At 34.6% G+C, this 72,089-nt stretch overlaps 2 protein-coding genes across 3 annotated transcripts; both read left to right on the top strand.

Moving 5' to 3' along the window:
• The first annotated feature begins 21,562 nt into the window (after nucleotides 1–21,562).
• On the top strand, nucleotides 21,563–40,216 carry LOC136217429 (probable pre-mRNA-splicing factor ATP-dependent RNA helicase DEAH9). Of its 2 annotated transcripts, XM_066004021.1 has the most exons (23): nucleotides 21,563–21,808; nucleotides 21,899–22,043; nucleotides 24,575–24,649; nucleotides 25,163–25,252; nucleotides 25,468–25,547; nucleotides 25,947–26,016; nucleotides 26,138–26,223; nucleotides 27,325–27,394; nucleotides 27,550–27,645; nucleotides 28,206–28,311; nucleotides 28,763–28,809; nucleotides 28,914–28,997; nucleotides 29,097–29,150; nucleotides 29,479–29,579; nucleotides 31,311–31,401; nucleotides 31,620–31,784; nucleotides 31,891–31,980; nucleotides 33,055–33,123; nucleotides 33,629–33,727; nucleotides 33,898–33,984; nucleotides 34,241–34,294; nucleotides 34,432–34,511; nucleotides 39,421–40,215. In XM_066004021.1, exons 1-23 carry the CDS (start codon nucleotides 21,705–21,707, stop codon nucleotides 39,566–39,568), a joined length of 2,091 nt encoding a protein of 696 aa, XP_065860093.1. In that variant the 5' UTR covers nucleotides 21,563–21,704; the 3' UTR covers nucleotides 39,569–40,215. The 2 variants fall into 2 exon arrangements, with proteins under 2 accessions (XP_065860093.1, XP_065860094.1); XM_066004022.1 differs by lacking the exons at nucleotides 21,563–21,808; nucleotides 21,899–22,043 and having other exon boundaries at nucleotides 24,615–24,649; nucleotides 25,463–25,547; nucleotides 39,421–40,216.
• A 9,622-nt stretch (nucleotides 40,217–49,838) lies between these two features.
• LOC136217428 (protein TILLER ANGLE CONTROL 1) lies at nucleotides 49,839–53,779 on the top strand. Its single transcript, XM_066004020.1, has 5 exons — nucleotides 49,839–49,995; nucleotides 50,074–50,110; nucleotides 50,201–50,757; nucleotides 50,847–50,988; nucleotides 53,576–53,779. Exons 1-5 carry the CDS (start codon nucleotides 49,990–49,992, stop codon nucleotides 53,587–53,589), a joined length of 756 nt encoding a protein of 251 aa, XP_065860092.1. The 5' UTR covers nucleotides 49,839–49,989; the 3' UTR covers nucleotides 53,590–53,779.
• The last annotated feature ends 18,310 nt before the right edge of the window (nucleotides 53,780–72,089 follow it).

Genomic DNA, 72,089 nt, shown 5'->3' with positions numbered 1-72,089 from the left:
AATAAAGATTTTATAATTTTGTATTCTTTTTTATTAGTATATGTTGGTAGGTGTTATCATTTCGATTACTAACTCTTAACTAAAATTTAGATTTTCGGCTTTATATGAACTCAATTTTTGGCTTTCTCAATTGTGCTGTTGTTTTATTTTTATTAAACAATTATTGTTATAGTTTCATCTTTCAGAGATGAAATTCCATTTCTGTCGTTATCCAGATTCCATACCTCTCGCTACCTTATCCATGTTTTCTTTTTTATTTATTTATTTTTCAAAATGACTAAAATAAAGATTTTGTATATTTGCATTCTTTTTTAGTATATGTTCCTAGGTGTTATCGTTTTGATTGTTAACTCTAACTAAAATTTAGATTTTCGGCTTTTTATGAACTCAATTTTTAGTTTTAGTTGAAGTTAGATTAATTTTTCTAATTCGGAACATGTTGAAATCCACTCATTTTTTTTAGTTTGAGTTTAGCTAATTGATATGGATTGTATTTTTTATTTTTATGCATTTTGGTACAAATAGATATAAAGTTTCACACGATAGTTGTTCATTGAAGTTTGAGACATATTAAATAAAATATTAAAGAGATATTGAAATATTATACTTTTTTTATAAAAATTGGGACGAGACAGAACATATTGGAATATTATACTTACAATGAAGTTTATTTCAATATAAATTATGTTATATTATTATTATTATTATTATTATCAATAAGTTATTTTTTTCCCAATTTTCTAGACAAGGAGATTGTAAGCGTCTAATACGCTTGATAAGATGTTTATTCTTGAAGAATGTGGATTATGCTAGATACGAATTCAAAATCAAGGTAAATAAAAATAAATTTTGATGCTCAAAATCCTAAAAATGTACATTAATTATGAATATTGAGATAATTGCTTTTGCAACATTGGCTTATATAATTTTTAACTATTATATTATGGTTCATACAAAATTGTTAGTATTTCAAGAGTTTTTAACAGATGAAAATGAAATATAATCATAGGACAAATTATTGAAAAATATTAATTAAGAAAATATTATTATTTGAATCTCTTCAAATTCTCAAATGTTGAGCATAATGATTCTAATTAATATAATTAATTTCACATATTAATTATAAAATGTTTTTTTGGAACTGAGTGGTTACAATTGCGATTTAATTCTATTTAACTAAAATTAATTTATGGACTTAATACTTCATTAAGAAAAAATAAAATGTTTAATTAATGGGCAAAAAATATTTTCACTCTCCTCTTTATACGCTTATGTCTTGACATTCTCTCTTATTTTCAAAAAAAAAAAAAAACCCGAGAGGAAGATGGTTCTCTCCTAATTATCTTTTTCGTCCCTTCATTTTTTTTCAATTCTTTTGTTTGTTTTTCTTACTTACAAAATTCAAGAATATATAATTATTAGAAAATATTAAGGGTAATTAATTTATTAGTCCCAATATTTTGACAAAACACACTGTTTAGTCCATGTATTTTCAAAAACACATGGTAAGGTCTCTAACCTTTTTCTCAGTGAACTGTTTAGTCCTTCCGTCTATTTGTTAGATTTTTTACCGTTTATGACTTCGGAAATGACTAAATTATCCTTTACTATTTACCTTCAAACTTCAGAAAAGAAAATCCAATTTAGAAGAAGAAACTATTTGTATGGAGAACAAGAAAAAGAACAGACCCAATGCTTACGAATTTGAACGATTAAGAAGAAAATCAAGAAGAAGAACACTCAAAGTTGATTTCAGATGCATTAGAGTTTAAAGGAAAGGGAAATAAAGGAAAAGAAGAACGCAAATTCAAATTGACTTACAGAATCTTCATGAGAGTCTAACGACAAGGACTAAACAGTTCACCGAGAAAAACGTTAGGGACTTTACCGTGTGTTTTTAAAAATACAAGGACTAAACAGTATGTTTTGTCAAAATATAGGGACTAGTAAATTAATTGCCCAAATATTAATGAAGTCAAATAAGTGATATCTACGAGTATGACTGATATTCTATATAGTGAAAAAATGAAGAACAAATTGATCGAATGTCTTGATGAGATATTACGAGATGAAAATAGGAGAAATCATCATCTTAAACTGATTCAATTAGATATATTGGGTTATTGTAGCAGAATGAATAATTGAATTCGAATACTTGGTGATCATGAAATTCCATCAACCAAAATAATTATCATCGAGATGCATTTTGTGACTAATTCTTACGAATTTTATTTTTTTTATGTGTAACATATTGAATTGATAAAGTTTCTTCATATGCAACATTAGAAAAGTATTGATTGTAATAGTTTATAGAATAATATATTGATGTTGCTTCCATTTTAACATAGGTTGTAATTCTTTTGTATCGTAGATATAATATTTAATTTTAATTGTAGTTTAATTCAATTTTTGTTTAACCTATACCGTAAACCTAACTCCATGGCAAAACCTTCTTCTCCGGCAACCGGCGGCTCGCCGTTTGCAATTGCACACCTGTTTGATAGGAAAGCTTTCAAAAACTTCTCCAATTCGACATCCAAGAAGAAACCTTCGTTTGCAGAGGCAGTAAAGGGTGAGGTGAAGCACACAGCGATCCCGTCTCCATCGCAACCACTTATCTCTGAGGAGGGAGGATTCAAGGCAGTTTGTATTCCTCAGGAAATTTATGAGGAGAGAATTAAGAAGGTCAAGTACTCGGTGATTGGTCGAGTTACATTGAGCAAAGGGGATCGATCGTGGAAACATGCGGATCTCAAACACAAACTGAATCAAGTTTGGAAGCGGAAATTCGACTGGCAATTGATTTCCCTGGGGAAAGGATTCTATCAGATCATCATGCCTTCTGAAGATGCCCTCCATGCTATCTTGGGACAAGGATCCATTGCGCTTAAACCTGGCATCATTAGATTCTCTCCATGGACTCCGGGTTTCTGCCCTGAGCTGCATAGAAACACCTCGGCTCAGGTATGGATTCGTATTTTCAACTTACCTTGGGAATTTTGGGACACCAGAATTATTGCAAATATTGCTAGAGCGATTGGAGTTCCCATTCGCTTTGATCACAATACTGTAAGCGGAGAATTTGGGCACTATGCAAGGGTCTTAGTTGACATTGACTTGTCCAAGGAGATTCAATCAGAGATTAGATTAGACACGGCTAATCACAAACATTGGGTTTATGTGGACTATGAGAATCTGCCTGAGCTTTGTGGTACATGCTCTTCCATTGGACACACATCTGCCCAGTGTCGGCGTAATTCTAGCTCTGATACTCGACGGAACACACAAAAGAAAAAGCAGGGGAAAGCTGCTGAAAGGAACTCGCCCTCCGCGGAAGGCACGGTAAAAGAGCAAGAAAGGAATGATGAAAGTGGTTCGAAGGGGGATGCGGAAAATCTGCAGATGGACAATCCTTTGCAAATTATCATACATAACTCAGCGTCTAAAGGGAAAGAAGTTTTGACAAATAAATCGGGTTCTAAGGATGTGACTTATGAAGAGGAGCAATGCTCGGAAGCTGACACTGAAGGCACAGACGCAAAATCACCAGACTTGGAGGTAAATTTTCTTTCCGAATCTATTGAATGGAATGAGCATTTACTGAGAACCAAAAGCAGGAATAAGCTTGACTATGCTGCTGAGGGAAGTCAATGGATTACCTCTAGGAAAAAATCCAAAGCCAAATCTATCGATGCCCAATTGAAGGGCTGTGCTCGGCCCAATAGCACTTTTACATGATCTGTCTGTACTGGAACTGTAGAGGGATCCATAACTCGGGTACCCAAAGGGCTCTAAAGCTCTTATATAACACCAATAGACCAGACTTTGTTTGTTTATCAGAGCCAATGGTGGAGTTTGACAGAATAACTGATACATTATGGAGATCTCTGGGGCTTCATTTTATTTGCAGGAATGACTGCAATTCCATATGGCTTTTCTGTAAGACGGGAATCAAAAATTGTTGTCAAGATATTATAAACCATGAGCAGCACATCACCTTGAGATACTCTTTAAATGCTCAGAACTTTCATCTTTCCTTTGTTTATGGGAAGAACAGCGCAGATAGGAGGCGTCTCCTTTGGGATTCAATCTCTGGGATGGATGGTAATGGAAACCGAATGGTGGTTGGGGACTTCAATGCAATCAAAGGTGCTCATGAGAAAACTGGCAGACCTCCTTCCTCCAGAAGCTGCAGGGAATTCAGGGATTTCATTAGTGCTGCATAATTGACTGAAGTGGAAAGCAGCGGGCTGCCTTACACCTGGACTAATGGAAGAATAGGTGCTGATCATGTGGAGAGCAAGCTTGATAGAGCTCTGGTGAATGAATCTTTCATTGATAGCTGGGACAGGATCTTATGCTCGGTTCTGCCTCAAGCTAATTCGGATCATTCCCCGATCCTTCTATCTTGTATCAATGGATCTATCCGTAAGGGAAGATTTCATTTCTACTCCATGTGGACCACTCATGACTCTTTACATCAACTAGTTGCTGATCACTGGGCTTCAAGCTCTATATCTCTACCTCCAGCACAACTGCTATGTCATAAGCTTAAAACTGTTCGGCCTAAGCTCAGAATCTGGAACAATGAGGTTTTTGGGAGAGTGGAAAATAACATAGCTAATGCTTTGAAGAAGCTAGAAGAGATACAGGGTCTAATTGCCAGAGAAGGGCTGAACGACATCCGATCTGCTCAAGAAAAGGATGCACAACGTGATCTTGAGATTCAGTTGCTCAACCAATAAATGCTTCTCAGGGATAAAAGCAGAGAAAAATGGCTTAATGTTGGGGATCAGAACTCTTCCTTTTTCCACCGCTCGGCAAAAATTAGAAAGGTTCAATCCTCGCTGGATTGCCTTCTAATTGATAGCGTAATAGTGAATGATGAAAGGACGATTGGACAACATGTGATCAATTACTATGAGACCCTATTCACCGGCCAAGTAAGACAAATAAACTATGATGCAATTAATGTTGTTATCCCAGGCAGTGTGACTGACAGTGATAATGAAGAGCTGATAAGGAAACCGAGTATTTCTGAGATTCGAGATGCAGTTTTCCACATGAGCAGAGACAGCTCTCCTGGGCCTGATGGTTTTGGTGGCGCATTCTACCAACATTACTGGGATATTATAGGTCCTGATGTGTGCAGGATGGTGATCAGTTTCTTTGACACTGGTTACATGCTCCCTGGATTGAACTCGAGTATCATCTCTCTTATTCCCAAGACTGAAGGAGCCAATGAGGTTCATCAATTCAGACCGGTAGCAATGGGAAATTTCAACTACAAGATCATCTCTAGAATCCTTTCAAACAGAATTGCGCCTATTGCTGCTAGAATTACATCGAATAATCAGTTTGGCTTCATTTCTGGTAGAAGCATCCACCAATGCATTGCTGCTGCATCTGAGGGTGTTAACTTTCTAAAAAAAAAGTGCTTTGGGGGTAATCTGGCGCTGAAAATTGACATCAGGAAGGCCTTTGATACCTTAGACTGGAATTTTCTGCTTGCTGTCCTTGACTCCTTTGGCTTCTCTCTCAAGTTCAGAAACTGGATTCTGGAGATTCTAAGGTCTGCAAGGATGTCAATCTCTATTGGGGATGGTATTAAAGGCTTCTTCAGCTGCTCATGTGGTGTCAGACAGGATGACCCTCTCTCATCCACTCTCTTTGGCCTGGCGGAGGATTTTTTGGGTAGATGGATCACCAAAAAGGTGGAAGATGGAAGTCTTCTTCCTATGGGATATACCAAGGATACTGAATTTCCTTCTCATCTCCTGTATGCCGACGACATGTTGATTTTCTGCAGGGCATCGCTTAGAAACATGAGGTGCATTAAAGAAAATTTTTGACCTGTACGAATCAATGTCTGGTCAGGCGGTTAACTGGGACAAATCTCAGGCCATATTTGGAAATCATATTCCAGCAACTCGGAAAGGTAGGATGGCGGAGATTCTGGGAATTAAGATTGTTTCGCTTCCCATCAATTATTTAGGAGTCCCGTTGTTCCAGGGAGCACCCAGAACTCGGCACTTGCAGCCGCTTGCTGACAAATTCCTTAGCCGCTTCAATCTCTAGAGAGGTAAGTCACTCTCAATGACTGGAAGACTTACTCTAATCAAATCATCTATGACCGGTGCACTTGTTCACTCGTTCATGATTTACAAATGGCCATGTGGGTTGATTAAGAGAATCAGCAAAGCTATTCGCAATTTCCTCTGGACCGGAGATAAGGATCAGCGAAAATTCATCACTGTACCATGGAGCATTTGCTGTGAGCATCGGGCAGGGTGGCCTGGGTATTAAGGAGCTTAAAATGTTTAATCTGGCTCTTATGGCTAAGCTATGTTGGGACATCTTACAGGGGAATGGGTTCATAGTCTCACTGCTAAAATGCAGATTCTTGGGCACCTCAGGCTTAGAGAGGCGATACATATATAATTCAACCGTGTGGTGTTCTTTGAAGCTGATTTACGGAATTGTCATGAGAGACACTGTATGGTGGTTTGGCGAGGGATCCTACCTGAACTTCTGGACTGCAAACTGGATTGAACCGACTGTAGAAGATCAGATGACCATCCCAAAGAGACTTCAAGTTAACCTCTTTAAGCCGCTGTCTGAACTCCGCGAAAACGGCAATTGGGCCAATCTTGATTTCCTTCCTGCACATATACAGGATAACATAATGCAAATTGATAGCTTCGGCACCGAGGATTGCTGTATTTGGAAACCCGCTGAGTCAGGCAGACTTACGGTCAAAGATGTATACGGTAACTTGCAGCAGCGGGATACAGTTAATTGGAGTAAAATGATCTGGACTGCCTTCATTCCGCCTAGAAGGTCTCTCACCTGCTGGTTACTTCTTCATGGAGGATTATCGGTCCAACATAAGCTGCAATACAGTGGTTACTGCATGGCGCAGCGCTGTGAACTGTGTAAAGAAAATGGAGAGACCTTGGAGCATCTGTTCTTTACTTGTAAAGTTTTTGCTAGACTATGGAGGATAGTTTGCTGTGAAAATTCGGTAAGGTGTCCGACATTCTCCTTGACGGAGTTCTGCAATCAAATCAGAAACGTTCAGCTTAGTAGATGAAGCAGAAAACGTTGGCTCTTCTCTGTAATTACATGTATATGGTACATCTGGTATATCAGAAATCGGGCTATCTTTCATCAAGACCTCCCTTCAATCCAAATGATCATTTACAAACTGCTGAATCTTATCAATGAATTTGTTGTGTCTACTGCTGCTCCACGATGCCCTCCGCCTGAACCGGACATCAGGATTGTCCGCTGGATCCCGCCTCCGATTAGCTGGGTAAAAATCAACTCGGATGGTGCTTCAGGCCCTAACGGAAGAGCTGGTATACGAGGTATATTCCGTAATCACAGGGGATTCGTTCTGGGATGTTTTGCGGCCCCTTTGCAACAATCTACTGCTTTGCTTGCAGAACTGAAGGCTGTGATTATGGCGGTTGGGGAGGCCTGGGACAGAAATTGGAAATCTCTGTGGATTGAGTCGGATTCCAGCTATGTCATCTATCTTCTAAACAAGCTCTCCAGGGATGTGCCTTGGCAAGTTAAAAAGGATTGGATTTCCTGTCTTCAGAAATTATCAGAAATGAACTGGAGAGCTTCACACATATTCAGGGAGGGTAATCGACCTGCGGACTGTCTTGCAAGCATTGGTCAAACAGCAGCAACAAAAACGTGGTGGGCAGCAGCACCGTCCTCTTGTCAGGCCTTCGTTTTCGATGATTTATGTAATGTAGCGCATGTTCGTGTTAGATAGTTTTTTGGTTCTTGTTTTCCCCTTTATTTTTGGCTTCTCCCCCTTTGTATTCTTTTTTCATTCTTTTTAATAAAATTCGGGTTGCAGGCTTTGCCGGAGGTCCCAACCTAGTTGGGATGTCCGGCTGTCTGCGCGTCCCAACCTTCATTCAAAAAATATAATATTTAATTTTAATTATAGTTTAATTCAATTTTTGTTTTTTTATTATATTCTAATATATTTCTTAATTAATATGCTATTTTATTATTATTGTTTCACAGAATATTTGGAACATGAAAATGTATTAAAATTTCTAAAAAGTACAAATCATTGAATTTTGTAAAAATAAATAAATCATTCATCTTTAGTTAAAATTCTATAAAAAAAGTAGCCAATTATTTTTAAAATTAATTTAATTTGAATTATCATTAAAAATATATATTAATTTCAAATATACATAGTATAATTTTTTTCATAGCATGATATAAAATTATTTAAAAGTAAACATGTCAATTTATTTATTTATCTAAATTATATAAAAGTTTCATACCCCGTGCATCGCACAGGTTTTCGACTAGTTATATATATATATAATAATGGAACCAGAGAGAAATTAATTAAAAGAGTTTTAGAGACCTTTATGATTAATTGTCAAAATAATAATAAAGAAAAATTATAAATATTATATCTAACCTAATATATATTTAATAGATATAATAAAATAACTTACAAAATATCCCAACGAAAAAAATTATATGACGATAAAAAAATATGTAAGGAAGAATTTATTCAAATTTCATTCATTTAACTTTAATAAATAACATTAAAACCAACACTACTGAAAAAAAAATATATTTACTTTTAATATATATGATAAAATAACTTACAAAATATCACAACAAAAATTATATAATGACAAAAAAATATGTGAGAATCCATTCAAATTCCTTTTAACTTTAATAAATAATATTAAAACTAATGTAACTGAATTTTTTTTTATAATCCATTGACAAAAAAAAATATGCAAGATCCATTCAAATTTCATTCATTTAACTTTAATAAATAGCATTAAAACCAACATAATTGAAAAAAAAATATATATATATATATATATATATTTAATAGATATAAGTGGATTGCTATATGTCGCCCCTATTTTACTTACCGTCGCCTCTTGTTTGACATTTTTGCCCTTTTCATTTTTCATTCAAAAAAGTGAAATTCTCTCAACCCCGAAGAACAAAACGAAGAAAAATCATGCCTCCAAAACAAGGAAAAATACTTGAACATCTAAGTTTCGTATTTACCAATAATCTGAAATTTAACTTGAAATGAATTTTTTTTCGTTGAATTTGCTCTAAACGGGTAGCCCATACGGTCCGGTCCATGGACCGATAGTATGAACTACCCGTTTTACCTAGGTAAAAACGGGTAGCCTACCCGTTTTTACCTAGGTATAAACGGGTAGGCTACCCGTTTTCATTTAGGGAAAACGGGTTTATTTATTTATTTATTTTTTACTTATAATAAATATTAAAAATTGATTGGACGCCTCAATATGTATTTTTTATTTCCAATTTATCTATACGTTTTTTCTATCCAATCAATACATAATTTATCAATAATTAAATTTACGTTCTAAAAGATAAATAAATATAAATTAACAAATAAAAATTAATTGCACGCGTTAATACGTATTTTTTTATTTCCAATCAATAATTTATATATACGTTTTTTCTATCCAGTCAATACATAATTTACGTATAATTAAATTTACGTTCTAAAAGGTAAATAAATATAATTTACCAAATAAAAATTAATTGGACACTTCAATACGTATTTTTTATTTCCAATCAATAATTTATCTATACATTTTTTCTATCCAATCAATACATAATTTATCTATAATTAATATTTATTATAATTAAAAAAATAAATAAATAAACCCGTTTTTACCTATGTAAAACGGGTAGTTCATACTACCGGTCCATGGATCGGACCGTATGGGCTACCCGTTTAGAGCAAATTCAACGGAAAAAAAATTCGTTTCAAGTTAAATTTGTGAAATTTCAGATCATTGGTAAATACGAAACTTAGATGTTCAAGTATTTTTCCTTGTTTTGGAGGCATGATTTTTCTTCGTTTTGTTCTTCGGGGTTGAGAGAATTTCACTTTTTTGAATGAAAAATGAAAAGGGCAAAAGTGTCAAACAGGAGGCGACGGTAAGTAAAATAGGGGCGACGTATAGCAAAACCCTTTTTTTATTACACATTTAATTTTTCGTTGTAATAATTAACATAATATTTAAATCTTGAAACTACTATATAAACGAAATAAAATTTAAAAAGAAAGACATGCTTATTTTAAATTTATGGATTTACCAAAGATTTTTGAAAGCTGGAGAAAAAGAATTTTGAGGAGAGCTAGAATTTGATTGAAATTTCATCACAAAGTGTTTTAAATATTTTAAAATTGCAAGGTTATATAGAAAAAAGTATTATATAAGAACGGAAAGGAAATACCATTGCAAACATGTCAACATGGCCAATAGATTATGACTTCAACAACTTTCAAAGCCTATTATCAAGCAATTATAAAGATATGTATGTTAATTTATTTACAATTTGTAAATTTAAATTATTTTAAAACAAAAAATCAATATCACTGCATGTAAATGTAAATGATATAAAATAAAAAAATATATATATTAAAATGTTGTAAAAAAAATTATCCATCCGCGCAACGCATGTGCACAATGCTAGTTATTTATTATTTTATTTAAATAAAACAAAATTTTTATATTACTCTCTCTATTCTCTTAATCTAGAGTATTTCACACAAATTAAGAAGTAGAATTAATACAGAGTCAATTTATAAATTTATATTGGTTAACTAAAAAAAATTCTCTCTCATACCATGATTGGTGAATAAGGCTTGAAATATTAAAAAACACATGGACCAAGACAAAAAATTTAATGCTTGGACCAAAAAATTAAACTAAAAATTATTAAAATCCTAAAATAATTTGTATTTGAAGAAAAAAGTAATTTACTAGAATGACCTATATAAGAGAATAGATGGAACATATTATATAGCATCACGTGAATATTCAACTAGTATAAATAAATATAAAAAATATGGTGTCATTTTTTTAATATAAAATATTATTTCATCAAAAACATCATTGTATTTATAAATTCTAGAACTTTAAATTATACATTCTAAATTGGGTAAATTACACCCATGGCCACTGAACTTTACCCATTTAATATTATGGTCACTGAATTGTAATTCTTAACAGTATGACCACTAAGCTCTACACTTTTTAACACCGGTGGCCACTCAATGCCTCAAAACGACCATTGACTGTCTCAAAATAAAAAATTTGAAGAGCTAATGATATTTTAAGGAATTTTAATTCTTGAAAATTTTCGTTTTCAGGTAATTTAGGTGTTGTTTGTTTAAGAGAGAGAAAGCTCCAAAAAAATGATTTTAGAAAATAAAAAATGTGGTTTCATAGTAAATGCCGTTCAGAGCAACTTTAATTCTTGAATATTTTCATTTTGAGATCGTTAACTGTCATTTTGAGGAGTTAGTTAAAGTTGAATGGGCACCGGTATTAAAATGTGTAAAATCCAATGGTCATACCATTAAGAATTAAAGTTTAGTAGCTATAATATTTAAAATGGGTAAAGTTCAGTGGCCATGGGTGTAATTTACCCATTCTAAATTCTAAATTTTTGATCATTATGTGTCAGCCCATTCATGGATAGTATAGTACAGTAAAACCTCGATAAATGCATATCCTTGGGACCGAAAAAAATATTCATTAAGCGATATTATTTATTTATCGATAAATGAATAAATTATTCATTTATCGATAAATGAATATTTATTATTTTAGATAATTTTTCATTGTAAAATGCATACATTGTATGTGGTAAGAAAAATCAAAAGACATCAATAATGAACAATGATGATGGAAATGATCCAGAGCCAGATGATAGTTGCGTTGTCGCAAATGTATCGTTAAAAGAGGCATTTCAAGCAATGGTCACCTTAAACAACTACTTACTACAACATGAACAAAATATACCAGAAGTTGTGTTTGCACTATAAAAAGTTAAGGATGGTGTTCATTTTGGTTTAGGTGGAAAGAAAAAACAATCAACTATAAATGCATTTTTTCAGAAGAAATGACTTCTTTTTTTTTGGTAGGAAAGGAAAAGAAAAACAAACAAAAGACCGCTCAACCCGGGATCAGCCTAGGGAAACTGACCCCCACCACATCCTCTAAGATCAAAGAAGAGATGAAGACCGGAGAAGAAGCAAAAACAGAAAGCCCCAACATTCTTGAATGACCTTCAACCGCAAGATGGTCCGCAACACGATTTTGCTCCCTATAAATATGAGCAAAACTAATAGACTCAAAGGAGTCGCCAAGCCTTCTAATGCCTTTAATTAAGTTCTGGCTATTTAGGCAAATAGCATTATTATCAGATATCATATTAACCGCCTTAAGGTTATCTGACTCAACAAGAAGCTTCTTGATCCCCAGATTTTTAGCAAGCTTCAGACCAAAGAATATCCCCCAAGGCTCTACGGAAAAGGACGAACCAATACCCAAATTCTGAGAGAAACCAGAAACCCACCTGCCACCATCATCTCTCAGAACCCCTCCAGCAGCAATTCTCCCGTCCCTCAGACAAGAGCCATCGGTGTTTAGCTTAACCACACCTTCTCTCGGCCTACACCAGCCTAAAAGATGGACCTCCTTTCTCTGAACAGCCCTAGCCAAGGGGTCCTCAACAAAGCTATCACCCAGGGAGCTAATTTTTTTGGAAAAGAACTCTAAGACATTTGGCAAAATCACCTTCTCTCCTCCAAAAACCTCCTCATTTCTCCACCTCCAAATCTGATGGCAAACCACCGCGAATAAGAGAACACCCTACTTTAACTCAGCCAGAAGCTTACCATTAACCCCATCCACAAACCAATCATTCTCAGAGTGGGCTAAAAAAGAAGGAAGAACATTCATAGGGAGAACTCTCTTTCAAACCTCTTCACTTCTCTCGCAGTCCTTGAGAGCATGGCACAAAGTCTCTTCATTGCCTATGCATCTGCCACAAGCTCCAGATTCCACCAGGTGCCTCCTTTTCCTATCCGAATTAGTAAGCAACCTATTTTTAACCCCAAGCCACAGAAAACTTCTCATACGGTATGGCACTTTTAAAGCCCAAATCGTCTTCCACACCCTAGGGGACGAGGAATCCAAATCCTGATAGCGTTTCTGATAAGCTGATTTACAAGAATAAGCCCCATTGTTCGTCAGAGACCAACAGTAACTATCCTTATCATCAATTTTACTACTAATCTGAACCCCTCTAATTCTAAGGAGCAAATCCATACTGAGGTAGGACTCAAATTTTGACCAAATCCACTCACCTTCAGAATCCACCACATCTGCAATCCTCCAGTTCTGAATATCCAGAGGAGGCAATGAAATACAAACTTCCAATAAAGGCTTATTCCTAATCCATATATCCTTCCAGAAGCTGATGGATCTACCATTTCCCACATTCCACCCAATCCCTGTACAAAACTCAGCAAAAACCGCACTGATTCCTTTCCAAAGAAAAGAACAATTAACCACTCTATCCTTCGGACCCCCAAACACCTTATCCTTCCGATACTTCCCGCATAAAAGTTGAACCCAAAGAGCTGAAGGACGCTGCCACATTCGCCACAGAAGCTTCATTAATAAGACTTTATTATTATCACTGGCTTTCCTAATGCCCAGACCTCCCATGTCCTTAGGTTGACAAACCTCACTCCAAGGAATGAGGTGGACCTTCCTCCCCTCCTCAGCTTCTCCCCACAGGAATCTACGATTAATTTTATCAAGATCCTTTAGAACTGGCTCAGGAAGATGACATGCCTGCATAATGTGATTGGGAGTTGCACAATTGACAGATTGGATTAACGTAAGCCGGCCAGCGAGGGAGAGAGTCCTAGCTTTCCAAGTGGCACACTTCATATTAGCTTTATCCAAAGTATCTTTAAAGGAAACTTTCGACACTCTCTCACTATGGAGGGGAATACCTAGATACTTACCAAGAAAGTAAGTAAGAGGAATTCTGGACAGATCACTCAACCTTTTGCAGGCTCTCTGATTCATATTCTTAGAGCACATCATCCTGGACTTCTGGACATTGAGCTTTTGACCAGAGGCCGAGCAGAAACACTCAAGAATATCCATAATGATACTTAACTGCTCCTCATTACCTTCCAGAAAGATTAGCACATCGTCTGCAAAGAACAAGTGAGTGACCTGGGGACAGAACTTATTGATGGCCACCGGGTGGAAATTCCCATTATCAATAACATCTTGGATCAGGTGAGGCAACCTTTCCATAACAATAACAAAAAGGAAAGGGCTCATAGGATCCCCTTGACGGATACCCCGGCCAGGAGAGAAACCCTCCAACATATCCCCATTGATCAAAACTTGAAAAACCGGAGAAGAGATATAAACCTTTATTAAACTTCTCCAATTATCCGGGAATCTTGCTCTCTCCAGACTCTCCATCAGGAAACTCCAGTTAATGCGATCGTAGGCTTTCTCCATATCTAACTTAAGAGCCACAATGCCTCTCTTCCCCTTTTTAATCTTCATAGAGTGGACCATCTCTTGGGCAATCACCACATTATCCATCATTTGTCTACCAGGCACAAAGCTCCCCTGATTCTGACAAATGATCTCAGGAAGAATGCAACGAATTCTATTAGCCACAATCTTTGTAATAGTCTTATAGAGAACATTACAAAGACTGATAGGCCTCATATGTAAGAAAGAAGAAGGCTTCTCAACTTTAGGAATCAGAACAAGAAGGGTTCTGTTAACCTGCCCGATATCCTGAGAACCATTAAACACACCTTTGATGAAATTGTAAATGCCTTCCTTCACAACCTCCCAGTGTTTATGGTAAAAACCAGCAGGCAGACCATCAACCCCAGGAGCTTTCGTAGCCCCAATACTAAAGATGGCTTGATCAATTTCTTTCAGGGAGATAGGGTGGAAGGCTTCCAGAATTCTATCATCTCCCACCATGGGAAAGGTAGCAACAGAATGCGCCTTATCCAGATCAACCGGTTCCTCTTTAAAAAGGTCATTATAGAAGTCCAGTGCCAACTTACGAATGTCTTCGTCCTCATAAATCCAATCACCATTAGAGTTTTTAATAGCATCAATCCTATTTTTCTGTCTTCTAATGACGGTAGAGAGATGAAAATACTTGGTATTTCGATCCCCATCTTTGATCCAAGCCTTCCTAGACTTTTGAAACCAAAGAAACTCTTCCTGCCGAAGCACAGCTTCCAACTCCTTCTGAAGGGTTTTGAGAAAACCATCCAAACTGTGATCGAACCTCTCCTCCAACCTACGCTGAATGCCCTCAATTCTACTCAATAACTTGTTCTTCCTCTTAAGAATATGCCCAAAGACGTTTTTATTCCACCCCAGCACATTCTTTCTGAAACCCTCAGCAGCTTGAAGGACATTAGAGTGAGGTTTCCAATTATCTTGGACGAAATCCTTAAACTTAGGGTGAGATTCCCAAGCCACCTGATACCGGAACGGTCTCTCCCCCCTAGGCCGATTGCCTCTCATCAGCCTGAAAAGAATAGGACAGTGATCTGAATGACGGAACGGGAGATTTAACACAGACCCTTCAGGAAATCTAGATTGAGCTGAAACATTAGCATAAACTTTGTCCAAACGAACGAAGGTACTGTTGTGCTTCCAAGTGAACTTATGACCAGAGGCACCCAGATCAGAAAGCCCACATAAATCCATACTATTCTTATGATTAAGGCAACGGTTAACATAGTGATGAGAACCCCCTCTCTGATCACTCATAAAAGCAATATCATTAAAGTCACCAGCTACAAACCAAGACTCAGATATGTTTACACTCATAGAGTACAGAACCTCCCAGAGCCATTTCCGATTAGCCAGGACAAGATCAGCGGTAATAAAAAAGGGTTTATTACCAGAAACACTCACTTTACTGTGAATAAACTGTTTATCCATACTAATTATATCAAAATGAACACGATCTGGCTTCCAGAAAAGCCAAATCCCACCAGCCCGGCCAGTAGCCTCCGATCTAACACAGTTCCAGTTCCTAAACTTTTTAACCACCTCATCTGCCTTAACTCCACTAACTTTAGTTTCCATTAAAGCAAAGCAAGAAGGATTAAACTGTTTAATTAAATCATTAACATGGATACGGGTAGCCTTGCTAGTCGCACCTCTAACATTCCAAAACAACAAATCCATAGACAGGAGGACAGCTGACCGCACCCACAACCCTAAACCAGGTATTTTTTAGGGGCTCCTGAGAGCCTTGCCGAGGTACCCGCATGCCCTCTCTTCTCAGACAAAACCATAGTATTATGGACACTTTTTTGCTTCCCCTTAAGCTTTTTTCATACTAGTTTTATTAACCCCCATAGGCTTCCCAACACCAGGATCACCACAATGATTAGGAATACTAACCTCATTTATCTTCTTCTTCCCTTGAGAAGTCGAAGCCTGGGACCCCACATGTGCTTCACCTTTGGAGATGAAAAGGGGGTTGACATTTTCAGTAACTTTATTTGATGGTTCAATAGATTCTAGGCTTGGCATGCTTTGCTCAATATGCTCGTCATCCTGGTCAGACTCATGGACTTCCTCAATAGTTAAAGCCCCAAATCTGGAACCTAAAGTGATGTCTGGAGCAGCCCCAGAGTCCCCCCTAATTTTAGGGATAGGCTTCTCCTTGAAGATAGGATTAGCAATAAGATTTGACAGGGTAGACTTCATATTACTGTTAATATCAGGGGGGACGATTTTGAACCACCGGAGGACGTGTTCTTCGTCTAGCAGACCTTTTAGCCACCATCCAGGGGCCAAAATTCCCCCCATCACCTTGGATCCCTTCAGCTCCTCCGATAACTCCCTCACCTACCTCCTCTAACACCTTCTCCCTTTTGGGGCAACCCTCTTGAGTATGACCATACATTCCACAATCAAAACAGATATTATGTAACCCTTCATACTCAACAAAGTACACCTTGTTATGAACACATAATTTTGACAACAGAGGTTTAACAAGATCAATATCAATACAAACCCTTGCAAACTTGCCTCTAATAGCCCCAATTGTAGTTTTGTCCACATGGTGAACCTTCCCAACCAGACCTCCTACTTTATTAAGAAAACCTTCACTATAATATTCGATAGGTAGGCCCGGGAATCTAACCCATGTCAAGATCCTATTAACCGAACAACCATGAGGATTAAAATTGGGAACCCAAGGTCGTAAGGCTAGAACATGATTCGAAATAATATACGGACCCCCATTGATCATAGCATTATAATCCTCAACTCGAGTAAATTTAATGACATAGTAGTCATTTTCTAAGTCAGTAATACTGACTTTTCCTTTCTTAACCCACTGAGCTTGGATCCTCTGAGCAAAATAGTTAAAGCTAATTCTCTTTCCAAGCACCATAACTATTAGAGAAATCTTCCACTTATCCCTGAGCTCCCGCTTCTCCGCTGAGGAGAGACGAATCACAGGACAAAGAGGATCATCTTGTTCACCATCCTTTTCATCAGACTCAGAATAAACTTCATCTGACTCCCCTTCTATCAACATTTCCTCCATACAAGGCTCCTCCTCGACCACCCCCATAACCGTATCTTTCCATGAATTTTTCCCTAATCCAGGAATAGCACTGGATTTATTTACCAACTCTCTAACAGGTTTAAGATAACTATTCATACCAACCATCGACTTAGGGGAAACTGCACTCACCTGACACTGATTCCCACAAACATCACCAAACCTACCCGAGACCCCTTTACTATCCCGGATCTGACCCGAGACAACCTGCTCCACAACCTCATCCCCATCCTGCACAGAAACAACCTTACCCGCACCAGCACCAGCGCCGGCGTTCAACTTGTAGTGCCCAGCAGCGCCACCGGTGCTCCACTTGCATTGCCCAGCAGCGCCTGCCCAATGCCCGCAGTGCCCAGCAGCGCCGCCGGCGCTCATCTTGTAGTGCTCATCAGCGCCTGCCCTCGGCTCGCAGTGCCCAGCGGCACCTCCCACCAGTGGTGGCGCCTTGCCCCCAGCATCGGCCACCATGCCCGCCCCAGCCGCCCGAGCGTCAATCCCAAGCCGCACGGCCTGGACACCCGGCGCACCCATATCCCCCATCACGCCCTCACGCCCCTCAACCCCAGCCTCATTGTCACGCCGCCCTGCACCTCCCGAGCATCCATCTCCCCGTCATGCCCCACATCCTCCCGCCCCCCTTCTCCCCTAGCGCCCCACTCCTCCCGGCCGCCCGTCCCAGCCCTGCCGACACTCCCAACCAGATCCGCCCCTACCGATGCCGACACCGCCGCCGACACCACCCCCTCACCGCCAGCCGCCGCCCCCCTTTCCCTAGATCTATCCCTAACCCTTTTCACCATAAAACCCTAGCAGAGAGAAAAGAGAGAGCCGAAAAGATTATTCTAAACAAATTTATTGATAGAAGAAGAAATGACTTCTAGTTGATTGATTGAAAGGTTTTGGTGTGTATATATATATATATATATATATATATATATATATATATATATATATATATATATATATATATTTGTATGTAATTCAATAATTATTAATTTATATTTTCATTGAGCCCGTAAGGATTTAAATATTTTTATTACTTAATGCATTTAGCGAGGTTATTACTTTAGTCCATTGTCCCAAGTCGGGACCGAACGAATTTATTATATAAACGAGGTTATTACTTTATCGAACATTCATTTATCGAGGTTTAACTGTATGATAAATCAAATGAATATAAAAATTTCACATGTTTCCGAGATTATAATAAATAAATTATTTTGCAACTTTTTTTTATAGAAATTTTACAAATATTTAAACATCAGCTATTTTTGTAAAATTTTCACCAAAAGCACATAATTTGAAGTCTAATTTATTAAATATTCAATTAATATCTTTATATCTCTGAAAAATTAAATTTTTATTACATAACAATTTGTATATATATTAGATTTTATTTTATGTAATAACTAATTGTTGAAAACTGATTGAATGATTGAATCGTTTAAACTAGTAATTTTATATTCGGATAAACTTTTTTTGAATAAAGAATCATTATTTATTACTGAGCCAAATCAGCTAAAAGAATATTGTTAAGGAATGGAGGTGGACATGCCCACTCTCCACGAACAGACTCCGACACAACCGCCCTTGCTAGGCTATGGGCTGCTATGTTTGCTGAACGTTTCATAAAAGAGACTGAAATAGAATCTAGCTCTTCTAATAAATTACTACAAATTAAAAGAATATCTGAGAGATAAGAATTATGTGTCATTGGAACCTGAATTGCATTTACAACGGAAAGGCAATCCGTGCGAATACAAACGTTCCGGAGATTGTGTGACTTGATCTAAGATAGCATTTCCTTAATGGCCAAAGCCTCACCAATGATCGGTTCATACAGCCCATCTAATGCTCCGTGATACGCATAAGTGCATCTCCCTTCCGAATCCAGTAGGATAAAACCGATTGAGCTGTGTCCTGCCTCCTGAAAAGTCCCATCATCGACATTACATGCAAGGAATCCTACGACAGGCCGAGTCCATCTTGACGGGGCTGCTGGTGTATTACCCTTCCTTCACTGTCTTGTTTCCTGTGCAGTTCTCCACTCTCGAAGCTCGTTTTGGATACGCAAAGCAAGAATAGATGGGCTACTCGGCTTATTCTTCAATACCACTTTGTTTCTGTGTTTCCACAAACACCAGAGACCAGTTACCACCTCCCGTGCGGCTTCCGTGTTGTTCCTCAGCAGGAACTCTTTAAACCATTGTAAGAAGTCCCCAGGTATAACCATCCTGGCATCCCCAAAGAGTTGTTGCCATACTTCTCGTGCACAACCGCATTCCACAGCCAAGTGCTGTTCTGTTTCATCATTTATACCACATACCGGGTAGATATTTTGGTGGTTGTTCTATCTTCTAGCCAAATTGTTCATCGTCGGCAGATTCTAAGAAACCATCCGCCAGATGAAGTTTCTAATTTTCGGGGCTACGTCCAAAGACCAGATACAGTTCCAAAAACTCTGTACGGCCGAGTTCTCCTCAAAGAATATCCTTGTATTAACCTGATACCCGCTTCGGACCGTATAGTTGCCTTTCGGTTCGGGACCCCATAGCCAACCATCCTCCGATGTTTGCTGTCGTCGTGGAATAGCGAAAATGAGTCGCTGATCACGATGATTAAAAGTTGATTGGACCATACTCTTATTCCAGCTACCGTCGTCTCTCATCAGATCTCGCACTGTACCTGTAGGGATACTGAAATCAATGGGGCTGGTAGGTTTAGGATTGTCAGGATCCTGTAACCAAGGGCTGTCCCAAATAGCAATCGTGCTACCACTTCCAACTTTGTTTCGTAAGCCTTGGGTTAGCAAATCTCGCATGGTCAACAGACTTCGCCATACATAGGATGGATTATGACATAGTGCAGCTTCCTAGAAAGAGAGATGGGGGAAGTATCTTGCTTTTAATACTTTGGACATAAGTGAGTTAGGCTCTTGTATGATCCTCCAGCCCTGTTTAGCCAGTAAAGCTAAGTTAAAGTGTTTGATGTCCCTGAAACCCATTCCTCCCTTACTCTTTGGTCGACATAACCGGCTCCATTGTTGCCAATGAATCCCCGAAGTACTCTCTCCAGACGTTCGCCACCAGAATCGATTAAGCATTCGGTTGACATCCTCGCAAAACTGATCCGTCATTATGAACACGCTCATGATAAACGTTGGGATTGATTGCAACACCGCTTTGATCAAGATTTCTTTGCCAGTCCGAGAGAGGAACCTATCCTTCCAATTGTTTATGCGGTTGCAAATTCTTTCTTTAATGTGCCCAAAAGCTTGTGCTTTACTTCTTCCAACTGTGATTGGAGCTCCCAAATATAAACCCAAGTCTGCAACTTCTTCAACCCCCAAAAGTATGGATATCGATTGCTTTACTGTTGTAGTCGACCCTTTACTAAACATGATGGAGGATGTCTGGTAATTTATCTTTTGGCCCGATGCTGCTTCGTACTTCCTTAGACAATTGAGAATGGTTTTGGCTTCTTGCTGTTTTGCTTTGAAGAAAAGGAAACTATCGTCCGTAAAAAACAAATGAGAAACTCGTGGTGCTGTACGGGCTATTGAGCAACCGTGAAGAAGCCCCGCCTCCTCTTTAGCTTGTAAGAGTGCCGAAAGTCCCTCCGCACATATCAGGAACAAAAAAGGGGATAGAGGGTCCCCCTGACGAAGCCCTCTAGTCGGATGAATAGTGTTACTGATATTACCGTTATGAAGGATTTTATATGAGATTGAACTGACACACATCATCATCCATTCCACCCATTGGTTCTGAAAACCCATTCTTTGTAGCATGCTTTTTAGAAACTCCCATTCAACCCTATCGTAGGCTTTACTCATGTCAAGTTTAAGAGCTGCCAACTTCGAGCCATTTGCAAGCTTCAATTTATGGAGACATTCGAAGGCTACAATAATGTTATCAGAGAATCCACTTAAATAGTACTTCACAAGTCGAAATGAGAAAAACTATAAAAAAATAAAAAAATAATATTGTAATGGAAGTTTTATATGAGGTGGGTGGGTGGTATTTGAGCGCACGGGCATTTCCGGACTATCCAATTTCTTTTAGAGTTGGGTGATTTTACCATCAATACTGAATAGGGCATTTTCGGACTATCCAAATCCGTTCAATCTCACATCGGAAAGAACATAGCGGGAACAACAAATCAGAAAAGCGATAATCAAAGCACGAAATAGGAGTGAAAAAATGGCGCAGTTCTGGAAACCAGGCACTGAGAAGCCTCGCCTCCTAGACGACGAAGAAGGCGGGGTCCTTTTCTTTTCCGCTTCCGTCTCCTCTTCTTCATCCGGGTATACATTGGAGCTGGTCTCTCTACTGTGCATATGCTTACACCACTACTTATATGTTCTTGTATGAGTACAAATGATATGTTTCTGCAGGTTTGGTTTTGGGAACATTGAGAAGCAGAGGCAGAGATTGCCTGTATACAGGTACAGAACAGCGATACTTTATCTGGTTGAGACTCACGCTACTACTATCATTGTTGGTGAGACCGGTAGCGGCAAAACTACACAGATTCCTCAGGTTTTTCAGTTTCTGAAATTTTATTAAGTAATTTATTGAAGATATCATGGTGATGTATATTTATATTTTATTACTTGATTTGAGTTTTTATTCTTTTAGTTGGTATATGCTTTCCCTTTTGGTTATCTTAAATTGGAGAATTGTTTTCTTATTCAAATTAATGAGAGCTGAAATCAACTAATATGTAAATTTCAATTCTCTTACTTTCTTTTCTGTTTCAATTGCTTTAGTTTTCTTGTTCAATGCCACCAAATAGAGCCCTACTCTGCGTTTTATGCATGTTTTGGGAAGTTCTCCTTTAAAATTTGAAAAGGATATTGATTTTATGATTTAATTGCTCTGATACCTGTTGAAGGGTTTGGGGTGGAATCATGTGTATGTTTGAATTTCAAAATATTTAACTTAAAGACCTTAAGGATGATCCGATCATAGTAATCAAATATCAAACATCACATGTTTGAACGCAAATCCAACCCCAAGATCACTAAGTTCAAATTATAATTAAGTTCATTTCTAACTAATTGACGAAAGGATTACCTCTTGAAGAATCTAATCAAGTAGCTGTGCTTCGCAATTGGTGAAGCCTCTAGTTAGTCCACCAAGTGTAGTTAATCAAGCTTCCAGCTTTGAATTCAAGCTCCAACTAAGTCTCCTTTGCAAAATCAAATTAGTCACTGTTAGCGCTTTAAATCTTAACTAGAGTTAAGGGTTATTCTTGCACTTAAATCTCTAACTCTTAGAGATTAAAACCCTGCTTATGTTCTGAGGTTTTCCATTGATCAAATATTCATCAAATAAAAGAAAAGAAGAAGATAATAAAATGAAAACGTTTCTTTTATGTCTTAACCTCCCGGTTTCACTTTCCTAAGAAAAAAAAACCTTTTTCTGAATGACAGAGATATCTGCAACCTTATGATGCACGGAAACTCATCATGACATGCGTTTCACCATTTCCGGCAGATGTGGGAAACGGAAACACTCGGAAACTGATACGAAACGTTTCCAGACACGTTTCCGTGATTACCTAAAATATGAAACACGTCTCTCATTTTCTAAACGGTTTTCCCTGCCTATTTCGACTAAAATTCTAGAAATTCAAATTTTTTATTTTGCAATTCCTAAGCAGTCTAAGATTAGGAAAGTTGAAACTTCCCATTTGATTGATAATTCCTTGTATTCTTCAATCTAAAGAATTTATCTATATTTCTTTCTCCTATAATTCTTGAATCTCGATTGAGCTTGGACTTTTTTCATCTTGTTCTTCATTTTTTTAAAAAATATATTATTATATTTTTAATATTTATAAATATGCCCCTATATTTTTAATATTTACACGTTTCCCCACGTTTCCTTTTCCTTTGTTTTTTTAGAAATTACGTTGCTCGGTGTCGGTTTCCGTTTCCATGTAACATAGCTGCAACTTCTTCTTTTCTCCTTAATTCTGATATTTTAACCTTTGCCTTTTTGTGTTAATAAAATTTCTTAAATCTTCGTCAACTCAAGTAATGTTGGTGTAATATTGGAACTCTCTTGGTGCATTAGCAGTGGAACACTGGTATGCCCCTAGAATGTAGTAGTTATAGGAAGGGTATGCTTTTGTGATTAGTTTGTTAACGGCTATCTCTTAAAGTTAAAGGCTCGTTAGAAAAAACCCTTTGATCTCTTTTAGAACTTGTTTGTTAGAAAAACCTTCTTGTCTTCTCTCATTTATTCTTTTCATATAACTACTACTCGAGCCACACAACTTTTGTAATGCAGTCGGTGTTCAAGAAATTGGCCTACTAGCATGCCTAGGCGCTTGAAACGAGAAACCGATCCCATTTTCTCCGATCCCCCGTTGTCATTTTTTGGCCGCCTGCACAGTCGCCTATGCCGCCTGAGCGTTCCTAGGCAGCGATCGAAACAAAAAACGTTTTTAAGGATATTATTTTCGCATGATTGTTGGTTAATTGAGTTTATTATTTTCGGTTATTTTTGTTTAATTGCGTTTTCTACTTGTTTCCATGATATGGTTTAAGATTATAAGGATATTGTTTCATAGTTTTTGGTGAATTATATTACTTATGGACATTAGTTTTTACTTGTTTGAGTTGTTTCAGTGATATTGTTGTTGGCATATTTATATGTTACAAATATACATTTTTTTTTAATATTAAATCATTTAATATTATTATTTTACATATTTAATTGCATTTATAGAATAATTTGTTTATTAACAAGTAAGAAAATACAAAAATACAAATCCGATCAATCCCCGATTAGTCCCCAAGGGCTCTGTCCACTCGACTAGTGCCTAGCGTTTTGTACAGAATGCACTTACCAATAATAGCAGTAACAGCAATACGTAATACTCTTATCAATAGGGGACGCATTTCACAAAAGCATAGTTAAGGACATGCATGACACATTGACACATAAGCAAGGACATAGGAGACATAATAAGACACAAAATTAAGACACATATAATAATATTATTGGCAGTTTCACATAGCAAACACTCAAAGTCTAATTGTTGCATGCTTAAATCACAGTTCCTTAAAGAAGCAGGTTGGGCTGATGGTGGACGTGTCATAGCTTGCACCCAACCCAGACGATTGGCAGTCCAGGTGCCATTTTCAACCTTGAACTGCTGCTTTAAATGCATATATTTCTTACCTATGCTATGTATATTTCCTATATTTATGTGAGCTGTAGTTGTTAGTTGCCATGATTTGATGACTCTTATGTTGGAAACTGTGATTCCAAGTAGTGTCTATACTTGAGGATGTAAACTTCAGTGTTTGAAGTATTCATGTAAAACATTTTCCAAATACCAATGGCATTCTATTCTTAGAAGAATGTTGCACTTTCTAGCTCAAGTTCCCTTTGTGCTTCTGTTTTGAGTTTCATTTTGGATATTGCTTCATTACAACTACATATGTCCACAAGTCAAACTGCAAAAGACCTTCCTGTTATCACTGAAAAATAAAAATAAAATTTCTTCTTTCTTGGTGCAAAATATTAAGCATGTGCCAATCACTTGATAAATCAATACTATTAGTATTAGATTATTTTTTGTCAATTTGTTACTTTGTGTCATGATATATTTTTTTACGAGCATTGCATGTACTGATTCCCAGGCAGTTGCTTCGAGGGTGGCTGAGGAGATGGGGGTCAAGCTTGGAGAGGAAGTTGGCTACACTATTAGATTTGAGGATCTTACAAATTCAGTGAGACAACTCATTTCATTTATAATATCAAACTTATCTTCATTTAATTTCTAACATTTAATTATTGCAGTCATAGATGCTGCTTTGTGCTTTTGCTTCTTATGGAGCCATATTTTTGATACTTCATGCTTAAATATATTTAATTGTGCAGCTCCATTGTTCTTCTTATGGTTGCAATGAATGTTTCTCAAAGTGTTCTTCTTTTGGCAGTGCAGGGTGTTACTATGATTAAATTTCTCACTGATGGGGTTTTGCTTAGAGAAATGATGGATGATCCACTTTTGACCAAATATAGGTACTAGTTATGACCTTAAAGAAAATTCTGTGGTACCACACTTCATATTTCTTTTCTGTGCTCTCTCTATATTAAAAAGTTACTTCCACTGTTGTGTGCTCTTTTTGAGATGGAAAATCTAGCTCCAATGAAGAGATTAGCAGGAGTGCTATTTAACTAACAATATATGACCTGCATGTGAGAACCCTTGAAATGCAAATGGGAATGATTTGTTATTATTAGATTGTACAAACACTGAATTGTGAGGTTGTATGACTTGACTATCATTAAGTAACTTAGAGTCTTCTTCTTTTCTCTTAATAGCTTTTTAGCTTGTTTCTACTTGAAGTTTTAAATTGTCTCTAACCATGGTGTTCCTATTTTAACTTCTCTTTTGTTTTTCTAAATGTAACATCTCAGTGTCATAATGGTGGATGAGGCTCATGAAAGGTCTATTTCGACAGACATTTTGTTAGGTCTCCTGAAAAAGGTATAAGATGTGACGTTCATGACTAATGGATCCTTATTTAAGAAACTAAGAGATATTTGAATTTGTTGAGTTTATGGAATTCTGTTTTCATTTATAATAGTTTCTTCATTTGAAATTTCAGATCCAACGGCGTCGACCTGAGCTGCGCCTGATTATCTCCTCTGCTACCATTGAAGCAAAAGCTATGTCTACTTTCTTCGAAACCAGGTGTTGTTTTTTTTGCATTTAAGTAAAGTAAGATACACTTTTTCTTTCTTGCTGCCATATAAGTTTTTCATAGCTTCCTTGCTGAAGTTCTTGTTAGGGAATTATGATTTGATGTTGGATACATATTTGATAAAACAATATTGATTATCCTCATGTGATTTTACAGGCCTTTTCAACTGGAAGCTTCTTTGGTTTAAGCTTTTGCTTCTAGTTAATTTTTCTTTGTTGTCCTCCCCTAGATTTGGCTAATTTTGTGCAGTGATCCTCTATAAAAATGATTTTTATATCCTTGCATTATTTTAAGAAGTTCATGGGTTTATTTACTTGAGCAAGATGTCATGTTCGATTTACAGAAGCTATACGTTTATGGCCTTATCATTAAGCATATTTGTAAAAATAAACTCATTTGAGAAGCAAAGGGTTAGGTTACTGAGCAAATTAATTCTAATGTTGGTATTGGGATTAGAAGTAAGTCATTTGAGTATCTCTATCTCAAATAATTTAACTTGAATTGGAAGTTATTTACTTTAGTATTACAAGTTGGTGTAATTTTTAGAATTGATGCTTATGAGGAATTAGAAAATGAAGAGGGGAGGGGGGGAGGGTGTGTGTGTCTGAAGTAGGAAGGAGATAAAGTGATGTTCAGATCACGTGCTCTCTTTTTAATTAAAGTCCATGCAGGAGTCCACTACATTCCGTGTTTTTCCTAAGTAATCGACTCAAAATTTGAGATAGCAGCATAGTGGAGTTTATTATAATGAGCATTGATGAAAACTACTCCTAGTTGGCAATTTGAGCATAATGATGGTTAATTAAAGAATCAACATGAATTGCTTTTTTAAATTTATAGAACTCCCACAAAGAGATGGCATACTGTATTTGCTTCTATGGTAGAAGTTCCTTTGATGTAGTATTTAATAAATTAATATCTAATGCTCCTATCAGCTTTGGATTTTGTTATTAAACTAATAGTGATGGCTAATAAAGCTCATACAAATATGTTAATAACAACCCATTCTCTAAATTTCAATTTTTATGATATTGATGGTTGAATTTGAGTTTTAGTTCTGATATTTTGTAATGTTGTAACTTGGAAACCAGCAAAAGGCGTCGAGGACTTGAAGCAGATGAGGCTGATCTTAGTAGGGAGCCTGCAATTTTGTCGGTAGAGGTATGCATTCTGAAATATGTCGCTGTACATATTTAATTTCTTGCTTAAAAGTTGAAACTATTTCGTTACTTTCCTAGTAGAAGCTGTTTATGGGTTATCTCTTGGTTGAACAGATTTTATTTGTAGAGTTTTCATTTTGTTCATATGATGTTCAGGGTAGAGGATTTAATGTACAAATTCATTATGTTGTGGAGCCAGTTGCAGACTATGTTCGGGCTGCTGTTTCTACAGTAATATCAATTCATGATCAGGTGATTTGAGGCTTCTAAAAGATGAAGTTCCTAAGTTCATTTTCCTTTTGTTTATAGGGATCCACATCTCAAGGCATGCTACATATGGTGGTCACTTATGTGAAACTTACATAACGACTTAAAAATAGAAAATGATTGGTAGGAACTCGTGTTCTTATTTGTGAATGCTCAAAAAATACCAGTATGGAAGCCTCTGTCGCTAGTTCCAATAATTGACTGGTGTTTAAAGAAATTTTAAAATTGTATTATCTTATCTATTACGGGAAAAGTAGAGATGATGTTGGGGGCATGCGTGACAATTTGATGGGATCATAAAAATTTTCTTAAATGATTTTGAGTCTGGCTTTTGGACAAGAATCTGATACTAATACCTGAATAGTAGAATCCAAATAACACAAATAACTCATCAATTTTTTCTAATGCTAAATGCATGATATTCTTTACCACGTCAATGTAGATATTTTAGCTTTCTGGTATTAGTATGGTAAATAAGCTTTCAAGGGTAATTTGATGATGAAAAATTGTTATGCTAACATGCTATAGGTATTTTTGTTGTTTAGGAACCTGCTGGTGATATTCTGGTATTTCTTACTGGTCAAGATGATATTAATACAGCTATTGAAATGTTTACTGAAGAAGCTCGTGCCAATGGGAAGAATTCTTCAGGTAAAGTAGACATGACTTAAGGTATAGGCTTGTCTGCTGATGGTCATCTAAATTTGTCACAAGTTGCAGAACTTTGAATTCTGTCTGTGTACATGTGTATGTATTAATATAAAGTTGAATATGTGCACATGTATGCGAATATAAGCAAGTGCATGTATCCTGCAAGGAAATAGGTATGCACAAGGTAATATACATGCATGGATATCATGTTTCTAAGCAGTAAGCACAACTGCACAGGGCACTTGTTTCATTTATACATTCCTGTGGTTTATATTTGGAAAGGAATTCTTCTGAACAATATAAGTTCTACTTCATCAAAATGCCAGCAACCTGTGCTGCTCATTTCTAGCAATGAGTTTGATTCAACTACTAGCAGGAAGACATGTTTATGTAACAGGAATAGATTTTTGATATGACCAGTATTATATTAAAAAAACATCTTATTTTACAGGATTGTTTGTTCTGCCTCTGTACTCTGGTCTTTCACGTGCTGAGCAGGTGAGTGATGTATAATGTGGTGCCTTTATGTACTAAATTGATTTTGTAGTCTAACTAATCCTGTTTCTCATCTCTGAACTAAAGTTTTCTTCTTCCTTTTGTAGGATCTGGTGTTTTCTCCCACTCCTAGAGGGAAGAGGAAAGTAGTAATATCAACAAATATTGCTGAGACATCATTGACGTTAGAGGTTCACTAATGCTTTCTAAAACAACATTCTTAAAATGTGATCAATTTGCAGCAATAGGTGGGGCGTAATAATTTATTTTTGTTCCTTTGATTGATTTAGGGTGTTGTCTATGTTGTTGACAGTGGATTCTCAAAACAGCGGTTCTACAATCCGGTATTCTTGATATGCATATTTTGAGTTAAAGTTAATTATGATTAGTTTCTGGTTTGCTCGTATCGTATTTAGGTTTTTCCTGATTTCTGAGAGTTTCTTTAGGATTTAGAAAATTTTCTCTTCATAGTTGGGCACTTTTGTCTAGGTGTATTGGCAACAAAAAAATTGTTCCTAACAATTGGAGTTGCAGTTATTGAAATGAGGATGACAATTGAAGTAGTATGCTTTGTGAGAGTACTTAAGTTTCCAAAATCACAGGGTTGGTACTTTATTGTTTTGTGATGATAACATTCATGTTTATTAATTGCTTTCATGTACTCTCCTGCAGATCTCAGACGTTGAAAATCTTGTGGTGGCACCAATATCAAAGGCATCTGCTAGACAAAGGGCTGGTAGAGCAGGAAGAGTTCGACCTGGAAAGTGTTATAGGTGTCTATCATAGATGGTTAATTTACATTTGTTAGTTAAATTTGATGAACTTGTACATACAGGTTACTTATCTCTGTTATTCATCTCGTACTAATCTCAAACATGTTATCACAACATAGTTAATAGTTTAGTGAAACTCAATGTTTAAAATTGAGTCTGTGACACACTTGCAGTAATAGAACATCTTGATGTTGATGAAAGAATTAGGTCATGCAGTTTCTGCCTGAACATTTTTTCAACTAAACAACTACGGGTTACCTCAGCACCTGGGAATTCGATTTACCTTGTAGTTGGTGCTTGTTAGAGCCTTAAAATTCGAAGTCTAAGTTAGTTCTTTAAGGTATTATCAGTATAATATGTTGGTTTTATGACGATTTTTACCAAGTCGATGTTATCTTTCGCAGTGCTCCCTTTCAATATATAGGCTCAATGAAGAAACAACATGAATTATAAAGGACTTACTACACAATCCAAAAAGCATAAACCTACTTGTGCATGTCAAAGAGCAGCTTATTACCACATTAGAGGGTCAAATCCAAAGACCAAAGCCATTTGGTGAGTCACAGAATTGCGAATAACCCATTAGAAATGAATCTATACTATAGGTTTATTTTTGGAGCCCTTTGAAATGAGTTTCTCGTTCTGCCAGTCTTGAGGTTTTAACTACTTACATTTTCCTTGACATGTTTGTTCACTAACAATATGATGGAAACCCTAAAAAAGAGAATAGGATAACAGTACAGATTGAGATAAGAAAACCAGAAGAAGGTTGATATATTAATATTGAAGATGAACTAAGAACAGATAGATAGAATGGGAGCTGAAACCAGGACCCTCCAGGGAATTCTTCCTTTCTCACTAAGAGCCAAAATAGAAGAATATCATCATAGCTACCACACTAACACGCTCCTACAGAAAATATAACTAACCAGCCCCTTCTCCAAGATCTGTAACTAACTTTGTGCAACCTCAGCACTACCAGCTGTAGCACCCTTTTTCCGTCTAGAATAAACATGATGAAACCTGGGTCTTTTAGCAAATGGGCCAGAACAGGTTCTCTATCACATTTACAATAATTGGGTGTATTCCTGCGTTAGGACAAATGTTATATTCTAAAGATATGACGATGATATAAATGTGAGTTTTCTTGTGTCAGATATTAATATGGAGTGGACCTTTAACTATAGCTTGAGCTTTTAGTTCAATTGGTTCCATGACATGGTATCAGAGCTGGTTTGACCAAGTGGTCCAGGGTTCGATTCCTGGCAGCCCCCATTTGTTGAGTTAATTGCAGGACATGGTAATATGGGCCTGTGTTGTGCACGCTTCAAGCCTAGTGGGCATTCGCGTGTGGGGGTGTGTCAGATATTAATATGGAGTGGACCTTTAACTATAGCTTGAACTTTTAGTTCAATTGGTTCCATGACATCTTGCAACTACATATTTTTTTTTGACCCAAAGTTAAATATTTGCATATTTTGCATATTTTATGGATGTGTCTATTGTGTGAACCCATTTACCAATTTGGAGAATTAATTGCATGATCAAATATTCAATCTCTTGTTGAAAGAATCCTGCTTTATTTTCTATGCATTTGTTGCATATTTTGCATAATCACCTGGGATCACTATGTGTGTGGGTAGACATGATATTTCTAATTTCTTCAAATATATATATCATGTACTTGTCCACTGGTCTCAACATATCTACATATTTTGTGTCTGCAACCAGGTTATATACGGAAGAATATTTTCTTAAAGAAATGTCTAGTCAGGGGATCCCTGAGATTCAGAGGTCAAATCTCATTTCCAGCGTGATTCAGGTATCATTCTTGTTGTGGTGTTAAAAAAAATGTTTCCATGTTATTTACAGTATCTCCATGCATAATGTTGTTTTGTAATTATTGTAGCTATTTTTATCTTTTGCTGATTTTTAGCATGGCAGATCTTTGTATGTTAAAGAAGTAATGAAACATTGCGTTTAGAGCATGACGTCTCTTTCAGTGTTTTGGATTCTAATTACTCTGTTATTATATTGCAGTTAAAAGCCTTAGGCATAGACAATATACTAGGCTTTGATTGGCCGGCATCTCCATCTCCGGAAGCAATGATTCGGGCACTTGAAATCCTTTATTCGTTAGGAGTCCTTGATGATGATGCTAAACTTACTTCACCAGTTGGATTTCAAGTTGCAGAAATTCCACTGGTATGGACTGACCACCAATACAACTTCATGAATTTTAATGTCTGGTTGTTACTCATGACTCATGTTTGCTTTTGATACCTGGAATTTGTCATTGAATGTTTTGCAGGATCCAATGATCTCAAAAATGATATTATCATCTAACCAACTTGGTTGTTCAGAGGAAATCATTACCATTGCGTCTGTTCTCTCCATCCAGGTAATGCCCTTTTCCCTGGCAATAAGTTTACTGCGATTCTTTCATTACTGTCTGAAATCCAGTTTTTGGAGATGGAACATTCTTAGAAATCCAGAACTAGTTATCCCTAGGAATTTTTTACAATTTGGAAGCATGCTAAAGGGAAGTATTTCCATTTATACAACGAACCATAGTTATTAAAGGCACATGGCGCACTAAGGCGCTAGGGGTCCTGGAGCCTTGGCGCATTGCGGACGGGAATGGCGCGCGCCATAGCGAGACAAGGTGCACTTACAAAAGCAAAAATTATAAAACTATAAAACTAACATAAAAATGCAATGAATACTAAATCATGACAATATTCTCAAGTATAAATAAATTTTAAAATGCAAAATAAACCCCATATTAGAAAGCTGAAGTTGAATACTAAATCCTACGTTCTACTCCTCATCAAAACTTTCCAAACTCATCTCTCCTCATCAAAACTTTCCAAACTCATCACTCCTCATCATTACTATCACTCTCCTCATCTAAAGCATCATCAAACTCTTGATCATGAAACTGATCCTCTTCATCCTCATCAACAAAATCAGTTTCTTCTTTTTCCTCATCTCGAACAACTACAGGAGCTTTTCCTCGAACACTAGAAGATGATACTTTAGCCCTTTTTCCTACTCATCTAGTTTTATATGCACTTTCTTCAACTCCCGTAGCCTTACTTACTAACTAAACCCCATGTTAGATTATCATCTTCAAACACGAGTTCATCTTCATCCTCTTTTAATATTTGTTGTTTTTTTTTTGCTTATTTGGGACCCTTAGATCAGATCACAGTTTATTCAACACGTGCATAATATATGATACTGTAAAAAACCCTAAAACTGCTCCTTTGTCACCAAGGCGCGCCTTTGGCAACTGCCCCTTGGCGCACCAGGCGCGTGCCATGGCGGTTGCGCCCGCCACTGTGGATATCAAGGCGCTAAGGCCGGCGCCTGGTGTGCCAAAGGCGTGCCTTTAATAACTATGCAACGAACATAAACAATCAAAATCTCATACCTATGAGTTTTAGATAACACTTGAAAGGTCTTTTTGTAGTCCATTTGGGTCAATACAAGATCACAAAAGGAGTTGGATGAGGTCAAGCTGAGATTTGCAGCTGCTGAGGTACTTGATTATCACTTATTTTCACAAATTGCTGATCTGTATGGCCATTATTTTTTATGCAGTCCACTCTCCTGTTGGCTATGTTAAGCAATTTTATCAAATCCTGCAAGCGTTTTTTTTTTTTTTTTATTTTAATTCTGGATTCTTAGTGCTACAATTTTTTTTTTTAAATCTTCATCAAGTTTATTGGTTGGATTGTGCTGCTTGTACCCTGATTTTTAAGAAACAGGATTCTTCTGAAAAAAAATCTAAATAAACAGAAATGACATATGTCTTATAAGTGCTATTTTTTCTTCTTGATTTCATAATCAATAATTGGAAAATCAAATGTAAATTATTTATTTTTAGCATCTCATTTGCAGTGCCTTTTACTGTATGTACTAATACCATCAATATTTGTTTACCATCGAATGCATTGACCGAGTAATTCAAGTATTCTTCTCTCTTTGACTACCAGTGAGGTATTCTATTTTGTTAGTTCAATAATTTTTTCCATACCTTGCAGGGTGATCATGTCACTTTCCTTAATGTTTACCAAGGGTTTCTAAAATCTGGAAAATCTTCACAGTGGTGTCATAAGAACTTTGTGAATTATCAAGCCATGGTGTGTATGTGCTCTGAGTAGTTTTACACTTTCAGATGTAGTTAAATTTTGTTCTGTACTTTCTGTTTATTCTTATGAACAAGGCTCTGCTACTCAGTGGTTTATTTCTTTAACGTCTTGTAACTGATGCTTTCCATATAATACACATACTATTTGGACTTGTTTTGTAGAAAAAGGTTCTTGAAATTAGAGAGCAACTCAGACGGATAGCACTGAGGATAGGCATTGTCTTAAAATCATGTGACAGAGATTTGCTGGTATATATTTTGGCTATCTGCAGTAATAACAATTTAATTCCTGGTTGGAGTATTACTATTTACTCAAATGTTATTGCTGTTCGCAACAGTATACAAACATTTGAGCCTGAACTTATTACTATTTGGAAATATGAGACTTTATGAGTGGTTATAGAATCTTTACTTGCTCATTTCACATTGGACAAGTTAAAGAGCCTGAAATTATGGGAACGCTTAACTTTTATAACTAAGTTTTGCCCCCTATGTAATGTTGCAGGTTGTAAGAAAGGCTGTAACTGCTGGATTTTTTGCTAATGCTTGTCGATTAGAAGTAAGTTTACTGCTGACCGTTTCTCCAGCGAGAAATACAAATAACTAAATATTCTATCATCTTTCAATTGCAAAAGAAACTTTTAATAATTTAAATTACTTCCTCTGATTCATATACGATTTTATCTTATTGAAAAGGCATTCAGTCATAATGGGATGTACAAGACTGTTAGAGGTTCTCAAGAAGTCTACATTCATCCGTCATCTGTGTTATTCAGGTTAGTACCTGGAACTTAATTGTTTGATGTTTAATTGGCAATTCAAATATTTTCAGAACTCAACTGTGTTCATGTCACTTGTCTAGGACCATGAATTTTCTCTCTAAATCTAATAGCTGTTATTCAAAAATTCAGAATTTTATTCTCTTTAAATATGCCAAATGTATGCTTTATTTTGCATTGGGATCTGTTTAATGATGGAAAACGTATAGGGTAGGTTAAAGTGAGAATTGAGAATTCTACCTACCATTCCTCTACATTTTACCGGCATCAGCTTAGGGATGACAAACTTACACTTGACCGATTACACGACAAGAAATCAACACTTAATTATATTTTTTGGATTTAGCTTAGTAGGTAATGAGCCACTTTTGGTTTGACACCAAATCGACACGCAAATTTTTGGGTTTGATTAGGGTTGACCCGCTAACTAAAAAATGATACTAATATTTAAAATTATTATCATATTCTCTCATACGAGATGCTAGAGCAAAGGTGAAGGAGTGATGAGAACTACGAAAAGTACAAAGAGGCTAAAAAGGAAGTAAAGAAGGTCATACGAGATGCTAGAGCAAAGGTGAATCGGGATCTGTATACAAGATTGGATACGAAGGAAGGGGAAAGAGACATATATAGAATTGCTCGGATGAGAGATAGGAAGACGCGAGATCTCGGAAAAGTTAAATGTGTGAAGGATGTGGACCAAAAAGTCCTAGTTGGAGATAAGGATATCAAGGAACGAAGGAGGTCATATTTTGATAACTTATTTAATGGAGATCGCGGACAAGATGTTGGAGATATAAGTATCCCTCACGATATGATAAATCGTGAATGCATACGGAGAATTCAAAAGGGTGAAGTCAAAATGACATTAAATAAGATGAGATTGAAGAAAGCAGTAGGACCTGATGGCATCCCTATTGAGATTTGGAGATGTTTGGGAGAGAGAGGAATAGAATGGTTGACGACGTTCTTCAACAAAATTTGGAGAAACAATAAGATGCCATCAGAATGGAGGAAATGTCTCCTAATCCTGTTGTATAAGAACAAAGGCGATGTCCAAGATTGTGCCAACTATCGAGGAATCAAATTAATGAGTCACACTATGAAACTGTGGGAGCGAGTGATTGAACAAAGGCTAAGGAGGACGGTGAAGATCTCGGAAAACCAGTTTGGCTTTATGCCGGGAAGATCAACTATGGAAGCCATCCATTTAATGAGACAATTAATGGAGCACTATCGAAATAAGAAGAAAGACTTGCATATGATTTTCATTGACTTGGAGAAGGCATATGATAAGGTACCAAGGGAAGTACTTTGGTGGGCCTTAATAAGGAAAGACATTTCGCGAAAATATATTGACATCATAAAGGACATGTATGAGGGAGCATGCACGAGTGTACGCACCAGTGAGCGTTGGGAAGACTGAAGAGTTCCCTATTACGATTGGAGTGCATCAAGGTTCTGCACTAAGCCCATTTCTTTTTGCCATCGTTATGGATGAACTAACGAGTTCACTTCAAGATGGTATACCATGGTGCATGTTGTTTGTAGATGATATTGTGTTGGTTGATGAGACGAAAGAAGGCGTGGAGAGGAAGTTGGAACTATGGAGACAAACTTTAGAATCTAGAGGCTTTAACTTGAGCCGAAGTAAGACAGAATATTTGGAGTGTAAGTTTAGCGGCGATAGGAGTAGGGAGGCAGGGACAATCACCCTAGATGGGAGAGTTGTTCAGGCATCGGATTGCTTTCGGTATTTAGGATCTATTATCCAAATGGATGGAGAAGTAGATGGAGATGTTGCTCATAGGATTAAATCTGGTTGGGCGAAGTGGAAGAGTGCTACGGGTTTCCTTTGTGACCCCGGCATGCCTAATAGATTGAAGGGAAAATTCTACTGCACGACAATCAGACCAGCACTGTTATATGGTACGGAGTGTTGGGCAGTGAACCACTGTCACACTCATAAGATGTCGGTGGCGGAGATGCGTATGTTGAGATCTATGAAGCACGGACTCTTCCCCGGGGTCGCCGTGGCCGAGTCGGACTCGCCGGACTCGGCGGTGACACGGCGGGGACACGGCCGGAAAATGGGACACGGATGGGGACACGGCGGGACACGGCTGGGGTAAAAGAAAAAGTTAAAAATTAGGGTTTTTTTTTAAATTTTTTTATAAAATTTAAGGATCAATTATGCAATTTGTCAAAAATCCTAAATTATAATCTCTATCGCACGAATTAGAATTAGGTCTTCTCTCCTCCCTGCGCAAATCGCGATTTCAACCCCTGTGCTGCGTACATAGCAGTTCTCCTAACATCACGATTTCGTTTTTGTTTGGGAATAATCAGAAACAATTTCTTCTCTCCTGGGTTCTTCCTTCTCATGCGCTGCGATTCTTCTCCTAACATCACGATTCCGATTTGTGATTTAGCATGTCTTTTATATATTTTTATATCTAATATATATATAATTAATTATATAAAATTTGCCGTGTCCCCGCCGCACTCGTGTCTCATATTTTCTAAAAATGCCGTTTGCCGTGTCCGCATCCGCGTCCGTGCTTCATAGGTTGAGATGGATGTGTGGTCATACGAGAAAGGATCGGGTGAGTAATGAAATAATTAGGATAAAAGTAGAGGTTACATCTATTGAGAATAAAATGAGGGAAAACCGACTAAGGTGGTTTGGCCATGTAAGACGAAGAGCGCTTGATGCGCTGGTTAGGAGGACTGAAGTGTGGCAAAGGGATGTAGTGGTGAGGGGTAGGGGAAGATCTAAGCAAACTTGGAGGAGGGTGATCGAGAGTGATATGAGTTTATTGGGGATTGAGGAAAATATGGTAGTGGATAGGACAGAGTGGAGGGAGAGAATTTGTGTCGCTGACACGACTTGATTTCACGGTTTTATATGATGGTTCATGTTAGCCGACCCCGAATCATTTAGGGACTAAGGCTTTGTTGTTGTTGTTGTTGTTGTATCATATTCTCTCATGTGCTTATATGTCACTTTAATTAATAAAGGTAATAAAATTTTAATCCATATTTTCTATGTGACTTGTAAACATATTATACGGATCAAACATGATATATTAGAGAACTTTTGGAGGGTCATGGTTGACATGCTAATCCGGAAACGGCATAAAATATTTAGAAGTATAGTGTTACTATATCCTACTATATTATTATTTTTAAATGTCACTGTTAACATATGTATATACTATATAGTAAAATTACATGTGACCCGAAAACAGAAAACGAAATCACTAACACGATTATGTTGACACAATTTTTTGAGTTGAGTTAATAATTGATGCGGCATGAACATGATACTAACCCAACAATTATCACCTCTACAATAGCCTCTCTCTCCTTCACTTTTCAAAAGAGGGGGTTCGAAAATTATTTTGAACCAAATTCTGAAACGAAACCCTGGCTACCCCCCTTGGTTCCGCCCTTCAGGCTATAAATACTAGTTAGTTTATGCATAATTGTTGAAGGCACGCCTCTGGCTCCAGGCGCACAAGGAATCAGGCCGAGCACCTTAGCACCACCAAAGGTGAGTGCTGTTGCCAAGGCGACGACAAGGCTCGCCTGACCATGGTTATAAGAAGTGCGCCTATATATCACATGGTTTTTTTTATGGTTTTAATCTCCACCGTTTGGGTTAGACACAGTAGTGTCCAAAATAAACAATAAAAAAGAAAGGAAGACTGAAGAGATGCAAATACACAAATGGGAAAAAGGAGAGAAAGATGCAAATAATGGGATGATGAGGATCAGATCCTTGAAGAAGAAATTGATGATGTTGGAGATGAGAAAAGTGATGGTGATGGGTGGTATTCTGTGTTGCATGGAAACAAGAAAACGGAAATGGAAACGGACATCAGGAAATGTTGTTTCTAAAAAGCATAGGAAATAGAAACGTGGGGAAATGTGTAAATATTAAAAAATAAGGACATTTATAAATATGAAAAGTATAATAAAAAAAAATTGGTATTTATACTCTACACATGATTACAACATTAAGCAGAAAATAGAAATAATTATACATTACATAATAGAAATTATCATCAATTAAGAAGTTCTAGCTAAAGAGGAAGTTTCAATCAAGTAGAGTCATAGTTGGAATTGGATTGTGTTTGGTATGCCGATGGAAACGGTTTCCTAAACTAGAAGCGCATTTACTATTTTCAGTATTTATGGAAACGTCCTCCGAAACGTGTTGTACTGGTTTTCGGGAGTTTCCGTTTCCAAAACAGACACGAAACACGGAAATGCTACTGAAAAGGAGTTTGCATGCAACATAGCTGTTGATTTATAACGAATTTGGAGACTTTTGATGAGAAGAAGCTATTTTTTTTGAAAGGAGGAAGTTGCTACTAATTAATCTATGATTTAGTCGAACACTTGAACTTTAGAATATGAAGTTTATTGCATGTTACTAGAATTTATGATTAAGAATATTGTCATGATTTTGTATTTATTGCATTTTGATTTTAGAATTTTTCATTCGTCATATTTTAAAAATTATAATTTATGGTTTTATATATTTTATTCCTGTAGTGCATCTTGTGTTGTGCTCGCTTGCGCCAAAGGCTCTAGGTTCCCTTGCCCTTTTAATAACTATGGGTTTATGTGAATCTATATTGTCACTGTCAGTGTGTTATGCACAGATTACAAAGACATCACCACTGACACGACATGATTGAAACGAAAATCGTTTTCTACTATTTAGAATATATATAATTATATAGAACATATATATAAGATAACACTATTTTGGCACGAAACACGAAATTGCCAACCTATTGCTGTTTTACCATTTTAAATTTTGTTATCCCCTTGCTGTGGCTATGGTGCAATACCCCTTAAATCTCACAACAACTTTTTTTTTTGCTTCTTCCAGAGTAAATCCGAAATGGATTATCTACACATCTCTTGTCTCCACAGACCGGCAATACCTGCGCAACGTCATGTCTATTGATCCTTCTTGGCTGACAGAGGCTGCACCACACTTTTATCAGCAACAACGGCTAGATCCTATCGGTCGCTGACATCTTAAATAGAGACGAAAAGTAACAGAACTCAGTATGTTTCTCATTATTTTAAGCCTTTGTAAATGTCATAACCTTTATGCATTTTGCTTTCTAGTTAACGATTTATAATTGGCTACTTCATTTTGGAGTGTTGCTTGCATTTTTGCCTCAACTGAAGCCCTTGAAGATTAGATGCATATGATTCAACAGTGATATCTTGTTTTCGAAGAGGCCAAGTTGAATTCCTTTGAACACTAATTTTTTGAGATTAGATTAGTCATTAGTTTTTATAGAAAAAAAGGATAGAATATTTGTAGAAAAATTGTGAAGATTAGGTATTATTTGCATTCAACTCAACCTTAATTAATTTGCATAGTAATTGTATACGGTAAAATATACCCATGGCTCCTCAACTATGGCGTTACTAACAAGATAACCCGAACTTCAAAGGTGGACATAAAAATTGCTGAACATTGATATGTACTAACATAAAAGTCTAAATGACTGTTGACCGCTGGTAAATCGCTCTCCTTAAATAGCCATCGTGTTAGTAACCTCAAAGTTGAGGGACTATTATGTTAGCAAATGATTGTGATTGATTAGTATTTTACATGTTCAGTCTGTATTTACAGTTGGTCAATGGTCATTTGGATTTTTATATTAGTAACATAAAAAATTAGGGACTTTTATATTTGGTCTTGAAGTTCAAGGATCATATTAGTTACACTAAAGTTGAATTACAACGAGTGTATTTTACCCGGATCATATTAGTCACACCAAAGTTGAATTACCATGAGTGTATTTTACCCTAACTATATAGCAAGGAGATTGAGATTTGCCTTATCCATGTCCATTGTAAAAAGTAACTGTTCAAATCAATTTGGTCTTCTGGCTCATTTGGAACCTATTTATTCAATGATAGTTGCACTCATCATGTGTATTCTTAGGGTTGTAAATGAGCCGAGCTGCTCACGAGAATGGCTCAATAAAAATTCAACCGTGTTTGGTTCAATTTATAAATGAGCCAAGTTTAAGCACGATCAAATTCGGCTCGAAAGCTCGCGAGTAGGTTCGGTTATAGGTTCATGAACAATCTCGATTATAATATTCATGAACACGTTCGTAAGCAACCGACTTGTACAGACTATATCTATTCGCAAATCTCATCTTGTACATACTACCCTTTCCTTTTTTTTTGTTCATGTTTAGAAAGAAAAGTAAGAGGGAACTCATTTATGTCTTGGCGGTCACAAAAACCTTCTGAGTTTTATCTGATAATCATAGGAATAAATTTATGTCTTATACAAAACAAAACAATGCAAATGCAACCTATTCTATACTTCATTTAAGCTTAACTAATAAAGGAAAAAAAAGAGCATAAACTAATAATAATTTAAAAATAGAGTAGCCACGGCATTACATGAAAGGAAAGCTCTTCTTTTCTATATGCTTGTTTGATCATGACCTGACTAAATCCAAAAATAATACAAAAACTTAAAATATTTGGTCAAGATTAATGGTATAACTCGCAAATCATTTTTTAAGAGTGGCGAGGAGCGAAATTAATGAATTGGGCTGGACATAATTGGCAGATTGTTTTTGTTAGTTAATGAGATTGGGCCATTAAGTAACTGAGTTTAACGAGTTGAGCAATGAGTCAGTCCATGGCTGGCTGGATCCACCAATAAAATAGTCAACTTTGCTGGAAACTTAATTTTCCCTTTAGCCAGCCAAAAGATTCTGTCCTCGGAAATAAACGACATCAACATCTTCCAAATAACATTGATTTGATCTTACTTATAGACATCCAATTTACTTATCTCTTCTCCTCTTCTTATCTCCTTTTTTAATCTATTCATTTGTTTGGATGTTCAAAATGCCACGTCAATATCATAGTTAACGGATATATACATATATAGATCTAAATAAATGACAAGGATAATAATATCACTTTTTGTAGCGTAGGAGATCTTATATTACTGGTCATACAATTCTATATCAATTCACTTTGAGAGATGGAATGAATCCACTAGCTAAGAACAACTTAGAAGTGAGATGAGAACGTCAGAGCTTAGGCTAGGGTTTTGGCTTCACTAATTATGATTAGTAGTGCCTCCTATTTATAAAGAGAAATTAAGTCTTAATCTGATTATGTTAAAAATCTTGCCTGATCTATTTGAGTTACGGGTGAAAACTAATTCTTACCCAACTATAAATTTCACTATCTCACACTCACGCATGACGAAACACATTTCTTATCCCATCTCATTCATACTTACAACTAGTTCGTGAAATCAGCATAATATCGAGAGCTCTAGTTTTATACATATTGTTCGTGAAATCTAATTATCATATAGTTCATGAAATCATATAGTTTTATACATATAGTTCGTGAAATCAACAAATAGTTCATGAAATCTGATTATCATAAGCCCTAATTTGATTTAGTTTTGGATTGTTTTCCAGATGTGCTATCTTCCTCTCAGATTCAACCTACTGCCACAAACCTAATCCTGATGAGCTTTATTGGAAGCCATGATTGTATTTTCTCTCAAAACTCACAGACCATAAGATTTTTGATTTTTTGATACCAATTGTTGGATTTTTTTTAGATAGAATTAAAGAAGTAAAATAAATAGCGAAACTGATAAAATTAGAGAATCTACATCTCCACTTGAATTCTATTTTTATTATTGATATAGGTTGTTTGTTAGTTCTCTCTAAACCATAAACAATAAACCTATATATAGGCCAATATTTAGTAACTACTAACCTATTTAGTAGCTATTAACTATAGTAACCCTTAACTTATTACATATTAATTTTAGTAACTCTACTAATTAAAACATATTAAATATTTTTTTCATAACAACTGAATCAAATAACTAATTATTAAACTTTGAATCAAATCTAACAGTTGATATATAAGAAAAATTTGAATGTTCGTGAATACACTGCTCAAGGAGCATTAGGGGCGGAGCCAGGGGGCGGAGAGGGTCAGTCGACCCTCCAGCTCCGCCAGGGGCCGCCATTTTTAGAGCCAGGGAGGGTCAGATGACCCTCCAGCCCCGTCGGAAACCCCCTACATGAGGGTTTTAAACCCTGACTCCACTATGGTTAGAGCCCCTTCAGCCATGTCAGCTGAAAAAGAAGACACAGATTGACACAGATTCGTAGATGGAAAGAGCATTTTCACCCTTTCCATTTATTTTTTTTAAACCCTAAACCGAGGGTTAAAAAAATAAAGAGATGGGGAAAGGTGAAAATACCCCTCCATAATAAAGAGATGGGAAGAGCATTTTCACCCTTCCACCATCTCTTTCTTTAACCTTTGTTTTCTCTCTTTTCTTTCGTGAGAAAGATGAGAGAAAGCAAATAAAAAAATATTGAAGGGGAGAAATATTTTCCAAATTGGTCCATTAATTTCTATCTCACTCAACTGATCAATTAATTTAGGGATAATTTCAAACTTAGATCAATTAATTTCTACTTCACTCAACTTTCAACTTCGTAAGTTTTTTACTTTTAATTCTTTATTTTATTTGTAGGTTTAGTTTCATGATTTCTAAATTAGAGATTGTTAAATTGAGGTTTTTTTTGTGAGATTTCTAATTTAGAGGACAATTAATATGTTGTTTGTTTAGAAATTCTTTAGTAATTACAACTAATTTTGGAATTTCTAATTTAGGGTTTAATTTAGGATTTCTAATTTAAAGATTTCTAATTAATTTAGGGATTTCAAATTTAGAGTATAATTTAATATTTCTAGTTACTTCACTTTAAATTATGATTTATTTACTATGCTGGAGATTATTGTTTTTATTTTATTTAGAAAAAATGTATTAATTTTCTTACGATAGGTACACAAATACTTTTTACTCTCATTTTTATTTTTATGATATAATTTGTCTTTTATATTGGTTTTTTTATTTTTGTAAATATATTGAAGTAGCATTTAATTTTTTTTGTCGATAGTCTAGCCCCTAACCTATAGGTCCTGGCTCCACTACTGGGGAGCACCGTAATGGAAGTCGGACAATCTTTGTCCGACTTCATTATCTTTCGTCCCACAAGGAAGTCGGACAATTTCCGATTTCCTTACAAACTAAAATGGGATAAAGATTGTCTAAATGAGCATTATCTGTGCAATTATCTTAAACGTGACAATGAGAAGGGAATAATGGTCCTTGGGAGCATTAGTCTGACCATTCAACATAAAATGGCATTATTGATTAATGGCGATCCATTGAATAAAGCTGTAATCCAAAATTTCCAAATAGAGACATGAAAGGCTACTATTGATGGAAAAAAGAGCACCTGAAATACTATAATGTGGCAATAGACCAAATATAATTGGCTAACAAAGCTAATATTACCAAATCTTGGCAGCTGAGCTGACACTTTAATTAATTTGGTTTTTTATATTTAAAGTCATTCATAGCTGCTCCTCTTACCATGTCCCTCGATAGATATTGTTGATTTAAATATTTATGGCACTTAATTTCGTGACAGGCCTGTTTCATGGACCATTTTGGGATAAGCTGGCCTATCATAGAAAAGCTAAAGATTGCATGAATGTGGAAAACTATAGAATAAGAGGACATAATTTTGCTGTCTAATTCCAAATTGACCCAAGTTCAAATTCAATTAAGTATGTAACATGTTATATCTATTTAGGCATATAGATAAATGGATGGCATTAATGTTGTTCTCTAAATTTCTCTTTATTCATTATGCATGTAGATTCTGATTTTCCCCTACTTGGTTTTTATTGTAAAAAAAGAAAAAAGATTAAAGAAAATAGTATATATATAATTATTAATTAAAAATAAGTCATAAGCTTTATTAATAAATTTTATCCCACTTGGTAATGCATGTTAAATTTATGTGAAGAAATTACAAGTTTGATTTCCATTTAATATATCCGGTACAAAGAAGTGAACAATTTTCATTTGACTAACCATCGAACAAGATTATGTCAATATGAATAAATGTGGTTTAGATCATAAATAAGTAAACTTTATTTAAACTTTATTTCCAGAGCCGACTCAGGGGAGTCCACCTAGTCGGTAGCAACAAAGTCAAAACTTGTTCTCCTTAAAAAGTAATAAATAAGTGAGAGTATCATATCCACAATGATTGAATGTAAACTTGCAACTTATCAACACAACAAGATTTAATGTAGAAATATAAGATCAAACCCAATTATTTAGGTTTTATTATTAGAAAAACTAAAATTCATCCTAAAAAAAGTAACTCTAAAACTAAGAAAGAAAAGTAAACTGAACTAAAAGACACTGTATTAAAATACAAACACACATGTTACTTCCAATCGGTATTTATGCATGTGGATGGATCCATAATTTTTTGTTAGTGAGGAAAACTATTTATGTAAAATAATAACGAGGAATATAGTTCAATAACTTGGTTTTCTCTTCACTTTTTTAATGTACACGAGCATATCTCATTGGTACATCCCAAATATGGAAGGGATACAAAAGAATGCAACCAAAACTTTCATCCCACTAAATTTATACATACGCCTCTTTAACAATCCATTTGAACTACTGCTAGTTAAAGTCTAAGATTAACTTTTATTTTTTATTATCTCTAAAACATCCCCTCACAAGAATGCCAATTGGGTTTGAAGCGTTTGTCCTTAAAAGAACTATGAACATTGGATTATATTGTAAATGGTTTCCAGTTGTCCTTGGATTATATTATCAATAGTTTCCAGTTGTCCTTAAAGCTTATAATGATGGTGACTGGAACACTTTGTCAAATGATTTCAAGACAACCAATGACATATTTTTAGTATGGCAGATGGAGCTGTTTCATGGAAGTATAAGAAACAGACTAATTTTAGCTCAATCAACTATGGAATAAAAAATAATAGCCCCACTATAATGAAGAAGCAGGTTGGTTTGAGAGGTTCGTTAATTAGCTTAGATTACCTTATGGGAAAGACTGACAGGTTCTTTTGTCTTTCCTTTGGCCTGCTCGTTTGCTTTTATTGTCGAGTTAAAGGCTGCAATTTTTGCTATTAAAAAAGGTTTTGATCTTGGCTACACTAATTTATAGATTGATAGTGACTCAACTTATGTTGTTCATTTGCTTTGGAATCGGGAAGCAGTTGTCGCATGGTCCTTGAAGGGTGATTGGAGAGCTTGTCTCAACACTTTTACTAGTATGACTGTTGTTATTTCACACGTCTATAGAGAAGAAAATCAAGTGGCAGATGCACTTGCTAATTTTGGCCGGATCAGTACTGAGCATCTTTGGTGGGATACGCACCCTCCCTTCTGTTCTAGTTTCGTTACCGACAATCGTCAAGGACGAGATCTATATCGGTTTTGTTAGCTTCTTGCTTTATTTTCCTTGTTTTTTTTGGTTTTGTAACTTTTCTTTTCTTTGTACTCTTTTGACTCGGGTTTTAGTTTGTTCTGCTTCCTATTGTCTGATTTTTAATAAAAAAAGAAGAAACAATATATATGCCTTAAGCACAATACCTTTCTACAAGAGTTATTGCAATGGTAAGAAACCATAAATACGTCTTAAACATAGTACCTTTCTACAAAAGTACCATGCTACCCTGAATCTTTGGTTAAGGGAGAAAGAGCCTTTGCCACTCCACCACAACCTCGTGGTTTACAAGGTCATATATTAAACTTTATTAAAAAGCATCTAATTAATTTTGGCAAAACGCATAATTAAACCCCATGGACTTTACCTGTTTTAAAGATCAAGCCTCTGCTCAATTATTTTTCCATATGGAGCTTGGATCATTGATTCTGTTATAGATTCAACCCTTATTTAACTTTTCTATCGAGTTTGGAAAAGGAGAAGATCGATGCGATTCTAATGTCGAAAATCCCAAAATGGGAGAGGAGAAGATCGAACTTGGAAGAACTTACTAGAAATTGATTTCTCTTAATTTCTTTTTACTTTTTACTCTATATCTATAAAACAACAACAACAAAGTCTTAGTCACGAAATGATTCAGTGTCGGCTAACATGAACCGACATACGAAACTGTGAAATCAAGTCGTGTCAGCGATATAAATTCTCTCCCTTCACCCCGTCTTATCCACTATCATATTTTTCTCAATCCCTAATAAACTCATCTCACTCTTAATCACACTCTTCCAAGTTCGCTTAGTTCTTCCCCTGTCCATCACCATTGCATCCCTTTGCCATTTGCCACTTTTCAGTCCTCCTAACCGGCGCATCAAGCACTCTTCGTCTTACATGGCCAAACCAATTTAATCGGGTTTCCTCATTTTATTCTCAATAGATGTAACCCCTACTTTTGTTCTAATTATTTCATTACTCACACGATCCTTTCTCGTATGATCACACATCCATCTCAACATATGCACCACCACCACCAACATCTTATGAATGTGACAACGTTTCACTGCCAAACACTCGGTACCATATAACAATGCAGGTCTAATTGCTGTGCGGTATAATTTTTCATTCACTCTACATCTATTTATAGTCAATAAATTCTTATTTTTATTTGTCCACGTTAATAGGCCGAATCGACCTAATAATGCGTGTTGCCCAAACTCGACGGAAAAGTTCAATAAAAGCCGAATCCATAACAAAATCAATGATTAAGGGCTCAATGTGAAAAAATAATTACTCAGGATTAAAAAGGTAAAGTTTACTATTAATTTTTAACCGAGTAATGTGATAAACTATTTAAATAAATATATTTTAAAATATTATAATTCTGACGAGTTGGTCAAATGAAAATTCCTATAGATCATTGATTCAATCTCAAAGTTAGCTTTTGTTGTGATGTAGGAAAGGGCTTGGAAGGGCCGGCGACAACCCATACTCCCTTTACCCCACACTTTCTGTAAAGACTGCTTCGACAAGAATCCAAAGCTCTTTTGCACTATTATTTAATTATTGCTGCAACATTGATATTCATTTACTATTTGATCACCCAATTAAATTGCACAATCTCCATTCTGACTTTATAGTCATATGCATATGTTGGTTCATCATTAAATTAAATTAATTATGTCTACAAAGTCATAGCTAGCTTCCTAGTTTGATCAAGCTATTCAAGCAGTCATGGTTTATAGGATTAGTATTGATTGTTTTGGATTTAATCAATAATCTTAACATTATTGGCTGAAGCTACTTAATTTCATAAACAAGATTCATATGACTGCTTTCTTGATGTTGGGATAGTGGGCTGAACAACCCCCTCATGGTGGTTGATGGAGGCTGGGAGGGGTGACAATTTCTGACACGAAAATCATTTTTTTTTAGCATTTATAACATATAAAATCATATGAAACATATACATGAGATAACACGACGAAACACGAAATTGTCACCTAATTAAAGAAGATAAGTTCAAGTAATTGACTATATGTGGGTCTTGTTGAGTCAACAATTATAATATTTGATGATATTGCAATATTCAAATAAGGAATTTTCCCACTCGAAGACCAAGACTCCATATGGAGGATGATAAAATCAATAAGGCTCAAGAAACTTTCATTATGAATGCATAGTTTGATTACAAAGAATGCATAGTTCAAATCACAATTGTGTTTGTATGTCACGTAAACATAACAGTTGCAACTTCTTAAAAACTCTAAAACATAAAATAAATTTCCGCCAGTTGAACTGCATTGTCTCTTCTGTCTTCAACATTTCAATTCATCTGATTTGGTTGCATCACACATTTATAGAGAAGGGAACAAGATTGCAGACTCATTAGCAAATTTTGGTAGAACAATAGATGCTCCTGTCTGGTGGGATGAGCTCCCCAATTTCTGTACTGCTGACTTCTTTTGCTACCGTGTGGGACGGTCAAATTACCGTTTCACATAGGCCGTTTTGCCTGTATTCTTTATTCTTTTTTCTTCTCTTTTAATAATTTTGGCGCTGGTCTCGGGGTTTCTTCACGGGGTGCCGACCTAGTTGGGATGTCGTGAGCTCCCCCCTGTCAGTTAGCCTGCCCTTACTCAAAAAAAAAAAAAAACTGCATTGTCTCTATTATTCATAGAATAGAAGTGTTCATAGATCAATTCAATAGTTATTGAAATCCAATCCAATTCAATCGAATGAAGAAAGAAAATCATCATGGATTGGTCGTAAATAACCAATCTAATCCATGATATTCCATAGAGTTAGGTTTGGAGATTCCACATGGAAGAAATAATTGAATTACCCATTAATCTATTAACTTAAAGTTTTGGGTTGGACGTGTTGTCTAATTCACTTCTTGTACTATTGTTTATATGGACCTTCCTATTCAATATAATTGAATTTGATCATTCACCACTACATCTAAGCTTAAGGTTTAAATCTACACTATAGGATCATGATAAGTCAAGATCGAACAATGAATTAACCAAATTCATTTGATCATTTAAGGTCTGGTCTGTGAACACACTATTTATGGGTCAACATTTAATGGTAACTCAGCAAATTCATTTCAGTCAAAGTCTAACGGTGAGTCAGGGTACGTGTGAAATACTACTGATACTCTTGGATCCTAACATTGAGAAGACTATGCTTATGTTTGACCGATTTCATTGTGTTTTGGAACAGAGAAACAAGATGAGTTTGTGATAATATTGGAATAAGCTTAATTTCTGTAATATGGATAGAAAATAAAATTATAGGATATGGACTGTTCACCTTTCCCCACAACTGAATTGTGTGACTCTCACATGGGAAAAGATAAACAGATATATGTGGTTTGGTCCATATATATATCACCATTCAGGCAGAATAAAGTCACTTCCTTTTTCTATGACCACTTGGACAAAGACTTAACACTAATCTACTCCTAATCAAAAGGGGTTTAAGGTTAATCAAATTGAGACATGTCTTGGAGACTTACAAGATAAGGTTTTAGATTATAAGCCCATGTTTCTAGGCTTTGGCAACAAGGAGTAGTTCCAAGTTTTTTGGCAGTGAATGCTAGTACCACTTAATCAAACAATTAATGCTCCTTTTAAACCTATTTAATTATCATAATTAAGCCACTAATCTAATAATTAAACAAAATACACATATCAATTCAAGAATTTCGACCCATCGAATCAAGCCAGCAAACATGCCATGCATCCAAAAAACATTACTACAAATTCCAGACCCTACACGATTTGACCTACAATGTTTAGCTAACAATTGAACTTTTATTAAAAAAGCTAAATTATAAAACTCCCTTTTTATCCAAATTAATTAAGCCTGATTAGTCCATAATTAAACAATTTATGGCACATGCTGTCCAAATTATATATGAGCCTTACATTACAGTAGGACACTTGTCATCACCTAAGACTTCCACCCATTCTGGCCCCTTCTTTTTAGTGTCCTTGCCCAAGAACATTTCCCTTGACCCTTTTCTCATCAGCTCTCTGATCTCTGAGACATTTCATTTCATTTCAAGTTTGCCAAACATGAAGGTTAGAAATTAGACAAACATTATTATTCTGATTTTTTCCATTCAATGTTGGGTATAATATAAACTTTTGATTTTTCAGATTTTCAATTGGATGCAGAAGAGGTTTCATCATAAAGGTAATTTTGTGTTTTTTTTTTATTTTTCTGATATTGATTTGGATGATTGAATGGAAGAATTAATAAACTTTATAAAGTTGTGTTGGACAGATGAGAACAAGTCAGAATTAAAGCAAGTGGCTTTAGTGGATGAGTTTGATGGGATTTTAACAATTGGGACATTAGGGTTTGACCCTTTAAAGCCTTTTAATCAACATAATGAATATATTGTTTTAGAAGAAGATGACATTGATTATAGTGATCAAGAACTTCATAGTGAAAGTGATGATGATGATGATGATGTGGATATTAGCAATGTTAATGGAGGAAATGAAGATGAAGATGAAGATGAAGATGAAGAAGAAGAAGAAAACCCTTTGATTTATACAAGATTTCAACACAATTTTGATAAATCTGATGAGAAAATGGGGATAAATTCAAGTGGGGAAGAGTGTGATGTTGAAAGAAAAGAGAAAGGAGAAAGAATAACACTAGCAGAATTATTCATGGCGGATTCTGAGATGAAAAAGGAAGAGCTTGCTTTTGTTGAAATTATTGAAACCACCAAAAAATTAGCTAAAAAACCTCCCAAAAATGGTCTTTCTTTTGCCAAGAAGTTCATACCTCATGTTGGAGAGGATTCACGTCCGATCAAGAAAATTCACCAGGTTTATATCTTTATTCATGCATTGTTTATAAATATGGTTTTCCGTTTCCGTTTCCGAGTTATATTATGATGATGTTAATACAATTGCAGCTGATGAAGAGGATGTTGAAGAGAAAGATTCATCCAGAAGTTGAAGGAAAGGACAATCCAAGAGAGACAACACAAGTGAGTTTTAGCAAAGGAAATGAAATCAGTGAGTCTGTTTTTCTGCTCCCAACTCACCCTGCTGCAGGTACATGTTTCTCTTACATTTCTCTATCTTTTCTTGTTTTTTAGGATAATCTCCAAAACTGTCACTATCACTTTTTTTTTTTTTTTTTTGTGAAGTGTCAATTTTTTTTTCTAACAGAAACATTTGAAAGGATGTGTTTATATCATATCTTCCAAATATCCATTATATTTAAAATACAATTGTTTTTGTTATTAATACTGTTTATTAAAAAAAATATATGAAGTTGTTTTTGTTTATACAAATTTATTTGGAATCTCTATTACAGTTAAATAACACAATTTTATAGATAAGAAAACATCAAATACAATAAGAAAAGTAAGGAATAATTCCTACCAAAAAAAAAAAAAGTAAGGAATAATACCTTATATAAGTAAGGTCCATGCCTATATCTAGTACAGAAACCATGAAGGTAAAAAAATAGATAGAGATAGAATTGATTGTAAAATTTTATCATTTCATACAATAGATATAAGTCTACACTTCTCTAAAAATAGTACTAGCAAATTTAAATATTTTTTTTGGGTATACATTATGGTTTATTTTATTTTATTTTGGGGAGTAGGGATGGGGGAAATTAATCTTAAAAGTTGAATTTTTATACATCTTTTAAGCATTTTTTCTAAATATAAAAATTACATTCTTAACATTTAAAATTTATCCATAACTTAATACTTTTCATATAAGAATTATATTTCAAAAGTAGGCCAAAAAGTGGGATTTTTTTTAATGAAAATATAACATTTTTTTTTATTAAGCTTTGAATGAACAATTGCTTAAAAAAGAAACTTTCAATGAACAAAGTGCAAAGAACAAATTCTATAAGAAAAATAAAAAAAATCAAAACAAAGTGGGATTTCTCATTCATTCGCGTAGCATGAATTTAGATATATATTCTCCTAGAGGAATAGGAGACTAAAAAGAAATTAGACTAATACATTCAACAGATTTTAGGGTTTTTCCAATTTTCACGAGAAATTTTATAATGCACAAGGTGCAATTGACTCGATTAATAATATAAAAAAAAGTACTAAAAAAAGGTGTCCGCTATGATTATTTTGTTTTTTACAAAGTACCGTTACTTGGTGCTCATTTTCACTATTGGATTAATTTTATGCTCCATCATCCAATGGTGAAAACCACACCAACTAACGATACTTTGTAAAAAACAAAGTAACCATAACGGACACCACTAAAAAATGATTGATGAAAAAATTATATAATTAGCATATTTTTATTCTTAAGTTTGAATAGCACCGACACCAAAGTACAATTTCACTATTGCATACCCTATATACGGGCATGTAAGACTTCAAAAGTTATAAAACAAAGGGTTGAGAATATTAAAAAGATGGAATCATAGAGAGTTGATCTACGGTCTCCCTAAAATAATAAAATTAGATTTTAGTACTTTGGATTTCACTTTCAATAGTTTTGGGATTAATATAATTTCAGTTACCTTTTGCAATGTACTTTCAGACACTTTTTTGGCCATTCAAGAAACAAATTTACTTTTTGAGGGTTTTTCTTTTTCCTTTTGTTTTTTTTAGTATTATTATTTATTACTATTATTATTATTATTACACAGTTTTTTTTAATATTTGGTTAGAAAGTTCCGATTAAATTTAAGATTAAGTTATGAAAAAATAAATATTGAATTTTAAATATCGAATATTATTATAAGTGATTATAATTGAATTATAAAACATGCTTGTTCTGAAATGAATATATGATTGAATTTACCTATAAAAAAACAAACTAATTCATGAATTTACCTGGAAAAAAATCCGTCCCCTTCTCTGTCCCCCATTCAATTTTTGACACGTGTCCCTTTTATCTTACTTTATTGCTACTAACTATGGTTAGATATACTTAACTTTGGTTAAAGTGTAGTTAAAGGGACACGTGTCAAAAGTTGAATGAGAGACAAGGAAGGGGACAGGGAATTCGGGACAGAAGATTTTTTTCCAATTTACCTTACTACACCGACTTTTTAATTTCCTTTTTCCTGTTCTATAAGTTGACAACAAGTTTAGGCAAAAAAAGAACAATAGAAAGATACAACCTTTTAAGATCCTGTCATTAGCTAAACGCTAAATTAATCAAAATTTTGATGAATGTATTTGCTTCATAAAGCAGAAAAGCAATAGGTCCTTATAAATTGAAATATCTGGTCTATATTCAACTCAACTGCAGCTTAAATACAAATTAATTAGATAATAAAGTGTTAACGAATCAATTAATAATTGAAATCAAATCAAACATGTATTATATGTGTGAATTTTGTATCCAGCTGGGAATCATTATTTCCATTTTGACCTTTAATTATTCTATTTTCTACAATAATATCCAATCATTGCCTGTGTCAACAAAATTCATAAATATAATCCTCTTCCATATGGGACACAATCCCTAATGTCTGGAGGGGCTATAAATCAAGATCAAATTTAATTAAAATTAGATTATAGTATCAAGTGAAAATAAAGTTTATTTTAAATCACAAATCACAAGGTTTATTTTTATAATTTTCTTTCATGTTTATATATTTTCTATATTAAATTCTCTAAAATGGTTCGCAATTGTTTTGTAGGTCCTACCGTATGATGACCTAATTTTCCAGTAAATTGACGGGTATTACGATCAATTTGTAATTTATTGTTTTTATTTTTAATTTCCTGTTTTTGTTTATTATGTTGACATGCGGTGTTAATTAAAGGGTTCATGTTTACTTGTAACACTCAACTATGTGATTCTATTTTGCATACATTATTTGCTGGTTTGGATTTCGTAAAAAGTATTGTTCTATGCGATAAATATTTGTTTTGGCTTAATACATATTTACACCCATAAACTTGGTATGTTTTGCTATTGGTATATTGAACTTTTAAAATAATCTATCACACACCTATAGTTGGCTTTAAAAACCCATCACACACTTATAGTTGTCTTTAAAAACCTATCACATACCTATAGTTGGTTCATTCGGACCTCCTGCACACAAAATCGTTGATTTTCATTTTTAACAGTTGAGGTGGCATGCGTTCTATAGAAAAAAAAGCGTGTAAGTTCGTTCTGTATGCCGCCTCATCTGTTAAAGATGACAAATCAAGGATTTTGTGTGCAGGAGGTCCGAATGGACCAACTATAGGTGTGTGATAGGTTTTTAAAACTAACTATAAGTATGTGATCGATTATTTTAAAAGTTCAGGGTACCAATAGGCAAAACTTGCCAAATTTAAGGGTATAAATATGCATTAAGCCATTTGTTTTCATTGTTTACATACAAATATTTTAAAAGCATGCTGATTCGAGGGATTCCAGGAAGAGCGTGTTAAAGTAGAGTGAGGATGAGAATGATGTGAGAAAGCAAATTGTGAAATGATTTTATCATAGGTTAGGAGCGTGTTAAAGTAGAGTGAGGATGAGAATGATGTGAGAAAGCAAATTGTGAAATGATCTGGTCTTGACTCTTCTGTGTGGTATTCATTCTTGTTCGGCTATTGGAATCACATCCAGCAGGCCGAATTCAAGGCCTTGTTCTCATAGCTTGCTGCATCCAAGTCCTCATCTCTACAAGTCTATATATTCCTTGATTTCGTCCCTCCATCAATATTACAACCGATGAGGTCTGCAAGTTTCACATCTAAGTAATGCCCGATCCGATAGTTTACGATATAGGATACATATTTAACAACAACATTCTAAGCAAAGATATTAATAGATATCGGTAGTTGTCCGTGTTAAAGTAGAGTGAGGATGAGAATGATGTGAGAAAGCAAATTGTGAAATGATTTTATCATAGGTTAGGTTGGGCCGTATCTAATCATATTTATACATACTAATTTTTTTTTTTCAAATCAGCTCAGGTAATACTGTATTTATCAATGTTATCAGACTCAAACCGGAAACCTGATAGAGTTCCGGTTCGAATCATACTGGGTTTTTGAATTCATAACAATCCGCTAAAAACCAAAATTAACCAGTAACCCAATGGTCTAACCGGAAACCAGAATGAATCCGGTTTGTTAAGGAAAAAAATTTAATTAACCAAATTTTATTAAACTTAAATAAGAACCCTCTTCAAAACTTAGATATGGGCCTTCTTGAACTACCATCAGACTCATGCTCATATTTATAGTTGCTCCCTTTATCTCATTTTCTCCTCATAATCGATGTGGGATACTTTTAATTTGTTTTTTTTTTCTTTGAACTGACATACTTAGCTGAAGTTTTTTTTTTTTTGTTTTTTTTTTTCCTTTTTTTGTCATTTTCACTAGACAAAGAAAAAAAAGAATTAAACATTTTTTAAATAGTAGCCATTAAACATTTATAAATTTGTAAAATGCATTAATATTTTTTACCATAAAAATACATTAATAATTTCTACATTTTTTAAAATAGAATTTCTCAAAATCATTTTTTAAAAAGATATTAATAATTCCTTTTATCCCTTCAAAACCATTTAAATTGTTCACTTTGAGTATTAATGTAACTCCCTCACTAGGATCACATGATATCTCACACAACATCAGTTATAGACATGCTTTCAATTCTCAATCATATAAACTTCAATCTCATATAAACTTTACATATTATACATAAGAGAAAGCATTTACAATTTACAATACACGTTTAAGTCATTATCCTAAATAGAGGATTTACAAAACAAAAGTACATCACAATACTCCAAAATGCCTAGATGAGAATGAACTGACACTACCAGTGCAACCTTAAACAAGAAGAACTCCACCTAACCTGTAAAAATCTGTTGGCAAGGGGTGAGCTGCCTACTCAATAAATATATATGCATACAAAAGAAATGTAAAGAACACAAATCAAAATATATCATCAGTACCAAGTTAGAATTTTCAATAGAAAGATATTCACTTGTTTCACTTATTACAGTAATACTTATTTTAGTAAGTAAGGCCTTGCTATACTTAGACAATATATATAAAATGGTCATTGGGCCCAATCTGTATCCCGACTCACTAAATTCGGAATACAATCATCTGTGCTACGGAGGAGTTAAACTCAACTCACGTACTCATATATCTCAACACGTGTGCTTCCGGCTCACAATATTCGAATAACACTCTCAATTTGGGCCATTTCACATATCCATCTAAGCAAGCTCATATTCATTTCTAATCCAACCATTATTCAGCTCCAGTATGTGCACAAGGCTCAACATGCCACATTTACTCATAACACTGCAACATACTCAATCATATCACTTTCTTATCTATCACAACGTATCACAAACACTCAAACATTATTCACATCAGATTCAACCACATCTCACACTCAACAAGTTACAATCCACAATACATTCATACACATATATAAGCAATATGTTTACCATCGCACTCGGTTCGATCTATTCTACACGATCGGGTGTGCGTTCAATTGCACCTTGTCCTCCTAATGTCACATAACATTTATAAAATTAGTCTTAACATAAACTTATGAAGATGTAAACTAATGCATGCTACATGATTTACAAGACACTAACTCCACAAAGTTCATGCAATCCAGTCCTTTTGTCTTAGATCATCACATGACCTACTTGCACACATTCTGCCATAACTTTCTCTTTATGAATCCAAATGCCCTGTTTCTTGAACCTACTTAAACTAGACATATATGGGTATAACATATCCAAAATTCACATTAATATCAATTCTACACAATATATGGCATGCAAAATGATTCTGTCTTGTTTCCAGCCAAGAAACAGACTACCCAGCTTTGCATCTACCATAATTCATTCCACCTAGCTCACACTAAACACAATAGATTTCCAAATTCTTTTACAGACATATACTTGAAGTAGTTAGGAACACGTTTGTATAAATAAACATTCCCAAATTCTGAATCTAAGGTCCTCAAAATGATACATCAACATGGCTGCCTCACATGACATTCAATTTCAAGGCAGTCATGTTCCATCTAGGTTTTCTTCATCTATATATTGAATTAAAGTCCCATATTTTACAGAGAGTTTCTTAACATATATAGGAACATAGTTTATTCTTTATGTCTCTCCAAATTCGAACAATATCAAGATGAAAAACATGCTCCAAAATGGCTGAAAGCAGTACCCTATATTTCTGTTTAGGGCACTTGATACATATCTTTCATTTGGACAGCCTAAAACCAATTTCAACAACACCAAAACTCAACAAATTCAATCATAACCCATCCACAACAAATCCTATCATCATACCTAGGTATTTCAGAATCTCAAACTCATAGAAAAGAAGCTAAAATAGCATACTAACCTTCAATTTGTGTCTATCACCTAGTATGCTTCCTAACTTGACTTGTTTGGCTTGAAAATGGAAGAAATTGGAAGAGTTTTCTTTGGAGGATGTTAGGGTATGAAAAAGGAAGGTTTGTTGAAGCTATGGTCGAAAGTTTTGGCTGAAATGATAAGAATAGTGTCTTGTACATCCTTTTAAATATGAAGAGGTGCAATTTGTCTTACAATGGGTGACACCTCGTGCTTAGTGAGGTGCTTGCTCACAAACCTCAAATTCAGCCCTCCAAAAGTATAATTTAATCAATTAAGGACATGTTTGTTCATTCATTTAAGTCCTAACTCAATTAACCAATCGTTACATCTTAACGACACACTAATCGCCTACTAATCGCACGGTAATCGCATTATGCATACGAAACTTCTAATGACAATGAGATGAATCTAAAATGTATGTATTCAATCATGAAAACATATATGAATGTGGGAAGACTCATATGTTAGGGTTTTAGGGATGTTACAATTAATTTATCATTCATCACTCGTCCGTTTTGAGTTTATAATATACCGTTAAAAAGATTTCATTACATCGAATACGTTGACATATTTCAAATTAGTTTAAACTCCATTTATCCGTTATGTATTTAAGTATGAAGTTAAAAAAATAACAAACCAAAATTTGTTTATAATTTATTTTAGATATATATAGTTTTAAAAATTACATATATTTAATATATATATATAAATATTATTTATTTATTTATTACATCATCCGGTCCGACCAATCCGAGCCATTTGGTCTAACCAAGTGACACGTGATCCTTTTATAAATCCGGTTTGATGTCCGGTTCGGTTCTGACAACATTGGTATTTACACAGGTCTCGAGTCAATTAAGCAAAATTAAGAAAATTAATTCCAAACTTAATTTAGCGCAACTCCTCAACTAATATATTTATATTTAAAATTAAATGAAACTATTATTCTAAATAATAGAAATAAAACAAACTAAAATTAAGTTAAGTAATTCAACAAAAGCTAATGAATGTAATCTTAAATAAACCAAAAAAAAAAGTTATTTAACAAAATAATAAAAAAAAAATCAAATTTAAGTAATATATACTCCATCCGTTTCATAATATTGGTCTTTCTAGAGAAATTTTTTTGTTCCATAATGTTTGACGTTTTGATTCAATCCATGTACATTAATTGATGTTTTACCAAATATACCCTTATTTAAGTTGTATTTTTATTTTAGAAATAAATAAAAATTAATTAATGGATGCAATTAATACAAGAGTAACAAAGTCTTTTAGTTAACATTAATTATACTTTCTTAATTCTTGTGCTTTAACTTTAAAAGACAAATATTATGGAACAGATGGAGTATAATATAAGGGCAAACGAGACTGGCCTCAAATTTTGAAGACAAATCACAAGCTCAATCCAACTTATGTACATGTTTGTACTAGTCTGAACCGAACCGAACCAAACATCAAATAAACATGTTCAAATTCGACCCATAAAAGGTGGATGGTAGGCTAATGGCCTTTTAACAAGTTTATTCCTTGCATATAGTGACGACAACTCATCCGTGTATCCATTTATGAATATACTTCATGTTTTACCGTTGAATCCAAAAGTTAATCAATGTTTAGGAGTGGATATCTGTCCTTAGGAAACGTTTTGTTCAAATTTGTGAAATCAACCAACATTTGGTATGCGTCATTTGATGTTTTTACCATCACAATTTTCCCAAAACCACTCTAGATAGTCACATCGCCTATAAACTTTAGTTCTAGCAACTTTTGGACTTCCTTTTCTATAACTTTGTGCCTACTTAGTACAAATCATAAGTTCCTAGCCTCCTTACCAAACTCATGAAATTTCTCATTAATGTGTTTCCACTATAAAGAATCAGATGTATGCCTAATCTTTCCTTCTTTCTTCCTTTCTTTTTCATGTCAAACCAAGTTGTTTGTGTCCTTAATAGAAAAAAAAACTTAAGTCTTCGTATTATTGGAAGATATTATAACACCTTAGTCGACGACCATTTCTTACAATTCAGGTTGCTCCCTTCGCACTTATAACATAATACACCCCAATTTGGACACTCATATAAGTCTTCATGCTCCTTCCGATAAATAACACACTAATTAGGACATGCATATATCATGTTTTACTCTAAACCTAAGGGATGCGACAATTCTTGGCATGGTAGGTAGAATGTGGAATGTCATTCCTTTCAAGAAGCATGTCAAAAAGGATTTCCAACAACGAAGTAAAGCTCGTCTCACTCCAACCATTCTTCATTTTTAATTTAAATAGGGTCAACACCCCTAAACAAATTGAAATCCTTTGTATAACCATGATACAACATTTTCTCAACAGCTTTTGACATAATATTGAAAATCCATGATTCTTGTTTTTATTATCACCGAACCAATCCATCATATCACTTGTTTGATCTTTATTGACTTCATCAACACCATTATTAGTTCCCTTTCCTCGACTTTATCAACATCATTAATAATAGAGCATTAATCTGGGAAAACTAGTTTCTCACCGTGTCAGTGTTAAATCTTATAGTCTTTCAAGGAACCCCAAACTATCAAGTGTTCTTCTATTTTGGAAATCTCACTCCACCTTTTTATATTGTTGCAATTACGACAATGTCAAAAATAATGTGCTACTCCAAGTGCTCGCTTATTGTCCAAAGGTGTTTCTACAGAAATCCTCAACTCCCCACTAATATTCAGGCGAGACTTGATTATTACAATACATCCAACTACAATCCATATCTATAGAGAGCCAAATAAACTAAAAAAACAAATGAGCTTAATAAACTAACAATGCACACATCATAATACAAACATATTTTAACAAATAGCATGTTTTAAGCTATTCACTCCTGTGATAAATGCAATTACAACACACATAGTACAAACAGTACATTAAAATTGACATTATCAGAAAGGATGAGATAATAACACCCGCATGAAACTTGAAGCTTAGTTGTTCCTTAACTAGTGACTTGCCCAACAAAAACAACGTTTGGGATTCAAAAGCGTCCATACCTCTTCTTAAAATGAATGGAGCTCCTTTTTAATAACTTATGAACATTATTTGCAAATGACGCTAGGGGTTGAGATCCTCAACTGAAGCAGATAGGGTTCACCAAGATCTCTGCATCATCTCTTCTTCTTTTTTTAGTAGAAGCATATCTTGGGAACGAGGATGATTTGATTCATGGAGGAAAAATGAATGGTGGTTGTATGTTTTCATGTTGGGAGAAAGAGGGCACATTTAATTTTAAAAAAGTTTGTAATAGGTCTACACTTAGAGTGTTGCCGATATTGGAATTTGGACCCTATAATTATATCCAACCGAGATGGGATCCACATTGACCTACACTTGTAATGGATGAAATTATTAGAGTCTTGCAAATGTCAAACTATTGACGTCAAAAATGTAATTTTTTTTAACTAGAGGCGAGTTATGTTTCAGAGTATTCACGAAATCTTAATACTCTTCGTAAACTTTCCAACTCCATGACCAACACCTAAATTGAAGGTCTAATGAAGAAGTTATGACATGTGAAAGTTTCTATCAATCTAGAGGCTCAAATTAAAAATAACACCTAAATTGAAGGGTTCAGGTCTATATAATGACTTGTGAGAACCCTCACCTAAATTGAAGGTGGGAGAGGAGACCTCTAGCCCCTCCTTGGTCGCGGTTGGTGGCCTCTTGAGGCACTCCAACCGGGGCTGGTCCCTGATCAGGCGAGGAATCCCTCTTATTTCTCCCCTAGCCATGATTGGGCCCATTCTAGGAGCCCCAAAACCTCAAATTTTTTTTTTTATATTTCATGTATTTTTACTATGTTTACAAGGCCCAAAGGTATACCACCAGCCTATAAAGCAAGAATGAAGACTCGGGAATGTCTGGTGTATATTTATAAATGTCTTTATTTTTATTTTTTGGGAATTTGTATTTTTATTTATTTTTCTTGAACATTACTCGCTTTCAACATGATCTGAAGTGAAAAAGACCTAAAATGGATTAGTAAAACCTAAATGGATCGAGAATGTCTGCAGTGTATTTGTAAATGTCTTTATTTTAATTTTTTTATTCATTTATTAGGGATTTGTACTTTACTTACTTTCCCTAGACATTACTCGCGTTCCACACCATTTGAAGTGAAAATAGACCTAAAATGGATTAGGAAAGTTTGCAGTATATATGTAAATTTCTTTATTTAATTATTAGGAATTCGTACTTGATTTAATTTTCTCAAAAATTACTCATGATCCATATCATTTGAACTGACTTAAAACGACTTACTAAAACCTAAATGGACTTTATTTGCAATATGTCATATTTATAATGCCAAATGCTGCATATTTAAACTTTCATAGCTTCAAACAAGCTATAACTGTAACAAGTGTATTTAGAAATACTAAGTATTGAGGGTGTTTAATGTCTCATTTTGAGGGGGACATTGACCTTCCTAATGCATACCTAACTTTCCAATCCACTTACTCTTCCGCAACGAATCATTGATTATCTTTTTTTGCTTTATGATATGGTAATTAATGATTTTGGGCCTAATAAGCTAAGGTCCAGGCCCATTAAACGACCAAACAATCAGCTCGACCCACTTATATGGCTCTTTTCGGAAAGGATCAAGAGCACATGTGAAGCTTTTGATTCTAAAAGACACGATTGACTCTGCTTTACTGCGGAATTATAGGGTCCGAAGCTTATGAGGAGCTCACACGTGTATATCACATAACCTCACTTGTAAGTAATTGCTTATAAATAGCTCAAAAATGGGAGATACAAGTACGTAATTCTATATTCATTGTCTTCTTACTAAACTGCTTTCAAGTTGGTATTATCCTCTTAATACCTCACTGACTTAAGCATCAGAGAGGGTTTGCCGGATTCCGACCCTTTATTGTGTTCTCATGTCACCGGAGGTGGTTCACAAGGGAGATTTCGATATCCCGATATCACTTAAAAAAACAAGGGGTGAATCTAATAGCTTTCGACGTCCAACACTCCTAAGACATTATGTCATGTAGTAACATTCAATCGGTTTAGAAGTAGCCATTGGAGGAGGATCTTTCCTGTCGAAAAAGTCGACATTGGAAGTTGGTTCCCTCATCCACACCCATTATAATAATTTGCGTATTTATAAAAGATATATGAACCACACATTACAAAACAAGTATTTGTAACATGATTTTATTTGTTCGTTAGAAAAGGTCCAATCAGCTTAAAATTAACTGGTTTAGTTGCAATGGTTTACTGTAAAATGCGTTGATAATGCTTTATTGATAATAGTATATTATTATGTTCGTTCCAAATATGGTGTTACTAATAAGGTTTTTTCTACCAGTGACCGCCCTAATTTAGAGTGGAAGCAACCTTTTGTAGGAACTTATAGATGGATTATGTTGGTGTAACAACATGTGTCTTTATCCGATGTATCGCTGACAACTTTCTCTTTATTGGACTTATTAGGAATCCGTATTGTTTCAAGAGATAATGAAGCCATGATGATTTTTCATTTCCATGCTCACCGCACCAATGATGAATTGTGTAAATTTTCGGTGGTCAAATGATCATGTCTTCCTCCGTATCTGATTGCTTCATGCAAAATAAGGAAAAGTTTGGTAGCTTATTAGGGTCTCTAATGTCTAAGTCAATATCTTCCTTAAGAACGATAAAAAAAAAGTTTATAACAAGAATATGTAATGTACCTTAGGTCTTTTTTAGCATCTCTTTATATAGTCTCCTTATAGTCTTAATTAACATATAGTTTTATTTTTTACATTCTCTTTTTAAGAATTTATGTTCTTGTGAAAATAGGAAGCTACAAAAATAAAAATAAGAATACAAGGAATTAAGCATACTTCTTAAAAAAAAAATTAAGCATACAAATAAAGAAAAAAAACAACGGAATTTGGAAGAAATAAAAAAGGAAAAAAAAAGAAAGGAATACTTGGGAAGGAGGGAAGGAGGGAACAGGGCCGGCTCAGAACTATGTGAGGCCCTAGGCGAAATATGAAATGTAGGCCTTTTATACATAAGTAAAATTATAGACATGCATATTTATATATATATTTATATACAACATTCTCTCTCTTTTGACGTATAAATACCTTATAATTGGAAAAAGATGAAAAAATATATATATTCATGTAAAACTAAAAATTACTCTAACCTTTTTAGATGCAAAAACACTAATTAAATTTTTATATTCAATGTCCTTTAATGCCATAATAAAGCTAATTCATTTAATCTTTCTTAAGACATAGTAGAACACAAATAATTTTTACTCAATTTTAATTTTGAAAAGCTTCTTTCGCAGTTGAAACTGTTTTACATGAATTGTTAGCAAAAGTCGATAAATAATAAATGAATTGGGAAACAAGTTTATTTTTTTTAGTATTTTTTACTTTCACTATATTTAACTCTGAAAATAACTCATGACCATCAATATCAAGTGTCCAATATTCCTAAAATGTTTTCACTACTTCATTATTTATATTTTCATCAAATCCATTTTTTTTATATCTGTAACCTATATTCTATATATTTTATAAATTTAAGTTTCATTATGGACCCTAATCCTATATATATATATATATATTTTTCCAAATTCTATTTATGACCTATTAGACTAAAAATATATATGAGGCCCTCATTTTTTTGGGGCCCTAGGGAATGGCCTTGGCTGCCTTAAAGGCAAGCCGGCCCTGGGAGGGAAGGGAGAGAAAAGCAAGAGATGAGTAAAAATTGATTACTTAATTATGACTAGTCGAAGATTCATGCATTGCATAGGATGTATAATATTATTTAATAATTTTTATGATTGATAATTTAAATATTATATTAATTTTATAACTTTTTTTACGATAATGTTTAAATTATTGATTGATTTTTTTGAATAAATCGTAATATTATTTAATTTTTTTTGGTAGGAAATCGTAATATTATTTAATAATATTATTTAATAATAATAAATAATCTTTCATATTATTGTAATATGAAATAAAAATGTTTCCAATACTTTTTAGCATGTTTTTTTAATATATATCTTAATATGAGTCAAATTTCTTTTTATTAGATAAACAATAATGTAATTTAGTATAAAATTTGAGAAGATAAATATAAAAAATATTTAACTATTTTACGTAACAAATTATTTTTTGATTAAAGACTGGTTATTGAGGAGGAGCCGAAGACGGACATTCCAGCTATGTGGCACCCCCGACCTCAATCTCATGACCCCCAAACCAATATTATTAAAAGAAAAAATAAAAAATCCGAATACAAAGGAATGAAAGAATAAAAAATATAGAACATGATCAAGAGAAACGGTAAGAGCACCGTCCTCCCTAATTGTGAAGAAAAGCCGATCCACAGAAGCCCGGAATATCATCCCACCATGTAAAACTAGAAGTTGTCCATCCAAAGTTTGCAAGCGAGTCAGCAACCTGATTGCCTTCGCGGAAAATATGAGAAATAACACAGTTCATAGCTTCAACTTGTGTCAAACAATTTAACCAATTCTGTCTAATTACCCAAGGAACCGATGTGGATTTGGTTTTCAGCATCTGCACTACATACATAGAGTCGCTTTCAATCCAAATCTTCCGCCAACCTTTGTTGTAAGCCAAATCAATAGCATGAACAGCCGCAGAAAGCTCAGCAAGGAAGACAAACGAACTGGTGATTGGAAAAGCAAATGCTCCCAGACACAAACGAGTACTTGAGCAAAAAATTCCTCTGCACCCGGCCGATCCAGGAGAACCCAAGACAGAGGCATGAGTGTTAATCTTCGTCCAATCCCTCGGAGGAAGCTGCCAAACAACTAGGATGATTCGCGGCCCTTTAGCAAGCCTTTTAGGAATCCCGAGCTCTCCCAAAATTTGTGTTTCCACTAACGAATTCCATGTAGTACCCCGGCCCGTGTGAGAAGATTCTCTCAAGGCTCTCCAAATGCATCTTAAAACCATTACTGTTTCCAGTTTTTCATCCTCAAAAATGCATCTATTCCGAGTAATCCACAACGCCCAAATAGAATTTCCAATTGCAGCTGCCCATAATTCAGAAATTTGAGAGCTAAAGTGCTGAACTATGGCATCACTTATGAGAGTTTTAAGTGTCGAGTTTGTGTTGATCCGACGTCCAAACAACGAGCTAATACCTTGCCAGATAATTCTAGCAAACGGACAAGTGATGAAAAGATGATCAATTGATTCCACATCAGACAAACATAAGCTGCAGCACGAGACAATAGAACATCCACGTAATCTCAGCATATCGTGTGTTGAGCGATTTCCGTAAGTGCACGGTTTCGCTTGTAGTAATAAAAAGATATCGATCCCACAGGGAACGCTTTTTCACAAAAACTTATTTTAATACAGTTTAGACTACGTCTTTAGGTTTATATTATAGAAAATCGTTTAATTGAATTGGATTGAATTGAATTAATCAGAATCAGATGAGAAATTTATGTTAGAAATTTAGAAAACAATTCTGTCTCGAGATTTGATTACGAGACAGAAACTTTAGCGTTTAAAATAAGGAAAGTGTAAAACTTATTCACATTAAGCAAAGAAAACAACTTTAACTTTGGAAAGATTATGGGCATGTAATAAATCGTAAATTCGTTCAATTAACAGGCTTTGAACCGTAGAAATCTCTCTGGATAGGAGTAGATTTCTACCTTAATCAAATTGGCGTTTATTTCCGATAAGCCGACCTAACGATCATATCTTCCGTAAACACTAATCCTTTCAAGTGTTCAACTAATTTTCCTTGTAATTATATGAAATTTAATACGTTTTAATGAAAACACCAGAACCTTACTTCGAAGGTAACATCAAAGTAACAACAGAAATATTTATTGAATTACGTAAACGTTTTATTATAGAATTGTGAATCTTCACAAGTTAACAGAGAAAAATAAACATGGATAGCATTCTAACTAATTTGAGTTCCGGGTTGTCAATCCTTTCCTCAAACTTCGTGGAGTTTGTCAGACTCTGGGGCGCTTCAGCCGTTAGTTCTTCTCGTTGAATCTTCGGAATAGAGATGGTTCGTTCTACTACCAGAATGAGAACTTGTCTTCGAACAATTCTTAATCTAAACTTAATCGCTACTGTGTTTGTAATAATCTAAGAACAATCTTGTGCACAACAAGTTTGCTTTACAGAATCGAAATCTAACTCTGAATCACTTCTGAATCAGAATTTCTACATAAATTCTGCTCTCTAAAACTTAATTAATCTCCTCTTTGAACTATGAAATCAACTCTCTATTTATAGATGTTGAAGATTCGTGTTTGAAGGGTCGTGTCCGCTGTGAAGAGACGCTTCTATCCACCCAAACAGACGCGTTTCTTGTAATTTCGATATGTGAAATCAGTGCTGGATTGGCTGCTAATCGTACCGAGATTCTGAAATCTCAGTCGCGACCTGGGGAGCAGTTTTTTCCTCAGAATGAACTTCGACTTCGTGGCATAATTTACATGTCGCGACCGAGATATGGGAATCTCGATCGCGACACGGGTTGTTTCTTCCGGTCTCGCCTCGTTCCCGTCTCCTTGTATCGGTGCACTGATTTTCTCGTACTTTTGGTGTCACGTCCGTGTCTAAATTTTTAGAATTTATATTTTGATATTAGTATATATTATAATTATTGGGTGTGTGAAGTTAATTTGGTGCTATAGGAAAAGTTTGGAGTTAATTTGATGATTTTAGGTGTAAATTAAAAGTTTAGAGTAATTTTTAAAAGATTATATAAAGATAAAGGATCAAATGTGATATTTACCAAATTTGAGATATATATCTCAAATCGGCGTAGGCGGTGATGCTGCTCATCTTCTCCCTTTCTTTTTCTTTTTCTTTTATAAATTTATCAGTTTTCTCTGAACCGTTTCTCCACCGTTTCTTTGATTTACGAATATTCGACCGTCCGAATCACTCGAAATTTAAAACATAGCATCCTTATGTATAGATCTAGGTCCTAACCGAAGAGTTTTTGAGTTTTGGAAATGTTTGGAGGGGAAACGTCTTAGACAGAATTTAGAGAAGAATCGATCGGGTTAATTAGTAGCCAAGGTAAGTAACTATCAACTATATTTTGAGTTTTATGTATATAGATATATATATAATCAAAGAATTTTCAGAAATTGATATTTTAAGGTTATGCAGGAATTTTATAAAATTGGGGTTTTTCACGATTTTGCTTTTTATTGTAAAATTATGGTTCAAATGAAGCTATTGACTAGGCTTCTATGTATATGATATTTGAAGTTTTATTGTGGATTTATTGGTGATGGAATTGACTAAGTTGAAGTTTAGAGTTACTAAGAGTATATTAAGATGTCAATATTGATAAATGATGACGTTAATGGAAGGCAACATTAGAATTTATGGCATTTTTATGATTATGAGGAATTTTGATAATTTGAAATAATTTTGTGATCTTGGAGATTATTTGAGGAAGAAAAATTAGATTAGAGAACGTGAATTCCGAGGACGAAATTTCTTAAGGTGGGGAGAATTGTTACGTCCGTGTCTAAATTTCTAGAATTTATATTTTGATATTAGTATATATTATAATTATTGGGTGTGTGAAGTTAATTTGGTGCTATAGGAAAAGTTTGGAGTTAATTTGATGGTTTTAGGTGTAAATTAAAAGTTTAGAATAATTTTTAAAAGATTATATAAAGATAAAGGATCAAATGTGATATTTGCCAAATTTGAGATATATATCTCAAATCGGCGTAGGCGGTGATGCTGCTCATCTTCTCCCTTTCTTTTTTTTTTTTTTTTTTTATAAATTTATCAGTTTTCTCTGAACCGTTTCTCCACCGTTTCTTTGATTTACGGATATTCGACCGTCCGAATCACTCGAAATTTAAAACATAGCATCCTTATGTATAGATCTAGGTCATAACTGAAGAGTTTTTGAGTTTTGGAAATGTTTGGAGAGGAAACGTCTTAGACAGAATTTAGAGAAGAATCGATCGGGTCAATTAGTAGCCAAGGTAAGTAACTATCAACTATATTTTGAGTTTTATATATATATATATATATATATATATATATATATATATATATATAATCAAAGAATTTTCAGAAATTGATATTTTAAGGTTATGCAGGAATTTTGTAAAATTGGGGTTTTTCACGATTTTGCTTTTTATTGTTAAATTATGGTTCAAATAAAGCTATTGACTATGCTTCTATGTTAATTTTAGATTTTACTTGATTATGTTGATTTAAGGCTTAATTTGGTTGATTTACATATATACATATATGTTTTTGGTTTCAATATATATCTATATTGAACAAAATGAATTTGATGATTTCTTACGAATTGTTTTTGGATTGAGAAATCTGTTGCGGTTATTGTTGTTATTATTTTGGATTGAAGTCCAAATATGATTTTTATGATACAAACGGACTAATTGAAGCCAAATGATTTATGGTTATGAAATAGTTTGGAATTTGATTGTGAAAGGAAATTTGAGCACGTTGTGATTTTACGATTTTATATCCATGGAGAGTTATCTGGATCAGTGGTTTTATATTTGAAGACCATGTTCAGTGAGGGACATGGCCAGTGTACACAGTTTGAAGACCTATTGGGTATGGCAGCGAAGTGTTGGGTAAGACCATATGGGATAGGCAATGTTAAGAGACGTCTCGACTATATATGTGGTTATGGATTGATACTTAAGGGGAGAAACTCGAGGATGGATACAATGTTTTAAGTTCATTTGGATTATGTTTTCGGTTATGATTGATTTTGATATAAGGTTTTACGTTTGATTGATTACGAGTTGGTTTGATAAAACATTTATTTGATTACAAGTTGGTTGAATAAAAGATTTATTTGATTATGAAATGGTTCGATGAAACGTTAAGTTTTGAGTATATTTGAGAAGGTTTTGATTAAATCCCTTTATAAAGGTATATATGTAGCTATGTTAAGTAAAGCTGGTTTTTATAGCTGATAGTTTCTTACTGAGATTTTTGTCTCACGTTTTTAAATGTTTTAATATTTTTAGGTGAGAAAGTACAGGATATAGAGAAGGTTACCGACCGTTTAGGCGAGGTTTGGTATTGCAATTGTAATATAATGATATTTGGTTAAATTGGAGACTCCTAAGTGTTGATTATGATCTTTCTATTTCACGCCTGATGCCGATTGAGGTCGTCTAGGGTCGGGTGTGACAGTTTGGTATCAGAGCTCTAGGTTAAATTCTTCGGACCTAAGGTTGATAGTAATTGAGGAATATGAATATTTGGTGATAGCTAAGAAATAATCGATAGTAATTGAGACATATGGATATTTGGTGCAAGCTAAGAAATAATTTGAAATTTTCCGAGGATTGAGTAACTAGTTAATGAGGTGTAAAAATGAGATTTGATGGTTAGCAATATCTAGGTGTATGAAAAATAGTAAATTATTTGATATTTTGTGATATGGGTTATGAGTAAGTCATAACATTGAGTTAGAGATATAGAGAATTGTCTATATAGGTGCTGTTGAAAAATCAGATTCGTATCTGAATCTTATGATGCATTTTTCGACCAGATAGAGGCCGAATCTGTCATAGAGTCCTAAATGAAAGTTCTTTATTTTTGTCTTACGTTTCCAGGGGTTTTCGAATCGCCTTAATCGGACTTCGTATGAAGAAGTTAGGCTGGAAATGACATCTGTTGATCTTTTTAGCTATCAACCGGAATTTGGTTTTTGCTTTGATTTTTTTTTTCTCTTTATTTGAGAGACACTGCTACTGGTTTACATGAGAAGTTGGTCTTCTTAGGAATATAGGAAATTGAGGAAATGATAAAGTGATCAATGATAAATAAAGTGGGAGAAAATCGTAGAGTTCATGATTTGATGATTAATATGAAAATAAATATTGTTTGAGGAAATAATTAGGATATGAATATTGAGGATAAAATTCTTTGATCTTAAGCACAGTTGATGATACATATATTGACATTTAAATTTATATAGTACTTTTATCATAGTGAAGTTATTTTGTTGAAAGTTGGAGGATTATAGTGTAAGTTTATATAATGAGGATCAAATTAAGAGTTTATAGGTCAAATAAGAAAATTGGATGACAATATAAATTTTACTGACTCTATATGGGTAAAGATAGCATTTGGAGTTTGGAGAAAATTGATTATCGTAATTTAGGTACTCTATCTTCCTTGGTTATATAGTTTTATGGTTGGGAGACAAGATTGAAGTTTCGAGGATTATAGTCTAAATTTACATAAAGATCAAATTGAGTATTTATAGACCAAGTAAAGAAATTGAATGACATTATAAAATTTTTAGGCTTTTATTGTGTTTGAGGATATTGCTTGGAGATTTCAAAAACTTTCACATTGCGATTTAAGTCAATCGTATTTGTTATCCATATAGTTTGATGAGAAACTTAAATTTATTTGGAGTTATTAATGGGATGTAGGATGATGGGTATAAGAATGATCTATATTGATTTTTCTTATTGTAAGGATTTGATTATAGAGGTTTTACGAAAATAAATAAGTCAATGTGATATTCATAGAGGAAATATGTTATCGATATAAGGTTTATATTTGATTGATGATGATGACTTGGAGTTCATATTCATCATGATTGGACTGAAAAATTATAGATTTAAGTATTATTATGATGAAATGTGATTATAGGTGTATGATGTTTATTGATTCGAATTATTTGGAAGATCTAAGAAAAAAATAATCTCATACATATTAGGGGGTCAAAATTGATTTTTTGGAAGTCTATAGAACTTGGAGATAGGTGAAATATATTTGATATATATGCAATTGATGGAATCAAGTGTGATTTAAATCTATTAAAGTGAGATTTGGTTTAATGATAAAAAGATATGAATATAAAGTATATCATATGATAGAAAATTGACTATATGATATTTGAAGTTTTATTGTGGATTTATTGGTGATTGGAATTGACTAAGTTGAAGTTTAGAGTTACTAAGAGTATATTAAGATGTCAATATTGATAAATGATGACGTTAATGGAAGGCAACATTAGAATTTATGGCCTTTTTATGATTATGAGGAATTTTGATAATTTGAAATAATTTTATGATCTTGGAGATTATTTGAGGAAGAAAAATTAGATTAGAGAACGTGAATTCCGAGGACGAAATTTCTTAAGGTGGGGAGAATTGTCACGTCCGTGTCTAAATTTCTAGAATTTATATTTTGATATTAGTATATATTATAATTATTGGGTGTGTGAAGTTAATTTGGTGCTATAGGAAAAGTTTGGAGTTAATTTGATGGTTTTAGGTGTAAATTAAAAGTTTAAAGTAATTTTTAAAAGATTATATAAAGATAAAAGATCAAATGTGATATTTGCCAAATTTGAGATATATATCTCAAATCGGCGTAGGCGGTGATGCTGCTCATCTTCTCCCTTTCTTCTTTTTTTTTTTTTTTTTATAAATTTATCAGTTTTCTTTGAACCGTTTCTTTGATTTACGGATATTTGACCGTCCGAATCACTCGAAATTTAAAACATAGCATCTTTATGTATAGATCTGGGTCCTAACCGAAGAGTTTTTGAGTTTTGAAAATGTTTGGAGAGGAAACGTCTTAGACAGAATTTAGAGAAGAATCGATCGGGTCAATTAGTAGCCAAGGTAAGTAACTATCAACTATATTTTGAGTTTTATATATATATATATATATATATATATATATATATATATATAATCAAAGAATTTTCAGAAATTGATATTTTAAGGTTATGCAGGAATTTTGT

The sequence above is a fragment of the Euphorbia lathyris genome, chromosome 2 (assembly GCF_963576675.1).
Source record: "Euphorbia lathyris chromosome 2, ddEupLath1.1, whole genome shotgun sequence".
NCBI classification, from domain to species: Eukaryota; Viridiplantae; Streptophyta; class Magnoliopsida; order Malpighiales; family Euphorbiaceae; genus Euphorbia; species Euphorbia lathyris.
Note: the sequence above shows the minus strand (reverse complement) of the source record. Positions and strands in the feature narration are given on the sequence as shown.

Bases quoted from the DNA above. Each gene is read 5' to 3' on its own strand.
- LOC136217429 (XM_066004021.1), top strand. From the start codon at position 21,705: ATGGCGCAGTTCTGGAAACCAGGCACTGAGAAGCCTCGCCTCCTAGAC. The intron at 31,785-31,890 runs GTATGGACTGAC...AATGTTTTGCAG, and splicing joins AAGTTGCAGAAATTCCACTG to GATCCAATGATCTCAAAAAT. The intron at 33,985-34,240 runs GTATATATTTTG...GTAATGTTGCAG, and splicing joins CATGTGACAGAGATTTGCTG to GTTGTAAGAAAGGCTGTAAC.
- LOC136217428 (XM_066004020.1), top strand. The intron at 50,111-50,200 runs GTAATTTTGTGT...TGTGTTGGACAG, and splicing joins GAAGAGGTTTCATCATAAAG to ATGAGAACAAGTCAGAATTA. The intron at 50,758-50,846 runs GTTTATATCTTT...ATACAATTGCAG, and splicing joins CGATCAAGAAAATTCACCAG to CTGATGAAGAGGATGTTGAA.